This window comes from Musa acuminata, chromosome BXJ1-3, assembly GCF_036884655.1.
Source record: "Musa acuminata AAA Group cultivar baxijiao chromosome BXJ1-3, Cavendish_Baxijiao_AAA, whole genome shotgun sequence".
NCBI classification, from domain to species: Eukaryota; Viridiplantae; Streptophyta; class Magnoliopsida; order Zingiberales; family Musaceae; genus Musa; species Musa acuminata.
The window spans coordinates 12,335,901-12,404,942 of record NC_088329.1 but is presented as its reverse complement, the minus strand read 5'-3'; the positions used below and the strand labels follow the sequence as shown (position 1 = coordinate 12,404,942).

General features: G+C 49.2%; 7 protein-coding genes across 7 annotated transcripts; 3 read left to right on the top strand and 4 right to left on the bottom strand.

Annotated features, from left to right (window-relative positions):
- The first annotated feature begins 10,682 nt into the window (after positions 1–10,682).
- LOC135623257 (protochlorophyllide reductase) lies at positions 10,683–12,447 on the top strand. The gene is made up of 5 exons (XM_065126015.1): positions 10,683–10,834; positions 10,907–10,993; positions 11,082–11,613; positions 11,699–12,057; positions 12,141–12,447. Exons 1-5 carry the CDS (start codon positions 10,784–10,786, stop codon positions 12,294–12,296), a joined length of 1,185 nt encoding a protein of 394 aa, XP_064982087.1. The 5' UTR covers positions 10,683–10,783; the 3' UTR covers positions 12,297–12,447.
- Positions 12,448–13,268: 821 nt separating this feature from the next.
- On the top strand, positions 13,269–16,614 carry LOC135623252 (clathrin light chain 2-like). The gene is made up of 3 exons (XM_065126005.1): positions 13,269–13,826; positions 15,658–15,811; positions 15,910–16,614. Exons 1-3 carry the CDS (start codon positions 13,366–13,368, stop codon positions 16,324–16,326), a joined length of 1,032 nt encoding a protein of 343 aa, XP_064982077.1. The 5' UTR covers positions 13,269–13,365; the 3' UTR covers positions 16,327–16,614.
- A 169-nt stretch (positions 16,615–16,783) lies between these two features.
- On the bottom strand, positions 16,784–25,044 carry LOC135623244 (putative serine/threonine-protein kinase). Its single transcript, XM_065125996.1, has 8 exons — positions 24,843–25,044; positions 23,345–23,479; positions 21,419–21,544; positions 19,699–19,814; positions 18,941–19,151; positions 18,629–18,866; positions 17,613–17,760; positions 16,784–17,271 (listed from the first exon to the last, which is right to left on the bottom strand). Exons 3-8 carry the CDS (start codon positions 21,489–21,491, stop codon positions 16,921–16,923), a joined length of 1,137 nt encoding a protein of 378 aa, XP_064982068.1. The 5' UTR covers positions 21,492–21,544; positions 23,345–23,479; positions 24,843–25,044; the 3' UTR covers positions 16,784–16,920.
- Positions 25,045–25,850: 806 nt separating this feature from the next.
- Positions 25,851–27,320, bottom strand: LOC135623240 (stem-specific protein TSJT1-like). The gene is made up of 4 exons (XM_065125986.1): positions 26,997–27,320; positions 26,532–26,775; positions 26,314–26,434; positions 25,851–26,232 (listed from the first exon to the last, which is right to left on the bottom strand). Exons 1-4 carry the CDS (start codon positions 27,233–27,235, stop codon positions 26,039–26,041), a joined length of 798 nt encoding a protein of 265 aa, XP_064982058.1. The 5' UTR covers positions 27,236–27,320; the 3' UTR covers positions 25,851–26,038.
- Positions 27,321–36,784: 9,464 nt separating this feature from the next.
- LOC135638490 (uncharacterized) lies at positions 36,785–39,283 on the top strand. The gene is made up of 2 exons (XM_065151610.1): positions 36,785–38,857; positions 38,969–39,283. Exons 1-2 carry the CDS (start codon positions 36,785–36,787, stop codon positions 39,281–39,283), a joined length of 2,388 nt encoding a protein of 795 aa, XP_065007682.1.
- Positions 39,284–44,129: 4,846 nt separating this feature from the next.
- Positions 44,130–45,433, bottom strand: LOC135623231 (CBS domain-containing protein CBSX5-like). Its single transcript, XM_065125964.1, has 2 exons — positions 45,021–45,433; positions 44,130–44,935 (listed from the first exon to the last, which is right to left on the bottom strand). The coding sequence occupies exons 1-2, from the start codon at positions 45,353–45,355 to the stop codon at positions 44,194–44,196; spliced, it is 1,077 nt and encodes a 358-aa protein (XP_064982036.1). The 5' UTR covers positions 45,356–45,433; the 3' UTR covers positions 44,130–44,193.
- An 885-nt stretch (positions 45,434–46,318) lies between these two features.
- Positions 46,319–51,670, bottom strand: LOC135623235 (uncharacterized). The gene is made up of 5 exons (XM_065125975.1): positions 51,513–51,670; positions 51,224–51,277; positions 49,963–50,066; positions 48,837–48,875; positions 46,319–46,896 (listed from the first exon to the last, which is right to left on the bottom strand). Exons 1-5 carry the CDS (start codon positions 51,586–51,588, stop codon positions 46,759–46,761), a joined length of 411 nt encoding a protein of 136 aa, XP_064982047.1. The 5' UTR covers positions 51,589–51,670; the 3' UTR covers positions 46,319–46,758.
- Between the last annotated feature and the right edge of the window lie 17,372 nt (positions 51,671–69,042).

Genomic DNA, 69,042 nt, shown 5'->3' with positions numbered 1-69,042 from the left:
CGACTCCTGCATGAAACACATCGCCATCGATTTTCACTTTGTGCGAGAATAAGTTGTCAGACATCAACTATGTGTTTCTCACGTACATATACTGATCAACTAGAGGACTCCCTCACGAAGCCTCTCACTGCAAATCGCTTTTATCACATCGGAACCATCTTGCGGGGGCATGATAACAATCAAGATCTCCCGTGATAACAACCTTAACAACAGCCAAGATCTCCCATGATAACAACCTCAACAACAACCAAGATTGAAAGCTATTAAGGAAAATCCTCCTTTGTTGAGGAAAATTCTCCCCTCGTATAAATATGGAATATTGTGTACTATTTCAAATACAATCAATCAATACAATCTTCTTCTTTCTATTTCATTTCTATCACTTCCAACCTTTATTGTTGGAAGGAGCGCCGCTAATCTTAAAACCGCTATAGGCGGTCAGGTAATACCCGCCTCGGCCCCTACACAAATGGAAGCAGGCCAGGCCAGGAAAAGGGTCTTGGCCAGCTATATCCCTGTCCCCTGACACTCCTCGAGGAAAGCCATCAGATAGCACCAAGAGTTAGACGCCATCTGGGATAGTGATATCCCCCACTTGCGGAGGCATGCCTCGATGACAGGATGCAGCGAGAATCATAGTCCCACCTCAAGGGCACGCACGGTCAGCCCGAACCCATCGGGAAACTGATCGTACGATCACTAACCAGGCTAAGGGGCAAAAATGCCATAGCACTCCGGGATACAATAGCGATCCCGAAGCTCCCCCAAAAGTTCCTCGGTCACCACCGAGTCTACATCGTGCCACAACTTGAGATTTGCAAGCATGGCAGAACTCCCTGTGGCCTCTGAAGGCATGCCTCCTGAAGACAAACTAACAACCTCAGCCCCTGGACCCCCAGAAGAAGAAGAAAAGGAAGAAGAAGACGAGAAAGAAGAAGTCAAAGAAGAAGAAGACAAGGAAAAAGTAGACGAAGAAGAAGGTGGAGATATCCCGACCTCGAAGTTGGGAGGAAGAAGCCGGGTCGTAGGACGAAGGACCAAGTAGGACAATGGCAACTGGGCAAGGTAATGGTAGATGAGCAAAGTAAAGGGCAACTGCTCTAAAGGAAGCTTATAAAGGGCAGGCTGATCCACCGCGAGACGACGATTGGGCTTCCCAAGGAGAGAGATGGTTGCAGCATTTAAAACCCATCATAACTCCTCAGATTCGCCAGATTCGTCGGTCTTGAAGCTCCTACCAGAGGCACCTCGTCACCCGAAATCTCTCGCCAGAAGCCATTCGAAACAAGAAGTTTCCTTCCAGGCCCCGCGCCGCTCCACCCGGCCCGCCATGTGGCACGATGGCACCCGGGCAAAATCTAATGCGTCGCCCAACGATGCCCCCAAGCCTTCATCCTAGTCGCACTAGATCGGTTCCCGACTTGCGACTCATTGGCACCAAACCTAAGCCCGAGATCAGTCACTCGGCCCACGGATCCAGCCCTTGCCTCGGTCACTCCAGATCGGTTCCTGACTTGCCACTCGCCGGCACCAAACCTGAGCCCGAGATCAATCACTCGGCCCATAGGTCCAGTCCTTGCTCGGGTCGCTCTAGATCGGTTCCTGACTTGTGACTCACCAGCACCAAACCTAAGCCCAAGATCAGTCACTCGGCCCATAGGCCCAGTCCTTACCCGGGTCGCTCCAGATTGGTTCCCGACTTGCGACTCGTCGGCACTAAACCTGAGCCCGAGATCAGTCACTCGGCTCACGGATCCAGCCCTTGCCCGGGTCACTCCAGATCAGTTCCCGACTTGTGACTCGCTGGCACCAAACCTGAGCCTAAGATTAGTCACTCGGTCCACAGGTCTAGTCCTTGCCTGGGTCGCTCCAGATCGGTTCCCGACTTGCGACTTGTTGGCACTAAACCTGAGCCCGAGATCAATCACTCGGCCCACAGGTCCAGTCCTTGCCCGGGTCACTCTAGATCGGTTCTTGACTTACGACTCGCTAGCACCAAACCGGAGCCCAAGATCAATCACTCGGCCCACAGGTCCAGTCCTTGCCCGAGTCGCTCTAGATCGATTCCCGACTTGCGACTCATCGGCACCAAACCTGAGCCCAAGATCAGTCACTCGGCCCACATGTCACGACCTTAGCTGGAATTGCCTAAGGCATGAGGCACCCTTACGGCCAAGACACGAACTTAGCTTACGTTGCCTAAGTCGCAAGGCACCCTTGCGGCAAAGACGCGAACTTAGCTTGCCTTGTCTAAGTCGCACTTCGCCCTTGCGATATTGCTCTGCAAAGATCAGCCCACTTACAACCTCTCATAGGTCCTGAAGGACCCATAAAAGAGAAAGTTGATTAGTTCGAAAGAACGAGCGACTGACAAGTCCCGACGTCTCGCGAAAGGGGAAAGCTTTACAAGTAATTCAGCGAGCACCTTGCATGCACAAGAGAAAAGAGGGAGAGGGAGAAAACAAGGACTTTAGAGGGATGAACGAACAGCTACAAGTCCACAAGCAGCTGCTCACCGGGTGCCGGGCATGACAACAAGTTCCCGTCAAGGTAACATGCGAACTTGCGAAAGGTTGTTCAATGCCCGACACTATACCGAAGGCCCATCCAGCCTTGTGCCACCTGGGGGGTTCCAAGGGGCTGAGATGGCTGATGTTTTGGTGAGCGAAAGCAGATTGCAGAAAACAGCTCGTGGCACACGAAAACGGAGCTATTTTGGGGCTGTTTTAATCGGTTCGGTGAGCGACCGCTTTGTAGCATTGTAACTTATTCGAACTTTCATTTTTACAAGAAAAATGACTCAAAACCAAGGCAAAACATGCTACCAATCTACTGTACATGTAGATGAGAGCGACGAACGATTCGTTGAACGGAGTTGTTGCGAGTGCACGACGATCATTTGTGACATTCTCCCCACTTAAACTGTCGACGCCCTCGTCGACGCTTGTTGGTAGTTGTTGATGATTGCTTCTTCATGTCGTAGGGCATCTTTAGGCTCCTAACTGGCTTCAGTTCGGGGAAGCTTTCGCCACTTCACTAAGTACTCTGTCTGCTCAGCTCCATTGGGTAGCTTTATCTTACGGTCCACTAGAATGGTTTCAACTCGCTTCTCGTAGGAGGCTGTGATGGGGGGTAGCCGAGTTGGAACATTTCGGGAAACATCTTGCAGATCCAAGTGGTAGGCTTTTAGGTTGCTGGCGTGAAGAATGTTGTGAATTTTGAACCACGTCGGCAGTTGCAACTTGTAGAAGATGTTGCCTACGCTACTGATAATTGGGAAGGGCCCTTCATACTTGCACACTAATCCTTTGTGGACTTTGTTCCTAAAGAATTGGAGTGATGCTGGTTGGAGCTTTATCAACACCAAATTGCTAACCTTGAACTCTTGCGGTCGCCTTCCCAAGTCTGCCCACTTCTTCATCCTTTTTGCCGCCTTCTCCAAGTAAGTCTGCATAATATCTATATTTCGGTGCCTCTCCTTTGTGAAGTGGTAGGCTGACGGACTACTCCCAATATACCCAATTGCCATGGTGTGAGGAGTTAACGGTTGTTGTCCTGTAATGATCTCGAAGGGGCTCTTGTTGGATGTAGAGCTCCACTGCAAGTTGTAGAAGACTTGGGCAATGTCCAACAGCTTCACCCAATCTCGTTGGTTGGCACTCACGTAGTGCCGAAGATATTGCTCCAGGAGCGAGTTTATCCTTTTGGTTTGGCCATCCGTCTGGGGATGGAGACTCGTGGAAAAGTATAACTTGGATCCCAACAGTTTGAATAGCTTGGTCCAGAATCGTCCTAGGAACCAAGCATCTCGATCACTGATGATATTGTGCGGGACTCCCTAATACTTCACCACATCCTTCATCATCAGCTTGGTTGCCTCCTCTGTTGAACAGTGTAGGGTAGCAGCAATGAAAGTTGCATACTTTGAAAATCGATCGACTACCACGAGTATCGATCCGAGTCTCCCTACTAGTGGCAAGCTTGATATAAAGTCTAAGGAAATGCTCTCCCACGGCCTTTTTGGTATGCGCAACGGCTCCAAAAGTCCCATCGGCTTCCGCTGCTCCATCTTGTCTTGTTGGCAAGTGAGACACGTTTGAACATATTCCTCAACATCAGTCCCCATCTTCGGCCAGTAAAAGGCCCTCTCCACGAGAGCCAACATTCGGTGAATACCTGGGTGTCCAGCCCAAAGGGAATTATGACACTCTCTTAAGAGTTCACGCCTTAAATTGTCCACTCGAGGGACATAAACCCTATTCTCTTTTGTGTACACGAGTCCCTCCTGGACCCAAAATCATCGTGCCTTGCCTTCTTTGATGAGCTGCATCAGGATAACTGCCTGGGGGTCACTATACAGTCCATCCCTGATCCTGGAGAGGAAGTTGGAGTGCAACTAACTTGCTTGGCCTCCGCCCTCCAATTGTACGGCATTCACGTGCTCCACGTTCTGACTCAATGCATCGGTCGTGACATTTGCCTTTCCAGGCTTGTACTCCATTGCCATATCAAATTCGACCAAGAAGTCCTGCCATCGCGCTTGCTTTGGGGAAAGTTTCTTCTGTGTTTGGAAATAGCTCAGAGCGATGTTGTTTGTCCTCATCACAAATCGCGATCCGAGAAGGTAGTGTCACCAAACTCATAGATAGTGGATCACCGCTGTCATCTCCTTCTTGTGCACTGGATACCGCCGCTCGGTCTCGTTGAGCTTGCAGCTCTCGTAGGCTACCGAATGACCCTCCTACATGAGTACTCCCTCAATAGTGAAGTTTGAAGCGTCTGTATGGACTTCAAAAAGCTCTCTATAGTCCGACAATTTGAGCACCGGTTCTTCTAGAACAGCAACCTTCAGATCTTGAAATACTATTTTATATTTGTTAGACCACTTCCAAGGCTACTCCTTCTTCAGCAACTCCGTCAGTGGAGTTGCACGCTTCAAGTACCCCACTATGAAGTATCGATAGTAGTTGACGAAACCAAGGAAGGATCTCAACTCTGGCACCTTCTTTAGAGTTCGCCATTCTGTAACCACTTACACTTTTGATTTGTTCATCCGAATGGAGCCATCACCGATTCGATGCCCCAAGAATAAGATCTCCGTTTGGGAAAAGTAGCATTTCTCCCTTTTCATAAACAAAGTGTTCTCCCTGAGAACCTTGAAAATTATCCGATGGTGCTGGACATGCTCCTCGAGCGTTTGATTGTAGAAGACGATATCGTCTAAGTAGACGACTACGAACTTATCCAAATACTCCTTGAATAACTTGTTCATGAGAGTGCAGAACGTGGCTGGAGCATTGGTTAAGCCGAAAGGCATCACCAAGAACTCAAATGCTCCATACCTGGTCACACAAGTAGTCTTTGCTTCGTTGCCTTCAGCAATGCGCACCTGCCAATACCCTGACCGAAGGTCAAGTTTTGAGAAATACTTGGCTTTGCCCAACTGGTCGAACAAGTCCGCGATGAGCGGGATGGGAGACTTGTTCTTCACCGTAACTTTGTTGAGGGCTCGGTAATCGACACATAGTCAGAGGCTCCCATCTTGTTTCTTCTGAAAGAGAACTGGAGCTCCGAATGGTGCTTTAGAGCTGCGAATGAGACCACTGCTTAGCAGTTCACCTAACTGCTTTATGAGTTCTATCAACTCTGGTGGGGGCATGCGGTAGGGTGGTCTCGGTGGAGGCTTCACTCCTGGCTCTAGCTCGATGTTGTGATCCACACCTCTGCGTGGTAGAAGAGTCTTCGGCAACTCGGGTGGCATAACGTCATTGAACTCTTTTAGGACATTCACCACCGTAACAGGTTCATGAATGGCCTTCTCATCGAGTGGCTCTAGCTTTATAGCAACCACAAATGTTAATTCACCTTTTCGCACCCCTTTCTTCAGTTGCAATGCCGATATATGTTGGGGTTCCTTAGTTCCTCTCCGAGAGACGGGAACCATGCAGGGGTCGTCGCCTCCCATCATACACAAGGAGTTTAGGAATGGTATGGGCACCAACTTCGCCGCGTGCATGAACTCCATTCCAAGAATCACTTGGAAGTCGTCCAGTGGCACTGCCATCATGTTGGTGTTCCCGTTCTATGTTCCGATCTTGATGGGAACTCCCTTCGCCAACCCGGAGATTCGCTTGGCCTCCGAGTTCACCGCCTTCATTCGACTTAGGCTCTTCTCCAAGATCAACCCATGTCCAGCATTAGCGCAGAAAATTGCTTTAGGTAGTCTCGGATGGAAGTATTTTGGTGGAGTTGTCTCAACTTCCTTCTTGCGATGAACTCGGTGTTCTCTGGTAGGAACTAAGTTCTCAACTCCCACTTCAAGTCCTCCCATGTGTCAACCTGACACCGACCTTGTTGGATATCCTCCCAACGAGTTCGTCACCAAAGTTTTGCATCTCTATTCAGATACATTGTTTGTAGAGAAACTTTGGTATCTTCAGAATCGGGCCTCGAAGCTCGAAAGTATTGTTCCATGTCGAACAGAAAATTCTCGAGCTCTTTGGCATCTCTAGCCCCTCCATAACCATGAGGCTCGGGTGCCCTTAAGTTTTGTGGTGGTGCAACGCGGGTGTTGCTTCCTCCCGCATTTAGTGCTCTTGTGAGCATGGCCATCCTTGAAGTGGTTCCGCCGTAACTTCCTGCAAGTGTTGCACGGAGTCTTTGGTGTCATCTGACAGTCGATCGACTAGGGCCTCGTCCTTGTCGATCTTGGACTCCACTTCTTCTTGCGAGCTCTCTACCCCAACAAGCCTTTGTTGGCTATGGTAGAGTTCCTCCACGTTCGTTTCAAGAACATCCAAGTGGGTTTCCGCCGTTGTGAGTCTCTCCTTGTGACTCTTTTTCCCGGTTGACGCTCCAGATTGTGCCTCCTCCGCTCGCGGAGAGTAGCCAACTTCTCGCTCATCATGTTCGTTGTCGCGCTCCTCTTGAGCAGCTCCAATAGCATAAGAGTGAGTGTGCACGTGCAACCCACATGCGGCTACTTAGGGCAAGGGTCCGACTTGCCCCGTCTTGCTTGATTCGCCACGATGCTTTGCTATTGCGAAGTTCCTTCACTGCTCGCTCGAAGTGCTTGCCCGCTCTGATACCATAATGTCACGACCTTAGCTGGAATTGCCTAAGGCGTGAGGCACCCTTGCGGCCAAGACGCGAACTTAGCTTGCGTTGCCTAAGTCGCGAGGCACCCTTGTGGCAAAGACGTGAACTTAGCTTGCCTTGCCTAAGTCGCGCTTCACCCTTGCAATATTGCTCCGCAAAGATTTGCAATATTGCTCCGCAAAGATCAGCCCACTTGCAACCTCTCACGGGTCCCGAAGGACCTGTAAAAGAGAAAGTTGATTAGTTCGAAAGAATGAGCGACGGACAAGTCCCGATGTCTCACGAAAGGGGAAAGCTTTACAAACAATTCAGTGAGCACCTTGCGTGCACAAGAGAAAAGAGGGAGAGGGTGAAAACAAGGACTTTAGAGGGTTGAACGAACAGCTACAAGTTCACAAATAGCTGCTCACCGGGTGCCAAGCGCGACAACAAGTTCCCATCAAGGTAACGTGCGAACTTACGAAAGGTTGTTCTAATATCCGACACTATACCGAAGCCTCATCCAACCTTATGCCACCCGGGGGGTTCCAAGGGGCTGAGATGGCTGATGTTTTGGTGAACAGATGCAAACTGTAGAAAATAGCCTGTGGCACACGAAAACAGAGCTGTTTTGGGGCTATTTTGCTCGGTTCGGTGACCGATCGCTTTGTACCGCTGCAACTTGTTCGAACTTATATTTTTACAAGCAAAATGACTCAAAACCAAGGCAAAACATGCTGCCAAGTTGCTGTACATATAGATGAGAGCGACGAATGATTCGTTGAACATAGTTGTTGTGGGTGCACGATGACCGTTTGTGACACATAGGTCCAATCCTTGCTTGAGTCGCTCCAGATCAATTCCCGACTTGCGACTCGCCCGCCACAATCCTAAATCCGAGATCAGTCACTTGGCCCACAAGTCCAATACTTGCCCAAGTCACTCCGGATCGATTCTCGACTTGCGACTCGCCCGCCACAATCCTAAATCCGAGATTAGTCACTCGGCCCACAGGTCCAATCCTTGCTCGAGTCACTCCAGATCGATTCCCGACTTGCAACTCACCCGCCACAATCCTAAATCCGAGATCAGTCACTCGGCCCACAAGTCCAATCCTTGCCCGAGTCGCTCCAAATCGGTTCCCGACTTGCGACTCGCCAACCATAATCCTAAATCGGAGATCAGTTACTCGGCCAATAGGCCATCTCCTCCTAGCTCACACAGCTCGGTCTCATGTCTAGTGACTCGCCAACATCATCCTGCATGGGCCCAACCACCCGATCGACAACGCAAAATCATTCCCAAAGCACAGGGCGTCGCCCTCAAACTGCCTCACGATAAACCAATCCAGCTTCCCCCCGTGAGCAATCAACGCAACCGTGGCATTCCAACCCAGGCGCGCCTCTCGCCCCCTCAAGGACCCCACGGCACTCCTCGGAGGGAGGGGGGGGGGGGGGGGGGTGGTGGGGTGTGGGAGTGGGGGTTGGGGTTTGAGAGAAGTGATAAGGTATATTTCGGGCCTAGGCCACGTCACAATCGATGTCACGCCACACTACAGCCAAGTTAACAAGAGAAGCACCCCCATGCACTGAGCCAGCAACCATACCAAGACGTCGCTCGGTATGTCCCGTCTCGATAAGCCCGGGACGACGCCGCATGGCATCGTTCCGCACATCCCGGGATGACGACCGCACAAAGATACCATCTCACCCCTCGAGGATCAGCCGCCATGCCAAATCCGCGTACGACCGACTCTCGTACAGTAATATAAAAGCCCATGGTTGGCATCCGGCCCAGGGGGAGAAAAAAAAAAGCAGAAAATAGAACCCCACACTGACTTACTCGTTGAGGGGCCACAGTCGATAACCACTCGACGGGGCCTTCTGTGCAGGAGAACGATCATCCCCGAAGCAAGATCATCTCAATCAAGAGAGATCGCCTCCACCCGACGTACCGACCAACATCCCGACGGAGAGCCATCAACCAACATCTCGAATAAGAGCCACCAACCAGCTTCCTGACCTTGGCAACCAGTTCAGACCACCGAAGACTCCCGACATCGACCCATGAACCAAGCCGTACTAACTCATCAGCCACGGTGCATCTATTCACCGTGAACAAATATAGTAATAAAATAGTAATGTATTTCAATAATGACAATCAAAGCAACACGATGCGATGTTATTTATAATATATTTCAATAATATTTATAATATAGTAATAAAATACTATGAACAAACGCTATAAACGAGGTAAAAGAAAACATTATAACAGCTGAAAATCGATTTTGAAAAAAGCGCAAACAAATTTGATGAATAAAATTTTTTGACAGATACTATAGATATTTTTAAAACTAGAGGTTTTTGTTTGAGAAAAATAAAGAAAGGGTATTTTTGGAAAATAGTCAAAATATTAATATATTAAAAAATATATAATTTTTATTTAAATTATTAAATACTGATGCCTGCTCAAATTACTGATACGAGTGGCAAAATCTTGAAATTAAGTAAGTTTTTTTTTATTTTTATAATTTATCCTTTCAAAATATAGCATCGAATGCAAATAATAAAAATTCATTATTAACCCACCCACTCGAGGGGATGTTAAGCTGGCATGTGGGCCCCATAGGTGATTGATACTTGGAATCATCAGTAAGCTTGTTTCTGTGGGTTGTTAATTAATATGTTGACTTGATGGGAAGACCATTGCGTTTTATTTGGTTTTCTGATAAGGTGGTGGACGGTTTGATGCCGTGTCATTTCCATCAAATATTATCTTCCATGTCGACTTGACACGTCGACTGAACACTACATTCAAACCGACGTTGATCCCGTGCTACCACATCATTCACATGATCAATCATCTCGACACATCAACCAACACTCTATCATCTCATTCACATCGAATGATAGACGATGATTATGTGTAACTATCTCATCCTATAATTATTCTCTATTTTTTCAGATAAATAAAATAGAATAACATAATAAAAATAATTACATAAAATTTGTCAAGGGTCTTATCGGAGTCCCACCGTTCTCGGAATTTGTCAAGGGTGACTCAGTCACTGTTTGGGCCTCCGTTAGCCAGCCCATCACAATTGGACGCAAATGTCACCAAATACCCTTAAATGCCACGTCGCTTCTTACTTGGCGCTCGCGTCACGTGTCTTCACGTGGGCAGCTCGGTGATGAGTTGGCCGTCACGAGTCGCAATGAAACGAGTACGAGCGCTAGGTTGGGGCCCACCGCCAACTCCCGCGCCCACGGCCCAGACTCCGTCACTCGTAAGCGCCTCATCAGCTGCGACTCCCGAACAGCTCCCGCATCAACTGCTCGGTATTCCCAGTCAGAGAAGCATCGGGACTCGGTGATTCTTTCCAATAAACGCTTGACGCTGCCGCTAATGTTGTCCGAGGCCCAACAGCTGAACCGCCGCGCTCCATGATTTAGTTAGTCGACCTGCCGGAAGCTGGACGAATCCGCCGTAGGACGAGAACGAAAACATCCACTGAGAGAAATCCAATACTCGCCATCTCATTGGAGGTTCGGTTGTGACGCCGGATCATGTGGGCCCGTCCTGTCTCTCGCCTTATCTTCACAGTGCTCCATTCCGTTCGCCTAAAGCGTCGTATAAATCCCACCGCTCCTCTCCTCCTCCACCGCCAAAACAGAGGTTCTACCATATACCGGACTCATAAGCTGGAATGGCTCTTCAGGCTTGCTACCTTCCATCTCCTCTGCTTGCTCGCAAAGAGGTCGATCTCCTATGATTCATGTTCGTTTTATGCCTTTTTCATTGTATGCTCAGCTCAGTGAGTTTGGTGCAGGGAAAGGTCAAGGAAACGGCATTCCTCGGGGCTTCGGTTTTCGAGCATCACAAGTCCGGGCTTCACGTTCCACTTCTTAGGAGCAAGGCAATTACTTCGATTTCTACTCTGTTATAAGTGGTAGCACTGCCTACGCATCGCAGTTATGATTCATCGATCAGCTTGAACTTTGCAGCGGGGGGTGAATGCTTCGGTGGGAGTGGTGAAGGCCCAAACAACGGCTGTTGCAGCTCCAGGACTCAACCAAGCTTCCCTGCAAGGGAAGAAGGTGCTGCGAAAGGGAGTCGTGGTGGTCACCGGGGCCTCCTCCGGCCTCGGCCTCGCTACTGCCAAAGCTCTGGCTGAGACTGGCAAGTGGCACGTCATCATGGCCTGCAGGGACTTCCTCAAGGCCGAGAAAGCGGCACAGTCCGCCGGCATGGCCAAGGAGAGCTACACCGTCATGCACTTGGACCTCGCGTCGCTCGACAGCGTGCGGCAGTTCGTCCACAACTTCCGCCAGTCGGAGCGGCCTCTCGACGTGCTCGTGTGCAACGCGGCGATCTACCGGCCGACCGCACGCACCCCGACGTACACGGCCGATGGGTACGAGATGAGCGTCGGAGTCAACCACCTGGGCCATTTCCTGCTCGCCAACTTGCTCCTCGAGGACTTGAAGAAGTCCGATTACCCTTCTCGGCGCCTCATCATCCTCGGCTCCATAACCGGTACTTGGATGGCTCTGCGTCGCCATGCTCGACCAGCAGCTGCAATTTGGAGAAGGTGATGATGACAACCGTGACACTCGTGCAGGGAACACCAACACATTGGCAGGGAATGTGCCACCGAAGGCGGGACTGGGAGACCTGCGGGGCCTCGCCGGCGGACTCAACGGCAGGAACAGCTCGGCCATGATCGACGGAGGTGACTTCGACGGGGCCAAGGCGTACAAGGACAGCAAGATCTGCAACATGCTCACGATGCAAGAATTCCACAGAAGATTCCACGAGGAGACCGGCATCACATTCGCGTCACTCTACCCGGGCTGCATTGCCACCACTGGCCTCTTCAGAGAGCACATTCCCCTCTTCAGGCTTCTCTTCCCTCCCTTCCAGAGGTTCATCACCAAGGGCTTCGTCTCCGAGGAGGAATCAGGCAGAAGGCTTGCACAGGTATGCTCTGCAAAGATCACCTCTTCTTCAAGTAGCGGTCGGTGAAACAACAAGCTCATAGCATTGGTGTGGGAATTCTGCAGGTCGTGAGCGATCCAAGCTTGGTAAAGTCTGGTGTCTACTGGAGCTGGAACAAGGATTCAGCCAGCTTCGAGAACCAGCTATCTCAGGAAGCCAGTGATACCGCGAAAGCCCGGAAGCTTTGGGAGGTCAGTGAGAAGCTGGTGGGCTTGGCTTAATGTGATTCTGGTATTGGGAGGTGCCATGGCTTGCCTGTATCAGAGGATATGGCATCTCATCTCCTCGTTAGCGTCTCTGTTAGCTGCATGCATGCCATTCTACAATTTTGTTTCAGTCAAATAAAACAGCAAGCATCCCTTGGGTGAGAAATTCGAATTGATGCTTTGGAGGAATTGCTTTTTTTTCAAATTATAAAAATATTATGAACACATCAAATAAAAATAAAATATTATAATATCTTTGTATATATATATATATATATTCTTTCCCTAATACACAGTAAACCAAAGATATTCATCAATACTTTCCAAAAATTGTAGATCCACAAGAATTTGTTACTTTATGATTACTAGTTTTACAGTGACGTAAAATAATTAACTAATAAGAATAATTATTGAAGAAGTTTTATTAAAGTAATTTTAGTTTAAATACATTAATATGTCTTTCTTTCCTAGTAGAAAGATTTCTTCGACGACTATTATAGAAGAGAAAACAAGTAACTTTAATTTGAGTATATTAATATGTCCCTCTCCTATTTATACAAATTAGGAGGGAGGATTTTCTCAACCGAATAGAAGATTTTTTTCAACAAAATAGATAATTTTCCTCAACAAATAGACAGATTTCCTCGTATAATTGAAAAAATCTTATCTACTATCACTCAAAAGATTTAATATTAAGTAACAAATTAATTATTGATTGACAGTATAATTAACATTATACCATTAAAAAATAAAATAAATAAATAAATGAAAGATACTAACCATAGATATGTATACTCTTAAACCAGCTAATATTAATCATATTTAAAATCGGATAATCTAATGTCTTTAATGAATATTATTAGAAGAAATGTGCTGAGGGGTTTAATATTTAGAGGGGGCAAACACGTTTGGAAACCGCGCGAGGGTAGAAATGTCAAAACATTATAAATAAATAAATAAATAAATAGGCAGATTCAAACCGCCTTTTTATCATCGCTTCGGTGCTGCTTTTGATCGCTTCGCTTTATTGCCTTCTCCGCTTGCGAAAGAGGCGAGGCTTCCGAGTGAGACAGAGAGAGAAGCGATGTCGTCCTCATTCGACGGTGCCTTCGACGTGGACGACGACGAGGTGGCGGTGGGGGCCTCCGTCCGGCCGTTCGACGACGACGGCTACATCGGTTACGACCCCCGGCTACCCTCCCAGCGCTTCGACGCCTTCTCCTCCTTGGTCGACGACGTCGACTCGCAGGACCCCGACGCCGATGATCCCTCTGGTGGCGTTGGAGGATTCCACCACGTGCCCGTCCGCCACGTCTCCGGCGATGACGGCAGCTTCCCTCCGTCGCCCGAGGGCTACGGGATCAGAGCGGGCCCGCACCCTTCCGTCTTCTCGTCGGCACCGTCGCCGTTCTCCGTGCCGGAATCCAACGGGAAGACCTACGGAGAGTCGGGTGATGAGGGGATTTTCGGTTCGGATGGGCCGATCCTACAGTCGCCGGGCGAGATGCAGCCGGAGGAAGGGTTTGTCCTGCGGGAGTGGCGCCGGTGAGTTCTCCTTCGCTTGATCTTCTTGCTCGATGCTTTTATTTCTTGTGCATCTTTTATTGGTTTGTTTCTCGTATTATAAAGCTCGTGCCTTTCGTGATGCTTATGTTGATGATCTCGGTAATCTGGCCTTAGGTTAGTTAGCATCTAGATGTTCATCACCCTGATGTTTATGATCGGTCTGTTCAGGGAACTCGGAGCTTTTTATTTAGTGTCTATTTTGCTTCTATTTTTTTTGCATGTCACAGATTAGGGTTTTGACTGAATCGAAGGTTGATCACCACGGTACTCGTGCAGTGTTGCAAGGTGGTAACTTGTGCAAGTTGAAATTAGCAATACTCAAATAGATCGTAGAGGTTTACATGGATCTGTTTGTGCCGCCGTGTGGATTGTAGTGTTTAGTGAAACAGGTTCAGGTTCTTGGAGCTCGCAGTGTAAATAGTGCTGCAGCTGTAATCTGATTCAAAACCAGCTTGAACTGTGATAGGGAGGTCTAATTTACATCGGAACCCCACATAACCCCGGTTTTTTTTTTTTTTTTTTTGATCTCAATCGAGGCATATAATTCTTTATTGACGCAGTCATTTGGTTTTTGACCTTTACATAAAAAAGAAATCATGGTGGTTGCGATTGTGGATGTCATGGTGACTTGGGCTTATGGGTTTGATGTGGTGATCCAAGGATGCTGAAGACAAGCAAGATCGAACTTCTAGATCTTATAGATCAAACCTAAGGAACCATCGGATCAGTGGTAAGACATGAACCATAGCAGGATCGACCGTCCTTCGGTGGAGTCCAAATTATAAACTTTGGGTTAGGTCTAGTTTCAACTTTCGTGAGCCTTTAATTGTGATGCTTTGAATCCATTTGAAGAGTCAATTGGTTGGAATTTATTGTTGCTTTAGGATGTACTGTCGATGATGCTGTTTTGTGAACCTATTCATCTACAATGACAGTCCAACAGTTCCAAAAAAGTTATTTTCCTATTCTAACTCTCCTGGCTAAGTTTTAATCCTTCTAAGTAGAAGGAAGTATTAAAGGAAAGCCCAGTGAGTATCTCTATCTATTTAAGTTGCTGGCTTTACTTTTGAAGATGTATCCAAGTTTTGTTTGCCAAAATTTTCTCTTCTTTTTTTTTTTTTAATGAACAACTGGACCCCAAATTTTGCAGCCTCTGTATTGTCGAAAATTTGATGAGTAGAGGATCCTAGTGTTCATATCTGGATACAGGAATACAATTGTTTCTTGTCTCATCAGGATGGTCAATTTCACACTATCGTGCCATAGCATGGTGTAGGACATGGCACAAGAAAATTGTAGCAAATTCGTTGGACTATTGGCACATGTTTTACTGTATGTAGTATCTCTTCTTTGATTCCCTATTTTAACTTAACGAGTAGAAGTAACTAACACAAAGGAGCAAAGAAGACAAATTTTCGCTTCTCCCTGTCACAACCTTGCTGATCTTTTAATTTAAGCGTTGTTATATATCCTATTTGTCACGCAAACCTGGCTACCTCTTCTTCCAGCCTTTTATTGCAACTCCGCTGCCTACCATAGGTGGATGCTCTATTTCATCACAGAAACTTGAGCTAGCTTGGTGCTGTGCCTTTTAAGACCACAGCTAAAAAGGGTTAGAAGAGATTGCATCCAATATGTATGCTGCTGCATCTGTGATTTGGTCTAGGTTTGAAGTATGACCTGTGTAATTTTAATGTTGGAGCAAATATATGAACAAGTCAGTGGTGTGAATTTGGGATCTTTATAATTCTGTAATCTTTTGTGGTTTGTTTGAAGAAAATTACTGGTTTTGACTTAACAATGAATGTAGCCAAAATGCCATTCTTCTTGAGGAGAAAGAAAGGAAGGAGAAGGAGGTGCAGAACCAAATCCTCGCTGAAGCTGAGGAATACAAGATAGCCTTCTATGAGAAAAGGAAATTGAATTGTGAGATGAACAAGATCCAAATTAGAGAAAGGGAGAAGGTAATGTTGACTGTTGTTTCAGTATGTAATTTTGTTAGTAACACCAAATAGCAGTTCTACGGGGACCAACAACAACTTGTTTCTTGTTTGTCACCCAGCTATTCCTGGCCAACCAGGACAATTTCCATGCCAACGCATACAAGGACTATTGGAAAGCAATCGCGGAGCTGATACCTCGTGAGATACCAAGCATTGAGAAGAGGAGGGGAAAGAAAGAACAGGAGAGGAAGCCATCGATTGTGGTCATTCAGGGACCAAAGCCCGGCAAACCCACCGACCTTTCAAGAATGCGGCAGATGTTGGTAAAGCTTAAGCATAACACGCCACCGCATCTGAAACCCCTCCCTCCTCCTGCCCCAGCTAAAGATGGAGCTGGTGGTGGTGGTGGTGGAGCCAAACCGGAAACCAGCACCAACAGCACCTCTTCAACTTATGCCCCGGCTAAAGATGGAGCTGTTGCTGCTGATGGAGCCAAACAGGAAACCAGCGCTAACAGCAGCACCTCTTCAACTTAAGAAACAGAGACAGTGCTGCATCTAAACAAATGGCCAGGCACGCAAAGAGGGAATTAGGGAATATGAATGCGTGATGTGATGTGTGTTGGTAGGTTGGTAGATAGACAATTGACTTATTCTGAATAAACATGTGGGGGGAGTCATCCACAATACTATCTATCGCAACCATGACGAAGCCCATCTCAGTTTTTATTTCCATGCGGCGACGGTGGTCTGTTTGTGTTGCCATTTACACACACCCTTTTGGGGGTGGGTGGGATTCAGTGTTGACAAGCGATCTATTTTTCACTTGGCAGGTTCAAGCACTTGCATGCATGTGCCGAGAAACTGTTTCTAGCTGCAAAAGTTGTGCCAACAGATGTGTTTTCACTATGGCGCTCTGCAGAAATGCCTTTTGAAGGGGCGGTGGGCTTTTGCTGTGTGAATAATACATTAAAGATTTTACGTACACATCTCACACCCATGCAAACTCAACTATATATATATGCATGTGAATATAAGGGGGCGCAAAGTCCATTAGAAGAATCACATTCAGGGACTCAACCTATTGGTATGTGCAAAAAGAATCTGGCTCACTCATTGCTTCAGCAAAGCTCACCTTGGGTGCATTTCGGTGAATGTGACATGGCCGGAGGTGAATGGGGTGGTCGTATCACTGCTTGTTGAATCCTTCGACCGAGGGTACGTGGTGTTTGTTACTCTCAGACCCCTGCTAATTTTTCCACGGTCTTCCATGTAACCAGGCGAACTAATTTCCTCATCGTTGAGTTGTACAGGCTTCGATAACATGTCTACAACTTGGAGCATGGACGGCCTCCGTCCGGCCACAGCTTGTGTGCAGAAGAGGGCTACTTTGATGTACCGTATCACCTGATCTTGCGGATACTCCTTCAGAGCTGGATCTACAACCTCGGCAAGTCTCCCTTCCTCGAAAAGGTTCCATGTCTGCATGTCCATATGTATTTTTTTTTTAAATCTAAAATCATCATAGTTGTTAAGAATAAACATGCAAAACAACTGCCGAATGCATGAAGTTACTGTCTATTTACGTAGGTACTAACAATGATGTGGCAATTCAATCTGTGTACTCACATCACCATGGAGCTGGAAAATTGTATTGAAAATGAAAATATTTTCTTGCAGCAAAGGTGGGATAACTATACTAAATAGTTATTTTTCTTGCAAAAAGAAAAAAAAAAAAGACATAGTTGCAGCGCAAGAATTGGAAATGTCAATTAACAATATAATCATAATGAGATATGTAGCCAGTAGAAACGAATCCTTACCCATTCCAAGAGAGGTTTTCCAATTTCTGACCATGACTTCGAATTACTTCTGCCACTAATTATTTCAAGAACGAGGATCCCAAAGCTATATATGTCAGCCTTCTTAGTTAACTTGCCTTTCATAGCATACTCAGGAGCCAAATAACCACTGCATCAAATATTGCCATCGGTAAGTACCAGAAGAAAGTTTCAAGTTCCTTCTGAAAAGCATGTATACAGATTTTACATATGCACATACAGACTTCCACATGTCAAGAAAATAACAAGGCTGATTAGTTTATACATTCACAAGTGGTGTTTCAATAAACAAAGTTGTTTCAAGTTCAGGCTCACATTCATTTCTTGCCTGATGTTTACTAATTCAATCTGTAAAAGATTGCTGAAAAATGTTGCTACAATGTGCTGCAATAAGATAATTGTTTGTCTCACATGCTTATACTTTCCTACTTTGGTTTTAACTTTAGAATTCCTTCCATAATCCCTAATTTATTAATGAAAAACAAAAGAGAAACAGATTCCTAGTTTGAGAACAAGACTTAAACAATTATATTTTCTTTCTTGTGTGTTTTGGACTTAGCCGTTTGTGGATGCAGAGAACATTCTATGGCAAATTTCTACTTACAAGATACTCTCCTAATAATATTCACACCTTACAATTTTTCCCTGTAAACTCTACCAAGAACAAAATAATTTAGTTGCACTGTGCCAATCTATATACCATGCAGTTGCACACATCTGATGCTAGTTTATTCCAACTTTTTGTACCTGCTCATCTAATTCACTATAGATTAATGTTACCAAACATTACCTTGGTAATATCCTGCCAGTGTCAGGAGACTAAAAAAGTTTGCTGTTAATTCTTTTTCACTTTAATTCTGTCTTCATATTTGATCAGCCTACCTTACTAAACAAGTAATCAAATTGTATGTCCTTTTCTTGCAAAGGAATTTGTGTGTCCATATGTACTCAAATACGTAATATTCTGGGTAAGTTAAACAAGATCACCAACACCATACGTTGTTCCGGCTACGCGTGTGCTGATATGAGTAATGTTGTCAGGAAAAAGCTTAGCCACACCAAAATCACCAATTTTAGGGACAAAATTCCTGTCAAGGAGAATATTGCTAGTTTTGATGTCTCTGTGTACAATTGGTGGTTCAAGCTCCTCATGTAGATATTTGAGACCCCTGGCGATGCCCAGGCAAATTGAAGATCTGATGTACCAATTTAGCTTAGTTGCATCGCTGTTCCTACCTAGAAGGTGAAAGAAATTATCAATAGAAGTTACACAGATTTTATCATCAATCTTGCAAAGATATGATAGTTACCTAGTAATGCACGATCAATACTACTGTTTTCCAAGTATTCATAAACCAAAATGCGATTGCCGCCTTCAACACAGCTACCAATTAGCTCAACAAGGTTGGGATGCTTAACATTTGTTATGACATCAATCTCAGTCAAAAATTCCTTAATTCCTTGTCGTGATTCTGCAGAAAGTACCTTTATTGCAACAAGTGCTCCATTCCTAAGAGTTCCCTGATACACATGACAACCATCAGGATTCAAGAAACAATAAGTTTTGCAAATATGAGAAATGTTTTAATTCTTGAACATAAATTCTAAACGTTCATCAAGGTAAGAAATTTTCTATTCATGAAGTCCATAAGCTTTCATCATAGATAGTTCGTGAAGGAACCTTATATAACTCGCTGAAAATTACCTGCTTTTACTGTATCAAAGGAGTCGACGTACAGTTACAAGTCTTGTTTGAGTCTACTTAAAATGTTTTTATCAGTAGCAATCATGTTTATGACCTCATAGAGCTACATAAATTTTGCATTTACAACAAAATACATTTGTACAAACTACAAACTTCAGTACCATAAACAAACTCACACTGTGAATACAAGCAAACAGTCCCCCCATTGAGAGCTGTCAACAATCAAGGGGGAGGGTGCTGTCAACAACTTAGGGACAACCAATTTATCATACAAAACCATAAATGCAAAATTCTGGATTAGCAACTGCAGATTTCTCTAGTAACATATATCATAAGCTAGATCAACAAAATTCTTGTGCCTACCTTGTATACTGTTCCAAAACCACCCCGACCTATCTTGTTGCTTGGATGAAAGTTGTCTGTTGCTGACTTAAGCTCGATGTAAGAAAAAAGCTTTATATTCTTTTCCGATGAAAACCCTGGATAGAGAAAAGGTATGCAATGTAAGACTCTCAATACACATTATCTATCCTGACCCACAACAAAAATGATCCTACTGGTAAAACATGCAGTAAAACAATACCTGCAAATTACAGAAACAAAACAACTAAGCAGTACCAAGTACATGATAATACAACTGTGGTTTGCTTTTTCACATCACAATATGCCTGCATAATTATCTAATAATAGTGGTAACTTAATTGATTTATTTCGCTCCACTATGAGGCTTTGTTTGATACTAGATTATTAGGGATTTCCCATGAAATCCTAGGATTTTAGCCAAACATCCCAAATCACATCCAAGAAATTCCACCCTCAAAATCTCAGGATTCAAGTCCCAAAGCCCTGTTTGATACTACTGCTATTCAATGGTGATTTAAGCAAACATCCTCAAAGTCCCACCATCTAAATCCCACGTCAAAATCCTAGAACTTCAGTTCCAAGGACACCTATGAAAATTAAATTCCAAGATTTACAGCCTTCAAACATCAAAATGCTCACATATATCCCATTCATAAAATCCCTTGATCAGATATTGTTGGAATTTAGAGAAAATGCTCATTGGAACTTGGAACCTCAATTGAAACTTGTGTAGAAATTTCATTGTCTCTGAACCAAGAGGGACCTTAAGATATCACTTGATATTTTGCCCAATGTCAATGCTTTCATTTTTATCGTGTGAAGGTGATTTTTCTGCTGCAATTGTCATAAAAGTAGCCAAGGATCCCCAATATGCAGTCATAGTTGGGACCATGTTCCAGACTGTTGATAAGGTATCAAGAAATGGAAATACTCACATCTGGTCTTCAGGCAAACTCATTTAGAAGGATATTCAAATTGTACTCCTTTTTCAAATCTAAATAATAAAGATAAGGATAGACAAAAAGAATAAAGACATAGAAGTCAGATTTTTATGTAGAATCATATGATGTTTGGAAGCCAGTGGTTCCCTTTTGCAAATTGCAGTAATATCAGTCAGCTTCAATTAATAATTTAGAATTGTAAAGATTCTCCACTGAATTTAGTTTAAGGTGGGTATTTTCAGAATCAAAGACATGAAAATAGGCAAAGAGTTTTCTCAGGAGGCTAATCTTGACAAATTTGTCATATAAGATGCAAAATGAAGTGTGTGGCTCATGTGCATAAATTGATACCACAGTTTGGTGGCTTGGAATTATCTGATCAATCGTTCCACATATTAACTCAAACCTACTACATTTAAGCACCCATTTCTCCAGTAAATGTCCTGGCTCTTCAAATGGCACTGTTTTCCAGGAAATGGTCATGAGGAAATTATGCATCAAGAAAATATGTAGGCTTCAAAACAAAAAATATATTTATACTGTCTATGATAAGAAAAGAATATGTGAAGTGATATACCGAATATAACTTTATCTTGCAAATCAGAATCTATGCTACCGAAAACATCACGTCTAATTAATTGAAATTAAAGTCAAACAGATACCATTATTTACAAGAAAGACATTCTTTCTGACAGCATATGCTTTTATTAGTAGGTAATGTAATCTACATTATGAGCCTTCTAGAAAGCTAGTATTTTGTGCTTGTCAAAATTTCTTACCCTCTAGATTCTGTTCAGAATAGGTAAGTTGTTTTTTCCAAGAGAATATAGCACCAAAACAGGAGCAGTTCATTTTCACCTATTTTATGAACCACAACTGTCGAAAAACTGCATATGCTGCCCAACCTGAAACAAAAAATGAGCAATCAGTGAATAATATGGATTATTAATTTCTTTTTCATCAAATCATATTAAAACTTTGGTTGAAGACAAGTTATGCATAAAGAAAATCATCAACTTTAGAAAGAGAAAGAGTCAAGCATATTCCAACAAGTGCTGTCAAAATTTAGTGCATATTCACAGCCATCCTTGTTAAACCCAGGTGACCCTCGAGATATAGAGCCATTCATAAGGTATCAAGAAATGGAAATACTCGCATCTGGTCTTCAGCAAACTCATTTAGAAAGCTATTCAAAATGTCCTCCTTTTTCAAATCTAAATAATAAAGTCAAGGATAGACAAAAAGAACAAAGACATAAAGCCAGATTTTTATGGAGAATCAAATAATGTTTCGAAGTCAGTGGATCCCTTTTGCAAATTGCAGTAACCTCAGTCAGCTTCAATTAATAATTTAAAATTGTAAAGATTCTCCACTGAATTTAGTTTAAGATGGGTATTTTCGGAATTGAAGACATGAAAATAGGCAAAGAGTTGGCTCAGGAGGCTATAACAATCTTGACAAATTTGTCATATAAGATGCAAAATGCAGCATGCATGGTTCATGTGCATAAATTGAAATCACAGTCTGGTGGCTTGGAAATGTCTGATCAATTGTTCCACATATTAACTCAAGCTAACTCAAGCCTACATGTAAACACCCATTTCTCCAGTAAATGTTGTGGCTCTTTAAGTGGCACTAAACTTTCAGGGAAATGGTCATGAGGATATTATGAATCAAGAAAATCTGTAGGTCCAAAACAAAAAATTATTTATACTGTCTACAATAAGAAAATAATATGTAAAGTGACATACTGAATAGAACTTTATCCTGCAAATCAGAAAGCTATACTACCTAAAATATTACATGTCAAATTTATTGAAATTAAACTCAAACAGATACCATTAGTTAGAAAAAGAAGGCATTATTTCTAACACCATATATATGTTTCTATTAGTTGGTAATGTAATCTACATCATGAGCCTTCTAGAGCTAAGGACTCCGTACTCTGTCAAAATGTCCTCAACACAAAGGGAAAGCAGAATAATGAAACTTTAAGTCTCGGGAAAGCTTATAAGCTTATACAAGGTTTGAAAAAAAACACAACTGTAACAAACACCATTTGAAAAGAGAGGTATGACATCCATGAGATGTAAAGATGACTTTATTCTACCTGTCATGCAGGGAGGTTGTTTGAGATGTTATAATTGACCCATACAAAGGACATGCACTTACTCTGAACCAAACAGTACATATTAACACAACCAATGGTCACTATTGACAACGTGAAAACACATAATTCTCTAGCAAGACTCCCATGAAATCCTTAAATCTGAATTAAGAACATGGCAACAAATACTTTATATGCTAGAATTGTAAAAACAAAAATACTCAAACAAGCAATACACAAGGCACACTTGAACCATTAGAAGCTCTAAATTCATGTGAAATTGCATGAAGCAGAAGTTGGAAGAAAATTTGAATTCATCACAGAAGCAAAATACAGGCAATTAATTAGCAAGATTACACCTAAAAATCACTTTGAAAACTATTTTCAGCTTAATAAATCACATGAAATTCAGAGCATGAATGGGGTTAGATTGAGTGATAGACAAAATTTAATAATGCTTTTCAGTGACTCTGGAGAAGATTAACCTTCCCAGAATTGTTATAGGATTATATAATGATGTAAACTCATGCAAAAGGCAAACTCCACAGCAAAATATAACAGATTAGTAAGGTGTGTAGCCTAAGACCACATGAAATACCTTGGCTTCAGCCTGAGGGACCCACTTAATCCTCCATAAATCCTTCTGCGCGAAATATAGGATATGATTTCTTTTCAATCAGCAACAGTATGGTGATTGTTGACCCTCAATTTCTTGACGAATCGGACTAGTCATCTGAGAGTTATATTGAATGATCAAGATTGTAACCGCAAAAATACTTTATTTTCCAAATTATGAATATACATAAATTGGGCCTAGGATTCACAGATAGAAAATATATAACATAGATGGTGACATAATAAATCTTAGAAAAGTAGAGCAAGACACTATTCATACAAATGTTTCAGGCATTTCAAAAAACTTCAAGGAGATCGTTCACATCATTAGTAATTTACAAGAAAATATAGATACATACTATCAATATTAAACAACTTTAAAAGCCCTAGTGTATATATCAATATAATCTCTCTCTCTCTCTCTCTCTCTCTCTCTCTCTCTCTCTCTCTCTATATATATATATATATATATATATATATATATATATATATATATATATATATATATAATAGAATTGAAAAATGATACGTTTACCTTATATGCCAACTTAGACATGTTAGACATGAAATAGACCAGACTAGGAAAGCATTAGTTCAAGTTACCATGGTAATAGGAGATATCCCTTGTTTTTGCACAAGCCTAAAGTCATATAATCTCTCATGAATTAAGTATGTAATACTCATTAATGATGTCAAGGACAATCATATTGCATGAAGCCACGTAACATTTGCTGCTACCATGTACATAAGGCTAAGACTGGATAGAATTTCTGTAAACTGTACCAGAATGGTTCATTTAATTCTTGTGAACATAAGTAAACTTAAATTCTTCTCTTTTGATAAGGATAAAAAAGGTTCTGGTCATTAAAGAAATGAATATATTCTAGTCGGTTAAGATGGATGAACAACACAATAGAACAATCTGTACAAGGATAAAAAGCAACCAGTACATTCCAATAAAGAACATAGCTTTCTCCACGGCGATCAAAGCATATCCAGTAATTTACAGAGTCATTTGGCGGGACTTTATGGCTTTTTTTGTTGTTTTTACTGTTGATATATCATGTCAGTTGGACTACTCTGCCTACATTCTGGAAGAGACCGATACAGGCATAGCAGATGGGTTCCACAATTGCACTTCCCCATGCTTAAACCAATCAGATTAAAAGCAGCAACTTGGCGGAATCAAAGAAAGATTATTGCTCCGGATTATACAACATGCTGGCGTGCCTATCAAATAGCTTCCCTTACATCAACTCAGACACGTATACATCATCGAAGAATCATCTACACTTGTTCGATCTAAGTGAAAACCAGAAAAATTGGACACAGATCGAGATCATCTAAGCTACTCAAAAGATGTTTTCGATGAGACCACTAACCACTGAAGGGTTAACTTGGAAGATCACTCAAAACAACATGATTAATCTCTACTTACAGACCAGAAATCAGAGAAAGCAAGCAAGAAATAGAGTGCTTACAGAGCTCAGACCGAAACTTCTGCGATGACAGAAAGGATCAGGCAACCGACGATTGCTTTAAACTACCGCGCCACCAATTCTTCCAACCCTAACGCACTGAAGCCGTCAAAGAGGAACGATTCAAAGTAAAATCTGGATTCTTCCGGAGCCCAAGACCTCTCTCTCTCTCTCTCTCTCTCTAATCTGTTCGACTCCATTGTTGTTGGTTAGTTCAGATTTAAAGAAAGACGAGCGGCGTTCGCACGGTAGCCCTTCCGCTGTCGCGTGGTCGTTTTCTACCAAGTCCAACGCCAGCCGCGTCTTGATCGATGTCGCAGGCAAATCCGGTCGCATGTATCATGAATTGGGGATCCAAACGGTGCGATGGACACCCATCTATATCCTCCGATCGCAGGACTTGCGAGAGACGAGAGCTGGGTGACACGACGAGGTCAAAGGAACAGAAAAGGGTACCAACTGGGGTATAGCCGTCCGATCGTGGGGTCCGCGGCCAGATCACCGTCCGTTACGTTGCGTTGGCATGATCACTGAGATCCCCTTTTCCGGTTCTAAATATTGGCAATAGCAATTTATTTATGTGGACTTCGTCAAATTTCTTTATTTTTATTTATTTGAGGTTTTCTTACATTGGCTAATTTGTTGGCTAAAGAATAAAAGACAAAACGTTAGATGGGATGAGTTTGTAGACTTTTTATTGATACGTATATGCCGCCAAAGTCCGGTCGTCTCAGGCGTGCTGATACTTTGACATTCGCAAGTGTAGGCCGGCAATTTTAGTAAGATATATAATGCCGTATGTGCACATGTACAGATATACTGATGCCTTCATTGTTTCTACACCCTTCGGGTGTGTTTTTCGGTGATGAGTCGAGTAATCAAAAGACTTGGTCGAGTCTTCTGAATCGGTCAACCCCCTGGTCGTCTTCCTCCTCTGGTCTTAGCTCCGTGGTCGATTCTTTTATTTGCTTCTTCACTGCTCGCACGAGTTTGGAGTTAAGCATGACTACATCACCCAAGGCGTTGAGCTACTAGCTTTATTTCTTGCCATAGACAACTAACTATTACACCTTTATTGATGAAGAACTGGAAGACGCCTCCAGTCACAAAAGTACACAAGGAAGGGGCACTCGGAGAAACATGGAACGTCTAGCCACTCTTTCCTTCCCCTGTTACAGAGAGATCAGCAACGATGGTGTTCAGTGTGAGTTATCCCATGAAGTCCAGTCGGCGGCACTCCCGACTCTGGGCATGGAGTTGATCTTGGCGAACGTGTCCACCTTGAAGCTGGCGCCGCACATCACCCCCTCGCTGTCTACCCTCGGCATCGCCTTCAGCCTGTTCAACGGGTGCTCGAAGCTCCTCAACCCTCCGTCGCTGTGAAACATGCATCCTGAACCCAACACCACAAGCATCTTTTAAGCCTCTTTACAAGTCGATTATGGAGAAGAGCATGTAGAATTTGCCTGTTTACCAGTAGGGAACGGAGCGTAGGATTTGCCGCAGCTCTCCTTTGTGATTTCCCTGTCATCGCAAATTACGATCGAGCTATCCGCTGCAACGCCCCAGTACAGAGGTATTCCTCCATCGGAGCTCTGTTTCAAAGCGAACACCATATCAGATCCACAGCGTTCCTCGAGGCAACCGATGGGATGAACATAGCAAGTTCTATATGTGTGTGTATGATGTTACCAGCGCAGCGAAGACGGTGCTGGTTTTGTTGTCGTAGACGACGAAGGCGAAGGAGCCGCTGAAGTCCTTCACGACCTGGTCGGCCGGGTACGGCCCGCGGTCGCGGAGCGTCCGATACGCCTCGATCACCAGCAGCGCCTCGTTGGTGGACTTGCTGCAGAGACCGTACTGCCTGATGAGGGCGCTCAGGTTGCCAAGGCTCCCCACGAACATGCAGTAAACCTCATCATAGCTACAGAACAATCTGAAAATACACGCAGACGATACACCACGCAAAAGAAAAGGGAAAAGATCTCAGATTCTGCTTCATCTCTTCGATTGAAGGAAGAAGGGCTAATCAACCACGCAAATTAGATATGTAGCATGGTTAATATTAGGATCCGTGAAATTTCCGTAGCCAAAAGACAATGATCTTTGATCATGATTTAAACATTTGCGTGCTACAAGAGCACTACGACGCCGTACCTCTGGTGGAAGGAGGGACGGGGAGCGCGGGGGCCGACGCAGGCGAGGGCGGCGCCGCCGCTAAAGGAGGCGGAGAAGGACTGGCCGGAATAAGCAGCGTGGAAGTCCCTGAGGATCTCGTCCGGGTTCTTGGGCTGGCGGCGAACAGAGCCGGACTTAGGCGGGATGCCGGCGGCGGACTCCGGGCTGTGGAGCTCCTGCGGCGCCTGGGCCACGGCTTTGTGGAATATCCCCAACATCTTTGCGCTGTTACTCTTTCTGGTTCGGACGAGGGAGAGCTCTTCTGCTACAGTGAACGAAGGGGAACGGCTCGGACTGAAGTGTGAAAGGGAGGGGCGATGTGTTATTTATACGAGGGAACGAGAGAGTGAATTTTCTTTGATTGCCACGTGTCAGGTCAGTCGGATAAGGTTTTCCTTGTCGGTATCGATAAAGGCGATGCGATCCGAGCAACTGTGCGGTGAAATTACCTTCCGGTGAGTTGAGAGTTTTAGCTCGAAAAGTAGGGCCTAGATGGGAAAAGGAGGGAGGTGGTGATGGCACCGGCGGCGGAGGCGATCGCGTCTGACGAGGTGTTCCACACCGGACCTTATCCGGCGAGGGAAATCCACGTCACCGCCCACAGGGAATCCGAGGAACCTGTGTACGAATCCTGCGTGAGGTTGGCAGAATCCGGGGACGGGACGAAGCGGGCGTCACGTCACGGGTGACGAACGCCTGCCCCGATCCAGAGGTGTTACCAGTCCGCTGCCGACGCAGTATTTTCGCGTGGTCTCGGACGGCTCGAGCGCGCCCGCCGTCGGGCGTCCGCGTTGCCTGCCGGAGCAGTTCCGCTGGTTTGGCCCACGCCCCACCAAACGTCCCGCTCCGAGCGGATCTAACCCACCTGTCGCCAAACTGAAACGATGGACGCCGGTTTCGAGTGCAAGGTCGAGGGAGGGGTTGGAATCGTGAGCGGGACGATGATGACACCAACGTATCGGTTCAGATCTAGGTTATTTTCGCAGTGAATCGAAGTCCGACCCTGAGAAGAGATGTGGAGATCTCCACGATGAACATGTAAGATCACATCCAGACATATATTCGGCAATTTTTTTTTTATATTTGAATGAATTTAGGTTCAAACGATTCGATTTGACATTCAATTTTTTTGCGAGAGCAAATGTACGAAGAATTTGGATCATGATTTCTATAGGACTGAATCATTCACCATGTTATTTTAAGGGTGATGATGCCTTCCCCATGCGACAAAAGAGACGTTGATTATACGATGAATGGTAAAGTGTCAATTATAATGATAATGAGATGTCAATCACACAGTAATTTCAATAGTCTTCACAGTGTCATCAGACTTGAGTCAAGATATGGTATATTTTTTGTTTGACTACCGAGCTTGAGGAATAAAATAGAACTGTACGATGAATTCATCTATTTGATCATTTGGATTAAGTTCATAAGATGATTCAACTTGCCATTATTGAGAAACGCCTTAAATTGATTCGATCGAAATATCCATGAGTGTTTCAAACATCACAATCAGCTGTGATGATCACAAGTATTTATCAAATATTAGATCACAAAATATAAATAAATTATCTTTTACGATCAATCCAAGTAATAATAATAATAATAATATAATATCGACTTAACCGAACAGTCATGAGAGCAAAAGAATGGGGACACGACGGAGGGTTGTGCAGGGAACAAGTTGGGAGTTTCACGAATGAAAGAGACAATTATGTTATAGTTGGATCAACTTTGATATTTCAATCATTAAACTTAAAAAATTATATTAAAATTCATATAATTATAAAAGTAAATTTGTTGTGGTAAACAACCTGGGAGCCATGGCCTCAGGGTCGACACGACTCGGTTCGGGTCCGGACGATGGGGTCGTCGTTTCCTCCGGGCAGGAGCTCCTCGTCCACGTGTCCGGCGGGGACCCTCGGCTTCGCACCTACACAAAGGTCGGGTCGGGCACAAAGGGGGTTTCAGGAGAAGAAGTGTTTTTGTCTCCCCCTTCTCTTTGATGAACGAGAGGGTATTTATAGGGAAGCTTATTGTTGTTTGATGTGCCCGCCTGTAGGAGGCAGGCTGGTAGCGTCTGACATGGGCGTTGGCGTGGCGTAAAGAATCGAGCCTAAGTAGGCATTAATGCGCCTCGGCCGGTGTTCCGGTTCGGTTGACTGAGTGCAGTCGCGCCGATCGAGGCGTGAGGCATCGGCTGACGTCAGCCGAGTCTTATCATAATTATTATCCTCATCATATTCTCCCCCGGAAAGAAGCTATGCGTCGATCGTTGTAACGGGAGTCCGAGGCATGGCTTTAGCTTTCAGACGGGCTGACCGCGCAAGCGCGGTCTCTGGGAGCATGGAACCGAGGAGCCGAGGAGCACGACGCAGGCGGGCTGGCCGCGCAGGTGTGTCTCGAGGAGCATGGTGTCGAGGAGCACGACGCAGATGGGCTGGCCGCGCAGGTGTGTCCCGGGAAGCATAGAGCCGAGGAGCACGACGCAGGCAGGCAGGTCGCATAGGTGTGTCTCAAGTTAAGGGGCCGAGGAGCCGAGGAGCACGACGCGGGCGGGTTGGCCGCGTAGGTGTGTCCCAGGGAGCATAAGGCCGAAGAGTCGAGGAGCACGACGCAGGCGGGCTGGCTGCGCAGGTGCGTCCCAAGGAGCATGGAGCCGAGGAGCACTACGTAGGCAGGCTGGCCGCGCAGGTGTGTCTCGGGAACATGGAGCCGAGGAGCACGACGCAGGCGGGTTGGCCGCGCAGGTGTGTCTCGGGGAGCATGGGGCCGAGGAGCACGACGCAGGCGGGCAGGCCGCGCAGGAGTGGTCTCGGGCATCATGCGGCCGAGGAGCATGACGCAGGCGGGCAGACCGCGCAGGCGTGCTCTCGAGCGTCATGCGGCCGAGTAGCACGACGCAGGCGGGTAGACCGCGCAGGTGTGGTCTCGGGCATCATGCGGCCGAGGAGCCAAGGAGCACGACGCAGGCGAGCTGGCCGCGTAGGTGTGTCCCAGGGAGCATGGGGCTGAAGAGCCGAGGAGCACGACACAAGCGAGCTGGCCGCGCAGGTGTGTCTCGAGTCAAGGGGCCGAGGAGCCGAGGAGCACGACACAGGCGGGTTGGCTGCGAAGGTGTGTCTCGGGGGGCATGGTGTCGAGGAGCACGACGCAGGCGGGCTGGCCGTGCAGGTGTGTCCCGGGAAGCATGGAGCCAAGGAGCACGACGCAGGCGGGCATGCCACGCAGGTGTGTCTCGGGTCGAGGAGCCGAGGAGCACGACGCGGGCGGGCTGGCCACGCAAGTGTGTCCCAGGGAGCATGGGGCCGAAGAGCCGAGGAGCACGGCATAAGCGGGCTGGCCGCGCAGGTGCATCCCAGGGAGCATGGAGCCGAGGAGCACGACGCAAGTGGGCTGGCCGCGTAGGTGTGTCTCAGGAACACAGAGCCGAGGAGCACGATGCTGGCGGGTTGGCCGTGCAGGTGTGTCTCGGGGAGCATGGGGCCGAGGAGCACGACGCAGGTGGGCAGGCCGCGCAGGTGTGGTCTCGGGCATCATGCGGCCGAGGAGCACGACACAGGCGTGGTCTCGAGCATCATGCGGCCGAGTAGCACGACGCAGGCGGGCAGACCGCGTAGGTGTGGTCTCGGGCATCATGCGGCCGAGGAGCCGAGAAGCACGACGCGGGCGGGCTGGCCGCGCAGGTGTGTCCCAGGGAGCATGGGGCCGAAAAGCCGAGGAGCATGACGCAGGCGGGCTGGCCGTGCATGTGTGTCTCGGGTCAAGGGCCCGAGGAGCCGAGGAGCACGACACAAACGGGTTGGCCGCGTAGGTGTGTCTCGGGGAGCATGGTGTCGAGGAGCACGATGCAGGCGGGCTGGCCGCGCAGGTGTGTCCCGGGAAGCATGGAGCCAAGGAGCACGACGCGGGCGGGCTGGCCGCGCAGGTGTGTCCCAGGGAGCATGGGGCCGAAGAGCCGAGGAGCACGACGTAGGCGGGCTGGCCGCGCAGGTGCATCCCAGGGAGCATGGAGCCGAGGAGCACGATGCAGGTGGGCTGGCCGCGTATGTGTGTCTCGGGAACATGGAGCCGAGGAGCACGATGCTGGCGGGTTGGCCGTGCAGGTGTGTCTCGGGGAGCATGGGGCCGAGGAGCACGACGCAGGCGGGCAGGCCACGCAGGTGTGGTCTCGGGTATCATGCGGCCGAGGAGCACGACGCAGGCGTGGTCTCGAGCATCATGCGGCCGAGTAGCACGACGCAGGCGGGCAGACCGCGCAGGTGTGGTCTCGGGCATCATGCGGCCGAGGAGCACGACGCGGGCGAGCTGGCCGCACAGGTGTGTCCCAGGGAGCATGAGGCCGAAGAGTCGAGGAGCACGACGCAGGCGGGCTGGCCGCGCAGGTGTGTCTCGGGTCAAGGGGCCGAGGAGCCGAGGAGCACGACGCGGGCGGGTTGGCCGCGCAGGTGTGTCCCACGGAGCATGGGGCCGAAGAGCCGAGGGATCTGGCAAAGGCCGAAAGTGGTGACTTAGGCGGGCAGGCCGCGCTGAGGTGGACTCGGGCAGTCTACGGCCGAGCCATGTAGATTCAGAAGGGTTTAAGCCGGGGCCAATCGCGAGCCGAGAGGGGGTCAGGTAGATACTGAACCTTTGCTCAGAAGAGATTGAGGTAGGGCTTGGATTTCTTTTCATGAGGACTACATCGGGTAGCCACCGCGGGTGCTTGGCCTCTCTCATGGAGCCCGCGGTCGGAGGTCGTCCCTTCTCCTCACGACCGCCCAGGCCTCCGCTGCGATGTACCGGTTAGCCCGTTGGAGCATCTTTGGCACCATAGTGGGAGGTCGTTTCGCGAGAGACCAGAGGAATCAGGAAGGTCGCAGGCCTATCATAAATGCCTACACTAACAGAGAGGGGTGAGTGTCCAGCAAGCCCCGGATTTGCGTGGCAAAGCGATCCACAAAATGTGAGAGGGGCTCATCCTCCCTTTGTTTGAGTCAGAGGAGCAGTGCCGCGGAGGGCTTTGGCCGTGCATAGGCTACGAAGTGGAGCTCGAAGTCATTGGCGAGCTGGCCAAAGGAAGCGATCGTTCCAGTCTTCAAGTCGCCATACCACGCATGGGCCGGCCCTCTTAGAGTGATAGGAAACGCTCTGCACATCAGGGCATCAGAGGTTCCGTATAGCGCCATTTGGGTGCGAATAGCAGCTACCTGGTCCGCTACGTCGGTGGAGCCATGGTAAGCATCCACAGAGGGGAGCTGGAAGTCCGGGGGGACTGTCAGATCCCGTATCTCGGGTGAGAAGGGGGACCCTCGGTGTGCGTCCTCCCCGAGCTCTCCCTTGGACCTGCGAACCTCTTCCTGCACCTCGTCGAGTCACAGGCAGACGAAGCGCAACTAGGCCCGCATGGAGTCCGAAGAGGGTACCTCGGGTTCCGAGCGGTCGCTCGGGTTTGCCATCACTGGATCCCCGATTGGGGCCGGTCGGACCCGAGGCGAAGTGGGGGGCTCCGGTAGTGTCATGTGGGCTCGAACGGGCGTCTTGCGCTGTCGTAGTGGTTCGATCACGGGCGGGTGCGCCGGATGCGAAACGAACGGGATAATGGTTTGCACCATTTCCATCAGAGATCGGACTTGATGTGCAAGGTCCTGAAAGGCCTCGGGTGACACGGGCGTTGAGTCGGCTGGGGCGCCGTCGGGCGGCGACAAGCCCGGGTCGTTGAATATTCGCCAGTATCGTTCGGAGGTTGTGGCGGGGCATTCGTCACGATGGTCTCCGTGCGGGGGATGTTCCCCCGAGGCTTCGGTCAGGTGTGACCTCTCAGTCGTGGGCTCATCTGAGCCGCTCGGGCAATCACCCGACATTCCGGGCCCTCCTTCTAGCACCAAACTGTTGTGGTCTCGGGGCCGACGCAGCTCGGTTCGGGTCCGGACGACGGGGATCTCTCCGGGGAGTCCCTCGAGCCCGCGGGGTCAGTCTGGTGTGATGGTCCGATCGGGACGGGGTCGCCGTTTCCTCCGGGCAGGAGCTCCTCGTCCGCGCGTCCGGCGGGGACCCTCGGCTTCGCACCTGCACAAAGGTCGGGTCGGGAAGCTCGACCCGACCCCTCCGACGATCAAGTTAGCAGATGTGGAGGGGGTTTCAGGAGAAGAAGTGTTTTTGTCTCCCCCCTTCTCTTTGATGAACGAGAGGGTATTTATAGGGAGGCTTATTGTTGTTTGATGTGCCCACCTGCAGGAGGCAGGCTGGTAGCGTCTGACATGGGCGTTGGCGTGGCGTAAAGAACCAAGCCTAAGTAGGCATTAATGCGCCTCGGCCGGTGTTCCGGTTCGGTGGACCGAGTACAGTCGCGCCGATCGAGGCGTGAGGCGTCGGCTGACGTCAACCGAGTCTTATCATAATTACTATCCTCATCAAAATTATTTAATCATCGATTTGAAAAAAGATAAATATATAAATGGTATGAAAATAATTGATACTTTTAATAATGATGACGGAGGAGAATGATACCATGGATTATTGTTGTAGTTGATAAGGGTAATAATGGCGACATGACGCGCTATGACGTCAGCCATGACTAGACGACACTCTGCATGGAAGAGGGCAATAATGCCGACACGATGGGCGCTGACGTCACCCGCTCTCAGATGAAGACTTCATCGTTGTCTGATCCAACGCGCTCGACCGAGGTAGAGGAGAACGACCATCGAGGCACGCCCATATCCTATGGTAGTTCGGTTCCCCACGCAACGTCAATGGCGATGTCAGACGCCATCAGAGGTACGATCCTACCCCCGAGTTCTAAACGAAAGGGGGGGCACTTCTTCACTAAGAAAAACTCCTTCCACATCATCTAACTTGATCGTCGGAGGGGTCGGGCTGAGCTTCTGACCCGACCTGTGTGCAGGGACAAGGGCGAGGTTGCATCTTCCCAATGCCGCGGTGAAGCTTTACTCCCCACGCAACATCCCGCTAGGACCATAGTAACCGGCCACCCCAGTTGTCCCGAGGAATGCCGCGCAAGATCCCCGCGCATTCGGACCCAAACCAAGCCGCGTTGGCCCCGAGGCCACGGCATAAAGTTGTTTACACTAACATTTTTGGCGCTAGAAGGAGGGGCCCGAATGTCGAGCGATCAGCAGATCCACTCCGGCGAACCCGCAGCTATGGGGTTGCGTCCGATCAACACCCCAGAAGAACATCCCCTGCCTGATGAACCCCGAGACGAACGCCCTGCCACGACATCGGAGCGCTACTGGCGGCTGTTCAATGACCCGGGTTTGTCGCCACCCGACGCCCCCATTGGCCCGTCGCCCGTTTCGCCCGAAGCCTTCCACAACCTCGCTCATCAAGTCCGAGCACTGGCGGGGGTGGTGCAGACTATCATCCCGCTCGTCTCCCACCCGACGCCCCCACATGTAACCCAGCCTCTACAACAGCGGGAGCCCCCTACCCGGACTCATGCACCACTTCCCGAGCTCCCTACTTCGCCTCGAAACCGAACAGCCCAGCCCAGGAACCGAGAGGCGGAAGACACGTCGAGTCGCCCAGAGCCTGAGGCGCTATCCGCGGACTCGACGAACGCCCTGCGAGCCCAGTTGCACCTCGTTAGTCAATGCCTCGACGAAGTACGGCAGGAGGTTCGTAGGTCAAAAGGAGAGCTCGGAGCGGACGGACACTTTCAGCTCCCTTCGCTGGACGCCTATGACGGCGCTACTGACCCCGCGAACCACGTAGCCGCATTTCACGCCCAAATGGCGCTATATGGGACTTCTGACGCCTTGATGTGCAGGGCGTTCCCAACGACTTTGAGGGTGCCGGCCCGCTCATGGTACAGCGGCCTGAAGACCGGGACCATCACTTCCTTCGATCAGCTCGCTAGAGACTTTGAGCTCAACTTCCTGGCCTACGCCCGACCAAAGCCGTTCGTGGCGTTGCTCCTCGGACTCAACCAAAGGGAGGACGAGCCCCTCTCCCATTTTGTGAACCGTTTTACGACGCAGATCCGAGGGCTCTCAGATGCTCACCCCTCTCTGTTGATGCAGGCATTCATGATAGGCCTACGGCCTTCCAGGTTCTTCTAGTCTCTGGTGGAGCGACCCCCCACGACGGTACCCGAGATGCTCCAGCGAGCGAGCCAGTTCATCGCCGCAGAGACATGGATAGCCGGGAGGCGCGAAGAGCACAAGAGGGTCAAGCCGGAGCCTCCCCGGCAGTAGCAATCCTCCGCATCTCAGCGTAGGTTGGACATATCCGACCCGCCGGCACCGAGGCCCCCTCTCCCCGCCTTGAACTCGTCCCGAACAGAAATATTTCTCCACATGAGGGAGAAGGGACTACTCAAAGAGCCCTACCCGATGAGGAGTCCGCGGGAGCTGGCGGACCGATCGAAGTACTGCCGCTTCCACCGGCAGCATGGGCATGACACTGAACAGTGTCGGGAGTTAAAAAGGCCGATCGAGGATCTCATTCGTAGAGGGCATCTCGGCCAGTACCTTCGGCCGGACAAGGAACTTTCGCCGCGCCCGGAAGGTCCCATCGAATGACACATCGATGTGATAGCTGGCGGCCCCGCATCTGGCGGGGATTCCATGACCAGAAGAAAGGCATACACCTTAGCCGCCCCGGCCGAAGCTCCCAGGCACGGACTCGAGCCTGAGGTTACTTTCCAGGCCGGAGCATCCGACCAATCCGAGCACGACGATGCGCTCGTGATATCGGCCAAGATCGCCAATGCGCAAGTAAGAAGGATCATGGTCGATACCGGGAGCTCAGCCGACATACTCTACTTCGACGCCTTCCAAAAGCTCGGCTTGTCCGGAGACAACATGAAGCCGATATTCTCGGCACTCACCGGATTCACTGGTGATTCGATCTCACCACTGGGGGCAATCACTTTGCCCTTGACCCTGGGAGCCCCACCGAGGTCGAAGACAGTGATGACCACCTTCTTAGTGATCGACCTCCCCGCAGCGGCATATAACGCCATTCTCGGTCGGCCGACCCTCAACATAGTTAGAGCCGTCGTCTCAACTTACTACCAAACCGTGAAGTTCCCGACCCACGCCGGAACCGGAGAGGTCACGGGAAGCCCCCGAGAATCCAGGCGCTGCTACCTGACCGTCGTTTCGTTACACAAGAAAGCAAGGGTCGAACCACCATTGGCGGACCCCCGGGAGGCGAAGAAGCCAACCCCCCATCCTGAGCCGAGGGGGTCCACCATTGACTTGCCGCTGCTGGAGGGTCGGCCAGACCAGACGGTCAAGATTGGATCGGAGCTACCCGAGCAAGAACGAAGGCAGCTTGTCGGTCTCCTACAGGAAAATGCCAACGTCTTCGCCTGGTCGCCATCTGACATGACGGGCGTCGATCCGAAGGTCGCACAACATCACCTCAACATTTCGCCCGACGCTCGCCCGATAAAACAAAAACCTAGACGATAGGCCCCCGATCGGTAACTCGCCGTACGAGAAGAAGTGGGTCGACTTTTAGCGGCAGGCTTCATAGAAGAAGCCAGATACCCGCGATAGCTATCCAATGTAGTCCTTGTAAAAAAACCCAATGGAAACTGGAGGATGTGCGTTGATTACACCAGTCTCAACAATACATGCCCAAAAGACTGCTACCCCCTCCCGAAGGTTGACCAGCTGGTCGACGCAACGGTCGGATACGCCCGCCTCTCTTTTATGGACGCCTTCTCGAGATACAACCAGATCAGAATGGCGCCCGAAGACTAAGAGCATACGGCCTTTCTCACCGATCAAGGGGTATACTTTTATAAGGTCATGCCTTTCGGATTAAAGAACGCTGGGGCTACATACCAGAGAACGGTGAACAAGATGTTTGCCCACCAGATCGGGCGGAACATGGAAGTTTACGTGGATGACATGATTGTAAAAAGCCAAGAAGCAGGAGCTCACCTTGCCGACCTGGCCAAGGCATTCGCCACCCTGCACAAGTTCGGCATGCGACTCAACCCCGTGAAGTGTGCTTTCGGCGTCACCTCGGGAAAGTTCCTCGGGTTCGTCATACATAAAAGAGGAATTGACGCCAACCCAGAGAAGGTCCAGTCAATAATCAACATGCAATCGCCTCGGACGATCAAAGACCTGCAACGCCTTAATGGGAGGCTTGTCGCCATGTCTCGTTTCCTTGCCCGATCAGGTGACCGCTGCCTCCCCTTCTTCAGGGCGCTGAAGAACCCGAAGGATTTTCGATGGATGACCGAATGCGATGAGGCCTTCAAACAAATGAAGCAACACTTGGCCAGCCTCCCTCGCCTTGCCTCAGTCTCTCCTGGGGAGAGGCTAGGCCTCTACCTAGTTGCCTCGCAGCACGCAGTCAGTTCCGTTCTGGTCAAAGAAAACTCCGGCGAACAGCTTCCGGTCTACTATGTCAGCCATGTCCTGAACGGGCCCGAGGAGCGATACCCACCGATTGAAAAATTAGCACTCGCGCTCGTCCTGTCAGCCCGGAAACTACGCCCTTACTTCCAGGCTCACCCAGTGGAGGTCATCACCGACCAACCACTTCGGCAGATCTTGTCTAAATTTGATGTTGCAGGACGCCTTCTCAAGTGGGCGGTGGAGCTCGGCGAGCATGACATACAATACGTACCCAGGACCGCCATCAAAGCCCAGTCCGTGGCCGACTTCATCGCAGAATTAACCCAAATCGCGGATGTGGATCTCGAGCAACCTCTCGAAGCATGGGTCCTACACGTGGACGGATCGGCCAACTCAAAGGGCGTCGGCGCAGGGCTAGTTCTACTAGCTCCCGACGGACGCTTGTTCGAGCGTTCCCTCCGCTTCGGGTTCCAAGCCACTAATAACAAGGCGGAATACGAGGCGCTCGTAGCAGGACTCAGGCTGGCCCTCGAAATGCAAGTGGCTGCCATACACGTCCTCACCGACTCGCAACTGGTAGCCGAGCAACTCAACGGCGGATATGAGGCTCAGGACCCAACCATGGCAAAGTACCTAGCACAGGTAAGGAACTTGACCACCAAATTCCCTCATTTTACGTTATCTAATGTTCCGAGGGAAGAGAACGAGCGAGCCGGCGCGCTAGCCAAGCTGGCGTCAAGGCCAGCCCCCGAAGCCCGGCCCGAGGTCGAGGAGCTCCCTGCCCGTGCCATCGAAATCGCAGCTGCGGCCTCGGGAAGCGCGCCGACCACATGGGTACAAGAGCTGCTAGGCTTTAAGCGGGACGGGATCTTTCCTCCCGACGAGGTTGCGGCTCGGCGCTTGCGTCGTACGCATGCGTGGTACTCCGAGGTGAGCGGACGACTCTATAAGCGGTCTTTCACATACCCCCTCCTATGGTGTTTGGAGCCCGACGAAGCTCAGACGGTTCTGGCCACGGTCCACGTGGGAGTCTGCGGGGAACACATCGGCGGGCGAACCCTAGCACACAAAATACTTCGCCAAGGTTACTATTGGCCGACCATGTGCCGGGACGCGAAGGCTTATGTACAGCGGTGTAGTTCGTGCCAAGAACACGCCCGCACGCCCCGGCAGCCCGCGGTCCCGCTAACCCCCATCGATTGCGCATGGCCATTCGCGCAGTGGGGTTTGGACCTGCTCGGACCCTTCCCGCCGGCCTCGAAGTACATCATCGTGGGAGTGGATTATTTCACAAAGTGGGTTGAGGCCGAGCCGTTGGCGATAATCACGGAGCATCAAATTGAAAAGTTCGTGTGGAGGAACCTAGTTACTCGGTTCAGTTTGTCCAAAACCATCATTACAGATAACGGGCCTCAGTTCACCGGTAGAAGGTTCCGAGAGTTCTGTGCCAGCCACGACATCCAGCTAAGGTTCAGCTCAATGGCTTACCCTCAAACGAATGGGCTAGCGGAGGTAACCAATCGATCCATTCTAGACGGGCTCAAAAGAAGAGTGTCCGCAGCCTGATCGGTCTGGACGGACGAACTCCTGAGCGTCTTATGGTCACTACGCACCACCCCCAAGACCGCGATTGGAGAGTCCCCTTACAGCCTCGCGTTCGGAACCGAAGCTGTCCTGCCGCCCGAGGTAGCCATTGCCACCCTTCGGACAAGAAGTTATGATGAGAAAGTCTCGAACGAAGGACTTCAAGCCAGCCTCGACGTGCTCGAGGAGCGACGCGCCGACGCGCACTTGAAGGCCCTCTCTTATAAAAGAGCCGTCGCAAGGGTCTACAACAGGAAGGTACGACCCCGACCAATTAAGCTAAGCGACCTAGTCCTGTGCAAGACCGAGGTCAGCGACCTGACCCGAGCGAGGGGGAAGCTAGCCCCCAAATAGGAGGGACCTTATCGGGTCGTCGAGGTAATCCGACTGGGTACATACCGACTCGCGACAATGGACGGTTCTCCTTTACCGAGAACCTGGAATGTCCAGAACCTCAAGAAATTCTTCGTCTGAGAAAGAAGAAGTTTCTTTGAAGGAGTTTCTTTCTTTGTCCTAATGGAAGAAAAAGTTTTTCATCTAAGGAAAAAGAAATTTTTCGTCTAGGAAAGAGGAAGTTTCTCTCTTAAGGGAAGAAGAAGCTTTTCGCTTGCGCTAAAAAAGAAGCTGAGCAATACACGAGAGGAGAAAAAGTTCTCTTTTATTTCAAGAGGAAACCAACTTACAAGACTTGACCCCACCTTATAGGACTCGACCCCGACTTACAAAATCGACTAACACCTTAGAAAAACAAAAATACAGGACCTTTTTTTTATTACAATGGGACGTCCATGCGGTCGTCAAAGGGGACGTCCTCGGGCATGTCTACCTCCAGATCCTCGGGGTGGGGAGTGAAGGGATCCTCCTCCACCTCGAGGCCGGGGTGACGAACGCGGAAGCAGGACGTGGCAATTCGGTATCCGTATTCAAAGGACACCCGCCCCGTCCGCGTCAGCCTGAGTTCGAACCCCTCAGACTTTTTATACGCCTCGAGGAGCTCCTTATCCTTGATGGGTCGGAGACGGACCTCCTCCGCCAGCGCTTCCGAGGCCGCTTTCATCTCAGCCTTCACCTCCTCTAGCTTCTTGCTGAGGGCGCTCACCTCCGTCTTTGACAGGCGGAGCTCAGTCCGCTCCAACCTTATTGTTTTCTGGAGCTCCTCATTCGACTTCCTGGAGGCGTCAAACTCTGACCTAAGGCGAGCCGCCTCCGCCTTAGAGTCCGTCGCGCGCTTCTTGGCGGCCGCCACTGCCTCCGGATCGGCCCCGGCTCGGGCCTCCTCGACCTGGCGGCGGAGCTCGGTGTTGCGACTGACGAGGCCCCCAATGACCCGGCCAGCGTCGCGCACCCTATCCATCAGGGCCGTCGCGTAGTGAAGGACCTACAAGAAGAAAGACGGGTCAGGAAGAACAGCGTCGGGAAAACAACTCCAAACGGGAAGAAGGAGAAGCACTTACCCAGGTCAAGGACTTGGTAGACTTGCCAAGCAAAGCCTCCGAGGGCAGGGTATACAAATCTCGAGCCATGTCGGGATGAAGTGCACCCCGAAGGAACGACGCGGAGGAGTCCCCTCCGGCCCACACCTTGTCCCCTTGGGATAGGCCTCCCCAGCGGGCGACCAGGGGGTCGCTTGCCTCCCCGGTCGGGATCTCACCCACCAACCACGTCAGAAACGGCTCCTCGTCCCCGGCGGGCAGCCGACTAGGCCCGGCGTCGCCCCGACGAGGGCCCGCTTCAGCCCCCTTTGAAGGTGTTGCTTTCGCCTTTTTCTGAGGACGCTCGGCCTCGACCTCCAGCGGTGCATCCTTCGAACCGAGCTGTGAATCGGCCGGCAGTGCTGGAAGGGGGGCCTGCGACGCCTGACCGCCTAGGAGTGATCGAAGGTTTACCATTTCTGCAAGGAATAAGAAAAGCATTAGTACTAGAATTGAGCCATGCAATGTCCGAACCTAGCGTTACTGACGTACCCGGAGGCGTCGGGCTGAGACCCGCCTCGACGAGCCATTGCTCGGTCATATTCCGGAGGGCCTGGGAGTTGGGGAGAACCTCTTTAAGCCTCCCCAGATCCCGGTGCTCTGCTTCGCTCAGTCTCGGGACGGTGTTATCGACCCCCCTCGCGGACCACCGGACTCCGAAGCCCCAATCCCTTGCACGGCTGATATAAAAAAACCTCCCCTTCCACCCTTTGTTGTTGGAAGGGGCTCCCCCGACTCGGAAGCCTGCCCGGGCAGATAAAAAATAACCCCCCGGCCCCTTGGAGAGACGGTAACAGGAACAGAACAGGTTGAGGGTGGGGGTGATGTTGGCATGATGGCATTCCCCCAGGAACACCACTAGGTAGCGCCAGGAGTTCGGTGCCACCTGGGATGGCGAAATTCGCCAGAGGGAGATGCAGGACACAATGAGGGGGTGAAGGGGAAAATGTAAACCCGCCTCCAGGGCGTCTAGAGTCAAGGCAAAACCCTTCGGGACCGGGTCATACGCCCACTGTCCCGATTCGGGTGCGCTAAGGATATAGTCCTCCGGGATACCATAACGCTCCCGGAGTCCCCCCAGCGATGACCCACTCACGGAAGAGTCTAGGTCATGCGGCCACATCAAGGCCTCGAGGGCCCGCGCCGCTTCCCCATCAGAGGATTCAACAGGGGACGGAGGAGGACGTCCCTCCCTGACTCCGTGGGAAGGGGTAGAAGAGGAGGAAGGAGAGGATGTCATCCTCACTGACCTTAACTGAGGGTGCTATGGGAAAGGAAGGGCGACGCAGGAGGCGAGGAGGATGAGGAAGACGACAAGATACGAAGAAAGAGAACTCGACAGCGAAAGATAAAAGCGAAGCCGGGCGTTCGCTACTTAAAGGGGATATCCCGCCAGAACCAGTGCCCCTTCGTCTCCCAAGAATCGGCGGCAGCCCACCCGCGCACGTGCGTGACCATCACGTCACGTCAAACATGCCAAAAGACACCCCGCCTTAATGAAAGCCTGACGTGGCCCTGCTGAAGTGGCAATGCCCTGACGCCTCGATCTCAATGCTCGAAAGCGTGCGGCAAAAGTAACCAGTCCCCTCAGAAAGGAAATCAAATACGGCAGCTTTTCGACTCCCCCTACTGCTAAGTAGGCAAGGAGGGAAAGAAACACAAGTGGCTTCTCGGGCCGCTAGACCGTGTCGTGCTACTCGGTCGCATGATGCCCGAGACCACACCTGCGCGGCCTGTCCGCCTGCGTCGTGCTACTCGGCCGCATGACCCTCGCGACCATGCCTGCGCGGTCTGCTCGCCTGCGTCATGATCCTCGGCCGCATGATGCCCGAGACCAGACCTGCGCGGCCTGCCCGCCTGCGTCGTGCTCCTCGGCCCCATGCTCCCTTAGACACACCTACGCGGCCAGCCTGCTTGCGTCGTGCTCCTTGGCCCCATGTTCCCGAGACACACCTGCGCGGCCAGCCCGCCTGCGTCGTGCTCCTTGGCTCCATGTTCCCGAGACACACCTGCGCGGCATGTCTGCCTGCGTCGTGCTACTCGGTCGCATGACCCTCGCGACCATGCCTGCGCGGTCTACCTACCTGCGTCGTGATCCTCGGCCGCATGATGCCCGAGACCACACCTGCGCGGCATGCCCACCTGCGTCGTGCTCCTTGGCCCCATGTTCCCGAGACACACCTGCGCGGCCAGCCCGCTTGCGTCGTGCTCCTTGGCTCCATGTTCTCGAGACACACCTGCGCGGCATGTCTGCCTGCGTCGTGCTACTCGGTCGCATGACCCTCACGACCATGCCTGCGCGGTCTGCCCGCTTGCGTCGTGATCCTCGGCCGCATGATGCCCGAGACCACACCTGCGCGGCATGCCCGCCTGCGTCGTGCTCCTTGGCCCCATGTTCCCGAGACACACCTGCGCAGCCAGCCCGCCTGCGTCGTGCTCCTTGGCTCCATGTTCCTGAGACACACCTGTGCAGCCAGCCCGCCTGCGTCGTGCTCCTCGGCCCCATGCTCCCCGAGACACACCTGCGCGGCCAACCCGCCTGCGTCGTGCTCTTTGGCCCCATGTTCCCGATCCTGAGACACACCTGCGCGGTCAGCCCGCCTGCGTCGTGCTCCTCGGCTCTATGCTCCCCGAGACGCACCGGCGCGGTCAACCCGCCTGCGTCGCGCTCCTCGGCTCCTTGTTCCCCGAGACCACCTCCCTCGCCGCGGCCTGCCCGCCCGAGGTGAGCTCGACCTCATATCGCCTGAGACTACTACGGCACCAAAGGACAAAGCCATGCCTCGGACTCCCCCCTATCGTAGTGACCGACGCATAGCTTCTTCCGGGGGGGGGGGGGGAATATGATAAGGGTAATAATGGCAACATGACGCGCTACGACGTCAGCCATGACTAGACGACACTCTGCATGGAAGAGGGCAATAATGCCGACACGATGGGCGCTGACGTCACCCGCTCTCAGACGAAGACTTCATCGTTGTCTGACCCAACGCGCTTGACCAAGGCAGAGGAGAACGACCACCGAGGCACGCCCATACCCTGCGGCAATTCAGTTCCCCACGCAACGTTAATAGCGATGTCAAACGCCATCAGAGGTACGATCCTATCCCCCGTAGGCAGGCACGTCAGGTAACACTAAATTGCCCTATAAATACCCCCGAGTTCTAAACGAAAGGGGGGACACTTCTTCACTAAGAAAAACTCCTTCCACATCATCTAACTTGATCGTCGGAGGGGTCGGGCCGAGCTTCCGACCCGACCTGTGTGCAGGGACAAGGGCGAGGTTGCATCTTCCCAACGCCACGGTGAAGCTTTACTCCCCACGCAACATCCCGCCCGGACCATAGTAACCGGCCATCCCAGCTGTCCCGAGGAATGCCGCGCAAGATACCCGTGCATTCGGACCCAAACCAAGCCGCGTCGGCCCCGAGGCCACGGCATAAAGTTGTTTACACTAACAGTAGTAGTGATCTATCTATCTAGCCTATGTAAATTTGAATATAAACGAGAAAAAGAAAGAGTAAATAGTGATGAAACATTTACATCAATCAATGTCAATGGAGAAAAAAAAGAATCAAATGATAATGAGTGAGGAGAAGGAGGAGGCAGGCGAGATAGAGTAGTGCGACGCCGACGACCGACGACGTAGATACCTCACCTGTCTCCTCCGGCATTGCATCATTTTGAAGATTAATTAGTACACAGCCCAGCGGCATTAGATGAGATCAAAAGGTTAAGGACAGCCTTTTTCACATACGTTAATTCCACAAGAGATGCGTTACTCTCTGGCCATCAAATGCAAGTCCCTGTCTGCTCTAGCTGTTCCCGGAAGACCTCAAGGATGTCGGAGAACGTGACGATCCCGTCGAGATAGTAGTCGTCGTCATCGACCACCCACACGTAGCTTACTCGATGCGCCAATGCCTGTATCATCACGGCCACCAGCGAGCTCCAAGGGTGGCACACGATCGCCTCCTCCGACCGCCTCCCCATCCTCGCTGAGTAGCTCCCCGACCGCCACGCCGACCTCGTCACCCTCGGCCTTCCCCTCCCGTTCGACAAGGGCGGGGAGGATGGCGAGGATTCATCGTCGGACTCGGACGAGGACGTCGACGGCGAGAATGGCGGGGAGACGTCGGCGTCGAGAAGCTCGAGCATGCCCAGCAGCCCCTTCGCCCTTAATTGGGCCCTGATGGACCTCATGGCGGACTTCCGCGGGGCGCCGACGCAATCTACAAAGGTCATCAGGTCGCCGGCGGAGAGCGCAGCTAGGGCGGGGGCGACGCGCTCGTCGCAGTGGGCCAGGGTAAACGGGGAGATTTCGCCGATGAGGCGGAGGTCGGTGACGGAGAGGGCGGGGACCGGCGAGAAGAGAGCGATGGAGTTGAGGAAGAAACGGACGAAATCCTCCCGCGTCAGCCAGCATAATTCGGCGGCGGAGCCGGAGGTGAACTTCCTCGGCGATGCGGCGGCGCGGATGGGCACCACCAGGCTCTGCGCCCCGTCAAGAATCGCGTCGAGTGCTTCCAGAATGCTGCGGGTCGCCAAAAGAAGCAACAAAATCTGAGAAATCTCTACGACACAATGATCGAGATGGTGTAATTAAGGTCGAAGCGTACCTGCAGCTGGGCTCGACGCGGCGGACGAGGGAGGCGGCGGTCAATGGAGGAAGGAGGGCGGAGGCGGGCGCGCCGAGGGCGGCCATGGGAGCGTCGAGGTTCTGCTCGGCGCACAGGTAGCAGAGGACGTCGACCAAGCACACGTTCCCGGCGCAGGCCTTCCTCTCGGGAGCGGGACCGTCGGCGGTGCAGATAACGAGGCGGTCGTCGCTGCCGCCGCTCCTGAGGGCGAGGAGGGCGTCGCCTACGGTGGCGGAGAGCGAGAGCGGCCTGGTCGCCGGCTTACCGATGCAGAGGTCCGACACCTCGCGGGTCTGCAGGGAGTTCACTGTCATGCAACGGTGGCAGGAACAAGCGGTGGTCAAAAAGGAAGCGAAAAGAGTCACGAGCCACGGGTGTTCGAAACGGGCGGCGTCGGGTACATTTTATAGACGGGGCGACCGGGAGTAGCCTGGAGGAGGGAGGAGGTGTGACAACCGGTTGGAAAGGAGTGGAGATGACGATCGTCGTGAAATGATGCATATAATATGAAATGATGCATGACATTTTTGCCTGCATTTGGGATGTTTTTTACTTCTCATTTCTCTACTACATTTTGGCTTCACGTAGAAACAAGCACATGCGATGAGAAAACAACAAACATAAAAAGAAGGGCAGAATAAACCGCGAGGGTAAGCACACAGGTTTCATTTACATGGCAGTGAGAAGAGTCAGCCCGCTGTTTTGCGCCGACGAGTCGATGGATGAGACGGTGGGGTTCAGCGTGTGGACGCACGTGACGGGAGCGACCCTCTCCTTCTGGAACGGATGACGTTTGCGTCCCAAGGCTTCCTCACCGTGCGTGCGTCCGTCTTTCACACGTGGGAAGAAAGAGATGTTGGGAGGATGCGTGGACTCCTTGTAGAATTTTGTGTCTTGGACGCGAAGAAACGCCAATGGTCTTGAGGTGTGGTTTAGAAGGATCTATCTTAATCCTAAAACTGGACGTGAGGTTATAGGATCAACACGAAGGATATGGATTTGGCGCCGTCGAATGGTTCTCCCGCACGAGGCTTCCCCACTTCCGGTAGTGGCCTTTCTTTCTGCTGAAGGCGTTTACTCGGCAGATAACAGCAAAAGAAGAAGATAGTAAACTCTATCCTCTCCCATCATCTTTGTCTGTTCCTTTGCCGGAACTTTGGACTCATTCGGCGGACTTTCGGCCTGCGTTCGGATGAAACCTGCAAAAAACTTATATCACCATGGAAAAGAGAAAGTTGATAGAACTATCAAATCTATGATCTGCAATACACTAATGGTCAAGACAAAGCGTTGAATGAATGATATATCGTAAATGATAAACCCATTCAGATACCCACGGTGGTATCAAAGATTAAGAACATCCACACACCAAAATGATGGGTGAGAACAACCAGAGAGAGATGCACAGGTTCGGTTAGCAACTAGCTCGTACAAGTCCACCTTTTTAACTCCATGATACAAGTAGACTGAAAGGCAGTCAAGAAAACAAATGTCCCAGTATGCCCTCAATAATATAGTTCACAGAGCTCAACCCTTGTCAGCTGATGTCTAGATCATCCATCTTTTTTCATGTTGTAGGAGCTCTGATTAGCGTGAAAGTGACAAATAGAAAAAAAATCCATTATGAGGATGTAAGATAGAAACTGGTCACAGACTGTATTGCACCGATATTTGAAGCCTCCATTGGTTGGTGTATGATATTTGTATACTGTGAATTTTATGCTGATGTGGAAGGTAAATCGTCAGGAGCTGCATTAGGCTCGACATGTGGTAACACAGGTTTAGGTTCGACTGCAGTTGGCTTAGGTGGCCTCTTTGGTCGAACTTCTTCTACTCTCTCTTTCGGAATATCAAACTGTGTCAAACAATTACAAAGTCAGCTATAGTTTAAGCAAGAAAAAGAAAGCGAGACCAAGTTAGCAAATCAATGTCCATCATCCCCTATTACTCCAATGAACTTATCAGATTTAGCACCTCAACAGCTGTAACATATATTTCAGACAAACACATGATCCTTTAACAAGTACAAGACAACACTTTCAGGTACTATGAGCTAAGCCAAAATTAAACTTGAAAATTCTCCACATGCCATCAGGATATATTTGTTAAAACACTGTTTTTCAAGAGCACTGCATGTATGAAGCTACAGATATATCATATAGTTCATTAGCTGATCTCACACTGTGCTTGCTAGTTTTGGAAAAACTTGGTGATGGAAAAGAACCGTAAAGGCCCAACCTGCCCATCCTTGATGCCACATGTAAAGAGTAGTTGAAAATTGTTTTACAAGTTACTCAAAGCAATATTCTCTCTTTAAGATGGTTTTTTTAGGTCAATCTCAAAATAGCTTCAAATATATGAAATTTTTTTAAGAACACAGTACAAGCACGTAAATGTCTTCCAAGAAAGCTACTTATCAGTCATATCCTGATGATTGTAAGGAGCATGATACAGCAAATCATTTTTGAGATCAGCGTCTTTGAATCGGTCAGCGTTTTTCTAAAGAAAAGCATCGTCGTGTTTGAGTGTATTATATATATATATATATATATATAGCCATCAACTCTTGTCTGAACTCAAATCAGACCAAATAAAATCACCCCTTGGGTTAATGGAAGGTTTATGTTAAGTTCATAATCCCTTGGGTCGGTCAAGTCAGGTCCGGTTCAAGCTTCTACTTTTTCTGGTGGTAAAGTTTGGTCACTTTAAACTGAATGTTATTCCAAAAAAAGGTACAAGTTTTCTAAACCCTCCAATCCAACACATTAGTTAGATGTGCCAACTCGAAGTCAAGAACTCTTAACCTACTTATAAGTCAGGTTGAGTCTACGTCACTCATATAAGCTTGCCATAGCCTGAACCTGATCTCACTCAAATCATTCTATTACCGAGTCTAGCTCATGGGCGTCCAACGGGCCAATATGACTTGATAAACATATCAAAAACTAAAAGAAATGGTACCTGCTAAGATCTTAAGAATCCAATTGTCTCAATAAGAACATCAAAGATATAAAGAAGAAAATCATTGATATCGTAATAGTCCAAAAATCATTTCTTGTAGTATGACAATATCTTTCCGTTTTTTGATGGTCAGAAGATGATTTCATTACTCCATGAATTCATTAGGCTAAAAAGAAATCATAGGATAGTGGTAAGAGATGGCTAATAAGAAACAGATGAGTCCAATGCATGAGGTTCCTGCTAAAGCAGGATTTGGATGAAAATAGTTGTCTAGATTGGAAGCTAATAAGTGGCTAATCCACCTACATCCGACTGAACTTACCTGAAAACAACTAATGCACTTCCCCACCACAATGTCAGAGCATAGAGGCTCACTGGGGGGGTGAGCTCCTGAAATCCCATTTTCCTTTATTTAATTGAAAGCAAATGGGGTTTAGTTGATGAAACATTTACCTCTCATTCGATCACATCGGACCATGAAAACATATCATGTGTCATGCTTCTATATTTGGTCTTTTAACCCTCACAGAATAGTTCATAGTGTAGTAATCTCCTGTGAATATCTAAACATACTTGTAATTGTTTGTTATCAACAAGAAAGGAGACATATTTTGGTCATCAATTCAGTTTAAGTTCTTTACATCATTTTGCCCTTACCTCAGAGAACAAACTTTTTTGACCTTTTCAATTATTTATTTGGATACAGACTATGATTTTCAATTTCAGTTGTTGCTTAAAGCATAGGTTATTTTAGTTGAGATAACTCATTTGACAATTATAAGGAATTTTTTTCCAGAAAATTATTAAGAGTATATAAGTTCTTCAGGTTCTTACTCTGAAACCACAGCCAGAAATACAGGCACGGAAGCATTCCTGCATCAATTTTAAAACCTATAAGAACTTGATCAAAATAAGATATGGAAGAATTTGTGCTACAGGATGTTGCTCCTTGAAAAGCATAAACAATCTCCTATAGACACTCATCTTCAAGAAAGGGAAAGCAAATATGATACATAGAGACAAAAAGGGAACTATTAATTCCATAGCTTGAATTTTGCTGAATTCTCACATCACATCAATAATTGGAGATTGGATATTCTTTTTACAAGAGCTCAAATCAATGTCATAAAGGCAAAGAATAACGAATATGAGTACAACATTCTAAATTATTTAAAATTAACTAATATTGTTTCTGTTCAAGAATTATTTCAAACATTTTCTAAAGAAGACAAAGACAGTCTACATTGGCAAATGGGTCATCAGTTGGTCTTATTGTAACTCTTAAACAGAGCACCAGTCACAGGAGAACCTGTATGAAAATTGGATCATGAATTGATAGTTCCTTGATCACCAAAGTCCTTTGCACTCCTCTTCTTTCACCGTTTTTCTAATAAGCTTTCATAGAATAAGAAACAAGCTAGCAAAAGAATGTGTAATATCCCTCCAGTTTTCTAACCTTGATATTTTTCTTTCCTACTGCTGTTTATCCTCTCTGAGAGACAAACCAGCAGCAAAATACAATATTATCTTGTCTACACTCACCATACAATTATCCCTTCATGTCAGCAAGTTCTATTAGTCCATGTGGCATGCAAGGTATGTGAGCTTTTGCTAAAAGATGAAGATAAAACTGAACTCTTCATTAATAGCATGCTTGTAGCAGAAAGCTTTAGAACTGTCGTGTAGTTTTCTATGTGAATTAGTTAGCCAGTTTGCTATGATTCAAAATGTAGGCCAAATTGTGATTAGTCCAACAAGAAGCAAAGTTTTCTCCATGTATCAAACTATAGAAGAAGAGTCAAATATTTAATTAGATAAATTATGCAAATGCAACGGTCATATTAAGCATATAAAGAAATTGTTTTTACCAAAATTTTCAGCCAATCATATGATCACAATGAGAGTTTCATCATGAATTAACTACAACCGTATCTGCAGAAGTTGGAGATCGAAGACACACCAAAGAGTAATTGTCATGTCCTGGAGATCTGTCAATGTAATAACTCCACTCATGATCCTTCAAAACTGGGTCCTTAAAACATATCTCATTGCACTCTTCCTGACCTGAAGATCCAAAGACAACCGCCTTAATCACGAGCCAAGAGAAATGGAATGAATACCTCTTGGATATAAAAATGAATTATCAATTCCAAACATTAAGTTAATAAATGTGACTTATCTATTGAAATTGAATATCTAAAAAGACTCAAATCACAGTACAGCAGTTTCGTTTTTCTTAACATGGCCAAAATTAGCAGTATACGTGCTTGCACAAACCTTGTTGTTTAGACATTAATTTCAAGCAAGAAATGGCAATTTGTAACACATCAATATAGAAGAGCTATAGAAACAGTTGAAGGAAGCTGATGTTATTAGTTATCAAAGTTACAACTTTAAACCAAACTTTCACATCAAATCTTGTGAGGACAACATGCCCCATAATTTGTTCTAAGCTGGTATACTTGAGCTTCCGTGGTGTTCAATGTTTAAGAAAAAAAACAACCATATGTCGAACGGCAAAGATCTCTAACTAGGAATGTCATGATGGATGACTGAAATCAGTTCAAATTAGGATGACGAAAAAAACGCTTTCTAATGACAGGTGAGACAAGGATTCATATCCTGGTATTGCATATAAACTTAGTTGGAGTGAATCAATCATGATAAAACTAAACAAACCTGCCCACTTCTCTGGCAAAAGTTCATGACCTAAAGACTCATTGGCCCAGCAATACTTACAGAAAGGCCCAATTCCTATTGAGATCAAAACTTATATTTCCTTGTACCTGTGACTTTTCACAAGGGTTTTCTGTAAATCCCATAGTCTACAAATATGATCATTGTATGAAATTACTAAGAAATTAAAAGCTACAGTAAATTCGATGCTACACTTTATGCTTGAAGAAAAAGCATAAGCAAACTAGATAAAGAAAAGTAGAAGCTATTCGTTTAGCTAACATTTCATGAACTACAACTCTAATTAACAGCCTTGCTCATTAAACATCCTACCTATCAGGTGATTCAGCTGGTTATTGTCTAAAAATACAGAATTCTCATTCCATAAAAGATTATGTCCAATGAATTTAATGGAATTCAACTTCGACCATATTGTGAATGCTTATGAACGACAAATTAGATCGAAATCATTTCACACGGAACTAAATTCCATTAATAAAATTGAGACGTTTAAGAACAAGGACTGAGGACATGGGCGTGCTTACATTCTTCCCAGGTTTCCCCATCGGCATCGCATCCCTTCTTGCAGAAGATTCTCCCTGCATTGAGTCATAATACTTCAGATGTCCACCGCGTTCTCCCAAATAAAAAAGACAAGACATCGACGCCAAGATCGTGTCTCTTTTCATCAAAACGACGAATTAGAATGCAAGAACACTTATCCTCCTCGAAATATGATAAATTATAAGGATATCAAGCCTTTCTTGGCGCATCGTACCGGAAAATCATCCAAGCAGAGAAGGAAAAATGAATAGAAGAGCGGGGGATACGAACATGGGATCTGGACGAGATTGGCGTACTTCTTGGTGCAGCAGCTGCCGCAGGGCGGAGCCCATTCTTTGGGGAACATGTCGCCGCCGATGGCCGGGCCGCAAACCGTGGCCTCTTCTCTCCGCCTGTGGAATAGAAGAGCGAACCAGAAATAATCTCGGAGAGGAGGAAGGGCTGCCTTTTATCGGGTACGGATCCAGATATCCCGTCCCCTCCTAGTCGTGCGGTTCCCCTGTGTCTCCCCATTCAGGGTTTAAGAAAGAAGAACTCCCAATTGGTAAAAGTATGTGGGGCACGCAGCCGACAGTTATCAGATATTCGAGGTGGAGGCCACATATTGGGTTCGGACCCAGACAGGGCATCACATCCTCTAGGTTCGATTTCTCCTGTCTTTGATCCGGGCAGGGCCTAAGAAATACAAATCTCCTATTGGCGTAAGATTTTGGTCCCACATTAGACGGCGGGTCTCCTCGCAGCGGGTTCGGTGATTGATGAGCGGATGCTATATACCGTGGAGCGGTCAAAATCGTACGTAGCTTTCTTATGTTTAGAATGATACAGGTCGGACACGTCACCCTGATTCGGCATGCCACAAAAATATGATTGGCTTAAATAACTTTAAGCTGTGACCTCATGATCGATGCGGTTTGGTTCAGATCTGAATGGTGGGGGATCTCCATGGGGCGTTCCTTGACTGCTAAGGTGGTCGGTTGCGATGTCCCGATCGGGACGGGGTCGTCGTTTTCACCGGGAGAGGACTCCCCGCCTGCGCCTTTAGTGGACGACCTCCGCCTTCGCACATGCACAAAGGTCAGTGGATAGTCGTAGGGGGTTTCTTTAGCTCCGTTTTTCCTCCTCCCCCTCGGAGCGCGAGGGTTTTTATAGTGAGAATCATCGTTACCTGATGTGCTGGCCCGTAGGGAGCAGGACCGTACTTCTGGTAGCGTCTGACGTTGCTGTTGGCATGGCGTGAGGGATCGAACCTGAACAGGGCGTTAATGCACCTTGGTAGGCGTTTCGGTCCATGTTGACCAGGTGCCTCATCAAGTCAACAGAGGCGTGATGCGTCATCTGGTGCAGTTGATGTCACGTGAGTCTTATCGCAATTATTACCCTCATCATATTCCCCCCCGGAAGGAAGCTATGCGTCGGTTGCTGTAATGGGAGTCTGATGCATGGCTTCGGCTTTGAGAAACTGACCCTGTCGGGCGTTTGCCGGTCCGTCACCAGGGGTGCAGGAATCGTGGAGTTTAGTAATTAAGGAGGGTTGAATGCGCAGCGGTGACCTCGGGGTAGTGTGTAGTCGAGGAGCGCAACTCAATTGATCAAGCCGAGCAGAGGTTGTGGTCTCGAGCAACACGTAACCGAGGGGCGTGACTTAGGCAGGCGGGCCGCACAGAGGTTGTGGTCTCGGGCAGCATGGAGCCGAGGAGCATGACTCAGGCGGACAAGCCGCGCAGAGGTCATGGTCTCGAGCAACATGGAGCCGAGGAGCACAACTCAGGCGGGCAGGCCGCGCAGAGGTTGTGGTCTCGGGCAATATAGAGCCGAGGAGCACGACTCAAGCGGGCAAGCCGCGCAGAGGTTGTGGTCTCGGGCAGCATGGAGTCGAGGAGCACAACTCAGGCGGGCAAGCCGCGCAGAGGTGGTGGTCTCGGGCAGCATGGAGCCGAGGAGCACGACTCAGGCGGACAAGCCGCGCAGAGGTCGTGGTCTCGGGCAACATGGAGCCAAGGAGCACGACTCAAGCGGGCAAGCCGCGCAGAGGTGGTGGTCTCGGGCAGCATGGAGCCGAGGAGCACGACTCAGGCGGACAAGCCGCGCAGAGGTGGTGGTCTTGGGCAGCATGGAGCCGAGGAGCACGACTCAAGCGGACAAGTCGCGCAGAGGTGGTGGTCTTAGGTAGCATAGAGCCGAGGAGCACGACTCAGGCGGACAGGCCGCGCAGAGGTGGTGGTCTCGGGCAGCATGGAGCTGAGGAGCACGACTCAGTCGGGCAGGCTACGTAGAGGTGGTGGTCTCGGCAGCATGGAGCCGAGGAGCACGACTCAAGCGGGCAGGCCGCGCAGAGGTTGTGGTCTCGAGCAGCATGGAGCCAAGGAGCACGACTCAAGCGGGCAAGCCGCGCAGTGGTTGTGGTCTCGGGCAGCATCGAGCCGAGGAGCATGACTCAGGCGGGCAAGCCGCGCAGAGGTTGTGGTCTCGGGCAGCATGGAGTCGAGGAGCGACTTGGTTTTGGTCAGCAATCCATTGCTTAGTGATGCGCGGGCGCGAGTGGCCAGATTACTTCCCTCCCAGGGAAGCCCAGGGGACCGTCACTTTCGGGAGTCGCTGGTTTTCGAGGCTGATAAGATCAGCGCTTCAGCATTTACACCGCGCGCCAGTTGGCTACCACATCAGGCCATATTTATGGCGAAGTAACGTTTGGTCTGCTTGATGCAACGTGCTTCAGGAGAGGAAGGGTCGCCGCTTTGGCGGGATTTGGCCTATAAATAGCGTGTAGTTGGCTTCCTGCATGTCTTGTTACTTGCATTCGCCCAGTTGCTCCTTCGGACTGTGTTGCTCCGTCCAAATCGGCTATCATGTTGTTCCTTCCTAAGGTCGGTGAGGATGGCTTCCCCTTCTTCCTTGCCCCCGTCTTCTTCACCATCCACCTCCGGTAATGCCGGAGAGAAAATATTATCGCCGAGCCCTAACTCGTCATCCGACAAAAAAGTGACTAGGGATATCGAAGCCTTAATGTGGCCGCACGACCTCGACTCTACCGTGAACGAGTCATCACTTGGTTACCTTCGGGCCGTTATGGTATCCCGGAGGAGTTTGTTCTTACTGCCCCCGAGTCGGGGCAGCGGGCATACGACCCTATCCCAAAGGGTTTCGCCCTGACTTTAGATGTCTTCGAGGCCGGGCTACGCCTCCCATTGCATCCCGTCATCTCCTCTTGTATTTCGTGGTGGCGTATTTCCCCATTGCGGATGGCACCGAACTCCTGGCGCTATCTGGTGGCGTTCCTAGGGGAGTGCCACTATGCCAACATTACTTTGACCCGGTCCCTCTTCCTCTCCTATTTTCGCCTTTCCAAGGGTTCGGGGGGCTACTATCTATCCGCCCGAGCGGGCTTCCGGGTTAGCGGGGCCCCTTCCAGTAATAAGGGATGGAAGGGGCGTTTCTTTTTTGTTTGTCGTTCAGAGGACTGGGGTTTCAGGCTCCGGTGGGCGGCGCGCATGATCGACAACACCACCCCATCCCTGAACGATGAGGAGCGCAGGGACCTTCGACGGCTCAAGGAGATTCTCCCAGCCTACCGGGTTATCCGGGAGATGACCGAGGGGTGGCTGATCGAGGCGGGTCTAAGCCCGGTGTCTCGAGGTATGCCCACAGCGGGTAACGCTAGGGTTTTCCTAAGGATCGTTTTTAGTGTTCTGACCAATGTTGATGTTTTCGTGCAGAGATGGTGAACCTCGTCGTTGTGCGCGGGGGGCGCTCTTCGTCGGTCACGTTGTCGCGTCAAATGGCCGAGCCCGCGGCCGGCACAAGAGAAGCGCCAGTAGAACTTGAGGCCACCAGGCCTCGGAAGAAATCAAAGATGGGACCCCAGAAGGGGGATATGCCTCCACCTCGGGCCAGGGAGGTCGTTGTTGAACCGGGCCGCCATGATCGGCGACGAGGCCCTGGTCGAGGCGAGGTCGGCCCGAGCAACGAGGTGGCAGGGAAGGCGCCTCGAGAACCTTCCATCTGCGATCTATATCGCCTCCCTGCGGGAGCGCAGGACGAGCCCTATCAAGCTTGGGTGATGGGCGGACTCCCAAAGGGCCAAACCTCCGACCCGCTGGTCGCCCGGTGGGAGGACCTGACTCGCGGGACCTAGGTATAGGCTGATGGGGAGGCTGCGGCCTCCTTCGCACGAGGCGGGCTTCATCCCGACATGGCTCGGGATCTTTACACCATGCCCTCAGACATTTTGTTGGGCAAGTCGGCTAAGTCATTGCTGTGGGTAAGCATCTTGCTATCGACTTCCTTGCTCGAACGGTACTTGTCCTGACTCTTTCTCTTTACAGAGCCATCACTATACCATGGTGTTGATGGACCGTGTCCGCGACGCGGGTCGGGCCCTCGGCATTTTGAGCGACTGCAACGCTGAGCTGCGTCGGCAAATTGAGGAGGTTCGCCCAGGGGCGGCTCCGAAGGTGGTCGTTGCGGCCGAGCAGCGAGCTTCCGATCTGGAGGCGGAGGTGTCACGCCTCTCCTCTGTCTCATGGGCGGCCGAGCAGTGCGCCTCGGAGCTGGAGGTAGAGTTGGTGTGCCTCACATCAGAGGTGAAGGCGGCCAAGGACCATAATAACGAGCTCCAGGCGCTCCTAAGGGTGACTCGAACCGAGGCTTGTCTGGCTCGGGATGAGGCGGCGGGCCTTGCTCGAATGTTGGAGGAGGCTCGTGCCGAAGTGAAGGGGGGCTTCCGACGCCCTAGCCGCCGAGGTGAGTCAGCGGCCGAAGAAAGACAAGAAGCTGATCGAGGACTACAAAGAGTCCCCGGGTTTTCAGCTCGGTCTGGTCCGATCGGGGCAGGTCACTTATGAATATGGGTACCGGATTGCCCTGGCTCGCTTCAAGGCATGCCACCCTAACCTGGAGGTCGAGGAAGACCCCTTCACCTCCTACCTCGAAGACCTGAGTGTTGATATGCCAGATGAGGTCCCTTTTGACGACAGCACCGAAGCCTCCGAGAAATAGAGCATTGTAATAACCTAGGGGTTTAGTCTGGGGCTGTAGCTTGCTGGTCCTGTAATCAGTTTTTTGACTTTAATAAAACTTTCGTTTCAGACTTCTTGCCTACTTCACCTTTCCTTCATACAAAGAATTTCTTGAAATTTTGCACGTTCCACGTCCTCGGCAAAGGGTGGCCCTGCATGGTTGTGAGCCGATACGTGCAGACCCGAACGATGTCGATAACTCAATAAGGTCCTTCCCAATTGGGTGCGAGCTTGCCGCGCGCTCGGGTCGGGTCGCTAACCTCGGCCTTGCGTAGAACCAGGTCGCCTAATTTAATAGGTCGAGGTCGTACCTTGCGGTTATAGATTCTGGCGACAGCTCTCTTGTAGGAGAGATCTCTCAGGTGTGCGTCAGCACGCCGCTCTTCGAGCAGGTCAAGGCCGGCTCGCACTCCTTGGGCTGAAGTGGTTTCATCATAGTTTTCCATCCGAGGGTTAGGGAAAACCACTTTTGGGGGCAGGACAGCCTCGGTCCCATATGAGAGGTTGTAGGGGGACACTCTAGTTGCGGTTTTGGCGGTGGTCCGCAGGGACCATAAGATACTTGGGAGCTCGTCCGCCCAAGCAAATCGGGCCATAGACACTCTCCTCCTGAGTCCGTCCAGAATAGATCGGTTGGTCACCTCGGCCAACCCATTCGTCTGGGGGTGGGCCACTGAGCTAAACCTCAGCTGAATCCCGTAGCTTGCGTAGAACTCTCGGAACCTTGCGCTAGCGAACTGGGATCAGTTGTCCGTGATGATGGTTCTGGGCAAGTCGAACCGAGTCACGATGTTTTTCCAGACAAACTTCTCCACTTGTCGTTCCGTGATCGTTGCTAGTGGCTCAGCCTCGGGCCACTTGGTGAAGTAGTCTACTCCCATGACGATATACCTCTGTTGCCCCGAGGCCGGCGGGAAAGGGCCGAGGAGGTCCAGTCCCCATTGCGCGAATGGCCACGCACAATCAATGGGTGCGAGCGGAACTGCAAGCTGCCGGGGCGTTCGGGCGTGCCTCTGACACGAGCCGCACCGCTGTACGTAAGATCTTGCGTCTTGGGACATGGTGGGCCAATAGTATCCTTGGCGGAGGACTTTGTAAGCCAAGGTCCGTCCAGCGATATGCTCCCCACAGATCCCCTCATGGACCTCGGCCAGGACCGTTTGAGCCTCTTCAGGCCCGAGGCACCGCAGTAGAGGATGCGAGAAGGACCGCTTGTAGAGTCGTCCATTCACCTCGAAGTACCACGCCTACGTTCAGTAGATGCACCGAGCCGCAGCCTTGTCGGCGGGAAGAATCTCGTCGCGCTTGAAGCAGAGTATCTCCTGCACCCACGTGGTACGAGCGTCGGTTGAAGACACAGCCGAAACCGAGATGGCACGAAAGGGGAGCTCTTCAATCTCAGACTGGGCTTTGGAGTCCAACCTTGAGGCCCGTTTAGCCAGCTCGTCGGCTCGCTCATTCTGGCTCCTTGGCACCCTAGATATCGTAAAGTGAGAGAAATTGGAGGCTAGGCTTTTTACCTACGCTAGGTACTTCGCCATGGTTAGTTCCCTGGCCTCGTATCCGCCGTCAAGTTGCTCGGCTACCAGTTGCGAATCAGTGAGGACGTGAATGACATTCACCTGCATCTCGAGGGCTATCCTGAGTCCTGCTAAGAGTGCCTCATATTCGGCTTCGTTGTTTGTTGCACGGAACCTGAAGTAGAGGGAGCGTTCGAACGAACGTCTGTCAGGGGCCGATAACACCAACCCCGCGCCCGCGCCGCTTGAGGTGGCCGAGCCGTCCACATGTAGGATCCACGCTTCCTCAGATTGCTCGGGACCCTCGTTGTCGGTCTGAGCGAGTTCCGCGACGAAGTCGGCTACGGATTGAGCTTTGACGGCAGTCCTCAGTACGTAATGTATGTCGAACTCCCTAAGCTCTACCGACCACTTGAGGAGCCGACCTGCAACGTCAAATTTAGATAAAACCTACCTGACTGGTTGGCTTGTGATTACCTCAATCGGGTTGGCTTGGAAGTACGGCGCAGCTTCCGAGCCGCTAACACGAGCGCCAGAGCCAGTCTCTCTATCAGCGGGTACCGCTCCTCTGGCCCGTTTAGGACGTGGCTAATGTAATAGACCGGTAGTTGCTCGTCGAAGACTTCTTTGATCAGGACAGAGCTGACCGCGTGCCGGAAGGCAACCAGGTAGATACCGAGTTTTTCCCCAAAAGAGACCGAGGCAAGGCGGGGAAGGTTGGCCAAGTGTCGTTTGACTTGCCCAAAAAGCTTCTTCACACTGCGCCGTCCATTGGAAGTTCTTCGGGTTCTTCAGTGCCCGGAAGAAGGGGAGGCAACGATCGCTAGATCGGGATAGGAACCGGGATAAGGCAGCGAGCATTTCGTTCAGTTGCTGCAAGTCCTTGATCGTTCGGGGGGCTTGCATATCGATGATCGCCTGGACCTTTTTTGGGTTAACGTCGATTCCTCTTTTGTGTACAATAAACCCGAGAAACTTCCCCGAGTTGACGCCAAAAATGCACTTTGCCAGGTTGAGTCGCAGACCATACCTCCGCAACGTGGCGAATGTTTCGGCCAAGTCGGTTAGGTGATCTGTGGTCGCACAGCTCTTCACGATCATGTCGTCAACATAGACCTCGATGTTTCGCCCGATCTGCTGGGCGAACATCTTGTTCACGGTTCTCTGATAGGTAGCACCTACGTTCTTCAGCCCGAACAGCATAACTTCATAGAAATACACTCCCAGATCAGTGAGGAAGGCCATGTGCTCTTGGTCTTCGAGCGCCATTCTAATCTGGTTATCGCCGGAGAAGGCGTCCATGAATGACAAACGAGCATGCCCGGTGGTTGCGTCGACCAGCTGGTCGATCCTCGAGAGGGGATAGCAGTCCTTTGGACATGCGCGATTGAGACTAGTGTAGTCAACACATATCCTCCAGCTCCCATTAGATTTCTTCACCAGGACTACATTAGATAGCTATCGCGGGTACTTGACTTCCTCTATGAAGCCGGCCGCCAAGAGTCGCTCCACCTCTTCATGGATGGCCTATTGTCTATCTGGGGCTTGGCGTCGTGGTTTCTGCTTCACTGGCCGAGCATCGGGTGATATGTTCAGGTGATGTTGGGCTCTGGATAGATGCCCGTCATGTCGGATGACGACCAGGCGAAGACGTCGGCGTTCTCCTGCAAGAAGCTGACAAGCTGCTCCCACTCTTGCTCGGGAAGTTCCGACCCGACTTTGATCGTCCGGTCTAGCCGATCCTTCATCAACGGTATATCACAGGTGGGCGTCGTCAGCTCAGGATGCGGGGTCGGCCGCTTCATTTCCCTTGGGTCCTCTATGTTGAATCTAGTATTTTGATGATGAAACTACTTGATATATGTTTATGATTTAATCTACGTTTTGAGTGACGCAAGATGCTTCAATCAGGATGAGACAATTAAAGCAGAAAAATCATGTTGTGCCGGAGGAACATGTCAGAAGATTGGACGGCGGGCCGGTGGATCGGTCGACGTATCGACAGAAGGCTTCGGGCCGTGGACTCGGGCATCGGGCCAAGAATAGTAGGTATTGTGCCAAGGATATCAGAGTTGCGGAGTCAACTGGCCGATTGGGCAATAGGCTGCAGGAGAGGACGATGCGCCGAAGAATCGGACGAAGCGTCGAGGGACCAATGACATGCCGGACAACTTGGTTAATTGCTTAGGATTAATTGTCTCGATCGAAGTTTTATTTTACATGTGCAGGATTAACTATGATGGAAGTAAGACATGCAGCAGGAGTTACGCCGGAATCTTTTTGCTTATTATATTTTGGCGTATATCACTTTATAACTATTGCATAAATGCATATATATATTATGATGTCCTTGGATTTGTGCAATGGGAATCGGATCGTGATAATGAGATCGATTCACCTTTAAACACATATCCTAAATAATCCCGGTCATAGGTTACTCGAGAGGGACATCGTGATAACCGGATAGACTGGTGTGCTGTATACCCGTCCATATGATGGATGCAGCTGGTCTCATAGCTGCTCGTGTAGGGACACTAGGGATACAGTACAGGTGCTCATTGGAGAATGAGTTCACTGATTGATCCGCTTACGGAATGCTGGATGGTTGATGATGCCTTATTGTCAGACAGCGATTCCGTAGTCCTAGTGGTGTATCTGGTCCTTAGACTTGAGACACCAAGGATGTCCTGTATAAGTGCTCCATTCTTTGATACCAGACTTATAGGTTTGGCTGTCCCCAGATCTAGTACAACTGGTCATTGGGAGTGGTAGTCGACCTTACGAGGGCTATTGAGTGTCAATAGAGGATCATCCACTCTCGGCGTCATGAGAGGAATATCCTATGTGTTCTTGCTCCGACAAATCCCTGGCCAGGGTCATTCGGGTTGAGAGAGAAAGAGTTCTCCGGGAGAATCCGATTAGAGCGAGACTCGAGTAGAAACCGTATGGGTCTGACAGCACCATGCTCGATATACGGTCTCTCGGATATTAGAGGGACTATAGGTACATGGTAACTGAGGACAGACAGGTCCAATGGATTGGATTCCCCTGTATCGTTTGGGGACTACGGCGTAGTGGCCTAGTACGTCCGTAGTCGATGAGTCAAGTGAATTATTACAGAGATAATAATTCACTCAGTTAGAAGGAGTTCTGACAGGTATGACTCACGGCCAGCTCGATATTGGGCCTAAAGGGTCACACACATATGGTAGGCATTGCGATGAGTAGAGGTTCGGATATGAGATATCCGACGGAGCCCTTGTCTTATTGGATGCAGATCTAATACCCACTAGGGAAGGACCCATTAGGGTTTGACACGGGATCTCTATAAATAGGAGGGATTCACAGCCTCATAGGCTAGAGCGTCGTCGCAACCCTGCTGTGTGGATCATCGCTAGAGAGGAGGACGCTTGACCTCCTTCACCCTCTCCTAAGGATCTGCAAGGAAACAGGGATATACGATCTCCCTAGGTAACACAATCTCTATACGCAGTTTTGTGTTTTGCGGATTTTTTGCGCGCCAATCTTCGCACGATGACGAACATCTTTTTGGGAATCGGGGATTTTTGTTTTCTTGTTCTTCCGCTGCGTATATGATGTCGCCCCAATGATTTCCCAACAGTGGTATCAGAGCCAGGTTGTTCGTGCGAATGATTGGTTTTGAACTGCGTGTGTTGTGTTTAGGAAGAATTTTGACGTCAAAATCGTTGACGCAAAAGCGAAGAAGGGCAGTAACGGTTGCTACCCTCGATCTGCATGCCTGCAGCGGCAGCCGCAGCCGCAGCCAGGCAGCACAGCGCCGGCGCATGCGCAAGCGCTGTGCCTACAGCAGCCGGCCGGCGGTCTGCTTGCAGCAAGCTTGCGGCCGGCGGGGCTGGCAGCCCGCGGGTAGAGGCGCCTGCGGCCGCTGAGCCCGCGGGTAGGGGCGCCGCGGGGCAGCAGCGCGGGCTGAGGCACCGCAGGGCAGCGGCGCCTGTGGCCGCTGCTCCCACGGGCAAAAACCCCGCAAGGGCGGCCGCCAGCGGGCGTGCCGCCCGCAGGCGAGGGCAGCGCCCCGCCCCTCGCCGCACAGGCCGCCGCCAGCAGGGTGGCGGCGGCAACGGCAGCAGCAAAGGGCAGTAGGAAATTAGGGTTTTCTGGGCAAAAGACAGTTTTACCCCTATGAATTTGAGAAATTCCAGTTTCTGTCTTTTGTCCAAATTACGAAAATACCCTTAGGAATTGAGAAATTCCCTATATATCCCTGATTTCAGAAAATATTAATTAATTAAAAGGTTTAGTTGATTATTATTTTTATTATTATCTAGTAGTCCTACATGATGATGATTATTTATACATGTGATGTATGATGTGTGGACGGATGATCATAGACCGTGTGATGTGTGTATTTGTGATTATTATTATTGAGGTCTGCGAACCTCCATTATATTTCTCGTTTATTGTCGGGCCTGCGTGCCTATGATTAAGTTGTAATCACATGAGGAGGCGCAGCGGGAGCGTGGATGCGATAGCGGGACCCACGAGACGGACGATCGTGATGTATGGAGATGCATCAAGATGTCGACAGAACCGACGAGGACGAGATGGATGATCACAGGGCATGGAGATGCACCGTTGCACACATAGATCTTGATGTGAGTGATTAGACCTACTGGCTCGGGCCTAATCATATTAGGTTGTGGTCCATGATCATCTGATGTGATTGCTTATACACATATTAGATATGTATATATATTTGCATGCGATGTAGATATATATTAAATATGTATATGTGTGACATGTCATATTAGGAGGCCAAATTATAGAAACATCTCTCGATAATATTAAGTCGGTAAACGTGAGGCAATTAGATTGACCCACGTGGCCTTCCATCGTTATGAGTAGGAACCGATTCCCGGTGTAGGTTGAGTTGGTCGAGTCCCTCGAGACTCACCTATATCGCGATTCGCTATCTTGCTTACGACATAGAGATGTCACTGGTGACCTGAGGGCATGGTATGCTTGGTCGAGTCCCTCGAGGGTATATCATCAAATCAGACTCATCTTGTAACGAAGGTGTTGACTTAACCGAGCATCATGGTTGGTCGAGTCCCTTGAGGCCATGGTGATTCGGAGGCCGAACAGGACGGGAATCACAAGGAGTTGTGATCGGCAAGAGTTGCCTACCTTTTAGGCTTAGTGTGATTGGTCGAGTCCCTCGAGGTTACACTAAGACGCTGATTGGATCCTGATCCCCACTAGAAGTCTGCCGGAGACTTCCGTTTCACGTGCTGAGGGTGTCGCGTGACTCGATAGTAAAATAGTGGGAGCATATTAAGATAGAAGTCCATATCTTGATAGTTTATTTCTTGCAAAATCTGCATGTTATTCATTTCTGCTACATCTTTATTTTCAGAAAATGTCGCTTTCAAATCCCTTACGTGGCATACTTGATGTCAACCGCCTCACTGGTCCAAATTATACGGATTGGCTCCGTAACTTGAGAATTGTTCTCACAACGGAGAAAATCGTGTACGTCCTTGATACAGTGATGCCTACGCCCGAAGAAGGGGCAAACGAGGATGAGATCGCTCGCTATGTGAAGTACATTGATGACTCCACTCTTGCTCAGTGTTATATGTTGGGCTTTATGACTCCTGAGTTACAGAGACAACATGAAAAGATGGATGCCAGATCCATTCTCCTACATGTCCGCAAATTGTTTGAGGAACAGGGAAGGACTCAACGATATGAGATATCCAAGAGCCTTTTCCGCGCTAGGATGACTAAGGGGACACCGGTTCAGAACTATGTCCTAAAGATGATTGAGTGGATGGAGAAACTCACAGGTCTAGGAATGGTCCTAGAGGATAACTTATGTGTGGACATTGTGCTTCAGTCCCTACCAGATTTCTTTTCACAGTTCATAATGAATTTTAATATGAACAAGCTTGAGGTGACTCTCCCAGAGCTCCTCAATATGTTGAGGGAGGCAGAGAGTACTATTAAGAAAGAGAAGCCAGTTCTCTACACTAGTGAGACCAGAAAGAAAAGGAAAGCAGAAAGGTCCCTTAAGAAGGGAAAGGGCAAGGGCAAATAAGGTAAAGCAAAGGTTGCTAAGAAAGACCCAACAAAGGACAAAGGCCAGTGCTTCCACTGTGGTAAAGATGGGCACTGGAAGAGAAACTGCAAAGAGTACCTTGCAGAAAGGGCGAAACAAAAGCTTGATGAAGCTTCAGGTACATTCATGATCAGTCTCCATTTGTCAGAATCTTATGATAACACATGGGTATTGGATACCGGTAGTGCTTATCATATATGCAATTCGTTGCAGGTTCTGGCAAGGCCTAGGAGACTTGAAAGAGGCGAGATGGACCTCAAGATGGGTAATGGAGCAAAAGTTGCTGTAGTAGCTGTTGGCGAGGTCGCCTTACATCTGCCTAGTGGAGCTTTTATTGCATTAGATGCATGTTATTTTGTTCCTTCTATTATCAAAAACATTATCTCCATTTCATGTTTAATAGTTAGTGGATATAAATTTGTTTTTGAGAACAATGGTTGTTCAATATTATTAGATGATAAGATCATCACGAAAGGAACATTGCATAATGGTTTATTTATGTTAGACACTACTCCACATATCATGAATGTAAATGTGTCTAAGAGGAAACGAGATGAAGTGAACAGTGCATACCTGTGGCATTGTAGGCTAGGTCATATCCATGAAAGAAGGATTCAAAAGTTACTAAATGATGGATATCTAGATCCATTCGACTATGTGTCTTATGCAACTTGTGAGCCTTGCATTCGTGGAAAATTGACCAACTCTCCATTTAGTGGAACTAGAGAGAGAGCCACTGAGTTGTTGGAACTCATACATAGTGATGTATGTGGACCCATGTCAACTCATGCCATTGGAGGTTACTCCTACTTCATTATATTTACTGATGATTTCTCAAGGTATGGATATGTGTACTTAATGAAGTACAAGTCCGAGGCCTTTGAGAAATTCAGAGAGTATAAGAATGAGGTGGAGAACCAGACTGGAAAGAGTATCAAAACTCTTCGATCAGATCGAGGAGGTGAGTACTTAAGTACAAAGTTTACTCAGTTCCTCAAGGACCATGGGATATTATCCCAATGGACACCTCCTTACACACCTCAGCTCAATGGTGTCTCTGAAAGGAGAAATCGTACGTTATTAGATATGGTACGGTCCATGATGAGTTTCGCTGACCTACTTCTAGGGATATGCCCTAGAGACCACAGCTTACCTACTGAACAGAGTTCCAACTAAGTCGGTAGTGTCTACACCATATGAGATATGGAAAGGGAAGAAGCCTGATCTTAAGGTTGTTAAGATTTGGGGCTGCCCAGCCCACGTTAAAAGACACAACCCCGATAAGTTAGAATCAAGGACAGAGCGATGCAAATTTGTGGGACACCCCAAGGAAACTTGTGGGTATTATTTCTATCATCTCGAGGACAAAAAGGTCTTTGTAGCTAAGAGAGCAGTGTTCCTTGAGAAGGAACACATTCTTGGCGGAGACAGTTGGAGAATGATAGAGTTGAGCAAAGTTAGAGAACCAAGCTCAAGCACCACTCTACAGCCCGAGTCTGTTCAGGTACCTAATACACAAGTTTCAACTTTACGCAGGTCTGATAGAGTATCTCATCCTCCTGAGAGATATGTGGGACATATTAGAGGAGAGGATGCTGAGGATATTGATCCTCAGACCTACGAGGAGGCTATTATGAGTATAGACTCCGGGAAGTGGCAAGAAGCCATGAATTTTGAGATGGATTCTATGTACTCCAATAAGGTTTGGAACCTAGTTGATGCGCCCGAAGGTATTGTACCCATCGGTTGCAAATGGATCTTTAAGAAAAAGATCGGAGTAGATGGAAAGGTAGAGACCTATAAAGCAAGGCTAGTGGCTAAAGGGTATCGTCAAAGGCAAGGTGTTGACTACGACGAAACCTTCTCACCCGTAGCAATGCTAAAATCCATCAGAATTCTATTGGCTATTGCAGCACACTATGATTATGAGATCTGGCAAATGGATGTGAAAACCGCATTCCTCAATGAGAACCTCGAGGAGGAAGAGTATATGATGCAACCTGAGGGATTCGTGTCCAAGAACTGCCCAGATAAGGTGGGTAGGTTGCTTAGATCCATTTATGGACTAAAGCAAGCTTCCCGAAGTTGAAACATAAGATTTGATGAGTCAATCAGATCTTATGACTTCGTTAAGAATGAAGATGAGCCTTGTGTGTACAGGAAGGTAAGTGGGAGCGCTATCACCTTTTTGGTGTTATATGTGGATGACATCCTCATCATTGGGAATGATGTAGGAATGTTATCCACAGTAAAGACTTGGTTATCTAGACACTTCTCCATAAAGGACTTAGGGGAAGCATCCTATATCTTGGGGATTAGAATCTATAGAGATGGATCCAAGAGGATGCTTGGCTTGTCCCAGTCCAGGTACATAGAAACCATTGTCAAAATGTTTGGCATTGAAAATTCTAAGAAAGGGCGAACATGGATATGATACCTTATGCCTCAGCAATATGGTATATCATGTATGTCATGCTATGTACTAGGCCTGATATAGCGCATGCTCTGAGTGTCACGAGCAGGTATTAGGCGGATCCAGGCTTGGAGCACTGGAAAGCAGTAAAGTGTATCCTTAAGTACTTGAGAAGGACTAAGGATCTTTTACTAGTATATGGAGGTAATAGCCTTAAGGTTGAAGGCTTCACTGACTCAAGTTTTCAGTCTGATGTCGATGATAGCAAGTCGAATTCAGGGTATGTGTACACCTTGAATGGAGGAGCAGTGTGCTGGAAGAGTTCCAAACAAAATACCACTGCTGACTCGACCATAGAGGCGGAGTACATTGCTGCATTAGATGTAGCAAAGGAGGGAGTCTGGGTGAAGAAGTTCATCACAGATATGGGAGTCGATACAGATAGCGACAAATCGACTTCCTTATATTGCGACAACTATGGGGTGATTACTCAAATAAGGGAACCCGGGTCTCATCAGAAGTGTTCTGAGGAGGTTCCAGCTTATAAGAGAGATCGTAACCCGAGGAGATGTAGTAGTGGAAAGAGTTCCATCCGAAGATAACATTGCAGATCCACTGACAAAGCCGTTGTCTCAGATTGTCTTTGAGCGTCATAGGAGTCTGATGGGGATCAGACACATAGGTGATTGGCTTTAGGTCAAGTGGGAGATTGCTAGTCATAGGTGCCCAGCAAGCCAATCACGTGAGTGATGGCACGTGTGACTTGATACAGAATCTTTTTGCTTATTATATTTTGGCGTATATCACTTTATAACTATTGCATAAATGCATATATATATTGTGATGTCCTTGGATTTGTGCAATGGGAATCGGATCGTGATGAGATCACGATAATGAGATCGATTCACCTTTAAACACATATCCTAAATAATCCTGGTCATAGGTTACTCGAGAGGGACATCGTGATAACCGGATAGACTGGTGTGCTGTATACCCGTCCATATGATGGATGCAGCTGGTCTCATAGCTGCTCGTGTAGGGACACTAGGGATACAGTACAGGTGCTCATTGGAGAATGAGTTCACTGATTGATCCGCTTACGGAATGCTGGATGGTTGATGATGCCTTATTGTCAGACAGCGATTCCGTAGTCCTAGTGGTGTATCTGGTCCTTAGACTTGAGACACCAAGGATGTCCTGTATGAGTGCTCCACTCTTTGATACCAGACTTATAGGTTTGGCTGTCCCCAGATCTAGTACAGCTAGTCATTGGGAGTGGTAGTCGACCTTACGAGGGCTATTGAGTGTCAATAGAGGATCATCCACTCTCGGCGTCATAAGAGGAATATCCTATGTGTTCTTGCTCAGACAAATCCCTGGCCAGGGTCATTCGGGTTGAGAGAGAAAGAGTTCTCCGGGAGAATCCGATTAGAGCGAGACTCGAGTAGAAACCGTATGGGTCTGACAGCACCATGCTCGATATATGGTCTCTGGGATATTAGATGGATGAGGGACTATAGGTACATGGTAACTGAGGACAGACAGGTCCAATGGATTGGATTCCCCTGTATCGTCTGGGGACTATGGCGTAGTGGCCTAGTACATCCGTAGTCGATGAGTCAAGTGAATTATTACAGAGATAATAATTCACTCAGTTAGAAGGAGTTCTGACAGGTACGACTCACGGCCAGCTCGATATTGGGCCTAGAGGGTCACACACATATGGTAGGCATTGCGATGAGTAGAGGTTCGGATATGAGATATCCGACGGAGCCCTTGTCTTATTGGATGCAGATCCAATACCCACTAGGGAAGGACCCATTAGGGTTTGACACGGGATCTCTATAAATAGGAGGGATTCACAGCCTCATAGGCTAGAGTCTTTGCTTGCCTTTCCTATTCTCCTCTCCCTCTCCACCTCAGAGTAGGCTTGGAGTCTTGAGGAGCGTCGTCGCAACCCTGCTGTGTGGATCATCGCTAGAGAGGAGGACGCTTGACCTCCTTCACCCTCTCCTAAGGATCTGTAAGGAAACAGGGATATACAATCTCCCTAGGTAACACAATCTCTATACGCAGTTTTGTGTTTTGCGGATTTTTTGCGCACCAATCTTCGCACGACGACGAACATCTTTTTGGGAATCGGGGATTTTTGTTTTCTTGTTCTTCCGCTGCACATATGATGTCGCCCCAATGATTTCCCAACAAGGTGATCCCATTAGCTTAATCTTGGGGCAATTGGGCCCCTGAAAGACCCAAATTGGGCTGAATGGATCAACCCATTCGGACCCTGATTGCTGTGGGAGGTGCAACCGCCCAAGCCAGGAGGTAGCACCGCCTAGGCTAAGTCTCCGAGCGAGACTGGGTGGTGCAACCGCCCCAGCCAGGAGGTAGCACCGCCTGGGCTCAGTCTCCGAGCGAGACTGGGCGGTGCAACCGCCCCTGACAAGAGGTGGCACCGCCTGAGCTCAGTCTTCGAGCTCTGGCAAGCGGTGCAACCACCCCAGTCAGGAGGTGCAACCGCCTGAGCTCAGTCTTCGAGCTCTGGCAGAGAGGTGCAACCGCCCCTGACAGGAGGTGGCACCGCCTAGAGGCTCAGTCTTCGAGCTCTGCCAGGCGGTGCAACCGCTCCAGTCAGGAGGTGCAACCGCCTGATCCCGGAATTCCGGGAATTGACAGTTTTGAGCTCCAAATTTGAACTGGGTTGGGACCTATAAATACCCCACCCATTCAGCACTGAAAGAGCACAGAC

Excerpts from the sequence above, each read along its gene's own strand:
- LOC135623257 (XM_065126015.1), top strand. The coding sequence starts at position 10,784 with ATGGCTCTTCAGGCTTGCTACCTTCCATCTCCTCTGCTTGCTCGCAAA. Across the intron at positions 10,994-11,081 it reads TTCCACTTCTTAGGAGCAAG|CGGGGGGTGAATGCTTCGGT; the intron begins GCAATTACTTCG and ends TGAACTTTGCAG. Across the intron at positions 12,058-12,140 it reads CAGGCAGAAGGCTTGCACAG|GTCGTGAGCGATCCAAGCTT; the intron begins GTATGCTCTGCA and ends GGAATTCTGCAG.
- LOC135623252 (XM_065126005.1), top strand. The coding sequence starts at position 13,366 with ATGTCGTCCTCATTCGACGGTGCCTTCGACGTGGACGACGACGAGGTG. Across the intron at positions 13,827-15,657 it reads GTCCTGCGGGAGTGGCGCCG|CCAAAATGCCATTCTTCTTG; the intron begins GTGAGTTCTCCT and ends CAATGAATGTAG. Across the intron at positions 15,812-15,909 it reads AAATTAGAGAAAGGGAGAAG|CTATTCCTGGCCAACCAGGA; the intron begins GTAATGTTGACT and ends TTTGTCACCCAG.
- LOC135623244 (XM_065125996.1), bottom strand. The coding sequence starts at position 21,491 with ATGAACTGCTCCTGTTTTGGTGCTATATTCTCTTGGAAAAAACAACTT. Across the intron at positions 19,815-21,418 it reads TTCTGAACAGAATCTAGAGG|GGTTTTCATCGGAAAAGAAT; the intron begins GTAAGAAATTTT and ends TTCTCTATCCAG. Across the intron at positions 18,867-18,940 it reads TATTGATCGTGCATTACTAG|GTAGGAACAGCGATGCAACT; the intron begins GTAACTATCATA and ends TTCACCTTCTAG.
- LOC135623240 (XM_065125986.1), bottom strand. The coding sequence starts at position 27,235 with ATGTTGGGGATATTCCACAAAGCCGTGGCCCAGGCGCCGCAGGAGCTC. Across the intron at positions 26,776-26,996 it reads CGTCCCTCCTTCCACCAGAG|ATTGTTCTGTAGCTATGATG; the intron begins GTACGGCGTCGT and ends GTGTATTTTCAG. Across the intron at positions 26,233-26,313 it reads CTACGCTCCGTTCCCTACTG|GATGCATGTTTCACAGCGAC; the intron begins GTAAACAGGCAA and ends TGTTGGGTTCAG.
- LOC135638490 (XM_065151610.1), top strand. The coding sequence starts at position 36,785 with ATGCCTTTCGGATTAAAGAACGCTGGGGCTACATACCAGAGAACGGTG. Across the intron at positions 38,858-38,968 it reads AAACGAATGGGCTAGCGGAG|ACCGCGATTGGAGAGTCCCC; the intron begins GTAACCAATCGA and ends ACCACCCCCAAG.
- LOC135623231 (XM_065125964.1), bottom strand. The coding sequence starts at position 45,355 with ATGACAGTGAACTCCCTGCAGACCCGCGAGGTGTCGGACCTCTGCATC. Across the intron at positions 44,936-45,020 it reads CGCGTCGAGCCCAGCTGCAG|CATTCTGGAAGCACTCGACG; the intron begins GTACGCTTCGAC and ends GGCGACCCGCAG.
- LOC135623235 (XM_065125975.1), bottom strand. The coding sequence starts at position 51,588 with ATGTTCCCCAAAGAATGGGCTCCGCCCTGCGGCAGCTGCTGCACCAAG. Across the intron at positions 50,067-51,223 it reads TGGGGAAACCTGGGAAGAAT|GTCAGGAAGAGTGCAATGAG; the intron begins GTAAGCACGCCC and ends TTGGATCTTCAG. Across the intron at positions 48,876-49,962 it reads GACATGACAATTACTCTTTG|GAATGCTTCCGTGCCTGTAT; the intron begins GTGTGTCTTCGA and ends AAATTGATGCAG.